Source organism: Ambystoma mexicanum, chromosome 4q, assembly GCF_040938575.1.
Source record: "Ambystoma mexicanum isolate Mex_15411 chromosome 4q, UKY_AmexF1_1, whole genome shotgun sequence".
Lineage (NCBI taxonomy): Eukaryota > Metazoa > Chordata > Amphibia > Caudata > Ambystomatidae > Ambystoma > Ambystoma mexicanum.
In genome coordinates, this window is record NC_090928.1 from 1,255,225,237 (window position 1) to 1,255,297,325 (window position 72,089).

Sequence of the window (72,089 nt, forward strand, 5' to 3'; positions counted from 1 at the left end):
CACGCTCACCCCTCACAGTAAGTACAGGCCTTGCCCATAGATAGCCCAGAGCAGGCTCACCACTCACAGTAAGTACAGGCCTTGCCCATAGACAGCCCAGAGCAGACTCAACACTTACAGTAAGTACAGGCCTTTCCCATAGACAGCCCAAAGCAGGCTCACCACTCACAGTAAATGCAGGCCTTGCCCATAGACAGCCCAGAGCAGGCTCGCCACACACAGTAAGTACAGGCCTTGCCCAGAGACAGCCCAGAGCAGGCTCACCACTCACAGTAAGTACGGGCCTTGCCCATAGACAGCCCAGAGCAGGCTCCTTGCTTACAGAAAGTACAGGCCTTGCCCATAGACAGCCCAGAGCAGGCTCCTTTCTTACAGAAAGTACAGGCCTTGCCCATAGACAGCCCAGAGCAGGCTCCTTGCTTACAGAAAGTAAGGTTTTACAAGCAACCCATTGTTATGTTCTGCCTTCATAGAGACAGTACTGGAACAGCCATGAGAGTGCACTATACTACAAATGAAAAAAAGATGGCCGCCACCATAGGAAAAAGGGATGAAGTCCCTTTTCCATTTCTATGGCAGCCGAGATCGGAAGGAGCACTGGGACCAGAGCTCAAAGCCCTGGTCTCGCAGGTAAGTTAGGAGGGGGTGAGGGTATGGGGAGAGTGTTTGGTTGGTTTTTGGGTTGGGGGGATGTGGGGAGACAAAAGGGAGAAGCTTCCTGTGCCACCCCACATTAAAAAAAATGAAACCAACGGCATCACCCAGGAAAGGATCTCCGGTGGGTGGAACAGCGTGTCGGAGAATGTATATTTTTTTGCCTGCTGTTTCAGCCACTTGTTCGGCTAATGGCCCTGTCCCAGGTGTGAATACAGCTTCATGTATGGAGGCTATCTCCAAATGAAGCGTACTTTTTATAACGCAATTTGCTCTCTCTATTTGGTCGTTGGCCTGGGGGTGGTAGCCTGCCACTTTTGTGTACTGAAATTTTCATCTGATTAAGATTGTTACACTTTCCCTTAAGATTACTTGGAATCCATTGCCGGTAACTAACTCATCAGTGTATCCCTCTCCTGTATCCTTCTGTGAGTGTCGATTGAGGTGTAAATGGAACTATACTGCTGAATCCATTTGGATGATAGTGTCCAAGGGCTGCTGCATATGTCCTTTCCAGTGTCATATTCTCCAACGTCCACTGAATTTAAGGCGTAGTTTCTCCCAGCCAGCAGTGGGACAGGGGGCCTATCTGGTAAGAAGTTGTCTGTCACTGTTCTCGCATTCAAACCACCTGAGAATGGCATTTGCGATGTCACCTTCCATGCACGCCACTAGTATAGTGCCAGGCTGTCCTTTATGTGCTGCCTTGATAAGGGCTGGCCCGTAGACACTAGTTGTCATTACCTTCTTGTTTCTAAAGACTTTGTCACCTTGTACAAATATTTCCTCCGCTACTCATCTGCATTTTTGGATTGTTAACGCAAATTCCTTTCTGATGGGCCCCTGATGGTGGCATATGACTTTATCTTGCATAACAGTTAATCTTTGTTCATGTTGGCAATCCATTTGGGCTTGCCATGGCCATTGGGCATTGTCATGGTGAAGTCTTTCATGGACCGTAACAACCCACTTTTCTTTAAGGAAGGTGATGGGTTGACTTTCTTTGATAGGAATTCTGACAAGCAATTTGCTTGGGTGTTGTGTTGTCCTTGTATGAGCTGTGCGTCAAAGGAAACCTCTCCGCGTGATGCAGTAAATATACTTAGATGGTGGGTGCATGCTGGCGTTCCACCTGGGCTTAGCTTATGCATTCGAGGTTTTCGCTCCACGAGTAGTGTAAGCATTCTGCCCCACATATATGAAATGACGCGTGTAGTAGCCAAAGCACTGGCCAACCTCTCCTTCTCATTTTCAGAGTAGTTGATGTTGGCACTGGTTAAGGATTTGGGTCAAAGTCTACTGTGCATGCAATGTATCGACCGTTCCATTATAACTGCCATCAAGTGTGATGGATCTGTGCAGGTTGGGGTCAAATGATGATAGACAAGGAGTTGTGGCTATATCTTTGTGTATAGGGTTGATTGCCTTGCGCGATTCCTCTATCCAGGTGATCTCGTCCCCCTTTTTCAGTATTCTCCTTAATGGTGCTGTCTTGATGGGAAGCAAGGCATGAACTTGGCATGATGTTCTGGCAGCCCCATGAAGGGCTTTAGTTGTTCCTTGGATTCAGGATTCAGAACTTTGGTTATTGCGTCCAGTAAGTGTGTCTATGCCCTCAGCTGACATACTGTACCCTTGGCATTCTAACGCCGTTTGTAAGAATTTTCCTTTATGTTTTCATGCATTTAATACAGACTTTTTAAAGCTTGAACTTAGTTTATCAGGTGTGTAGTTCTATTTTTTTTATTTTATTTACTTGTATATAATCAAAGAAAACGAAAAGGATTTTTACAAGCAGTAAACGACATTTCCATGTGAATACATGCACTCCTCCGAACAGTTTCAAAGAATTTCAGATTGTATGTTTGTCCGGTTGACTAGTTTGATCAGCCTAAATACTCAGCATAGCAAACAGGGTCAGGCAATGTCAGACCTCGTGAGGTATAGCAGGTGCTGCGTCATGAAGGTAAAGTCCCATCCAAAAGCTATACTCAAGTTGCCTCATTGGGTTTACAATGGGATGTAGTTTCACGGAGGATTGATTGGTCACTGGCCGGTAGGTGGAATTGTTGGCGTTTACTTTAGTGAAAGCTACTTCCATTAGTTTACATGGAGCTACTGCCCAACGTACTTTTTCCCCAGAAATAAGTCGGCACCACCATGTGTCTTCTTCTACCAATACAGCGTTTACCCATAGAGGTGCCAAACGTTCTGAGCATTCTGAATTGATAGTGGGACAGTTTAGCAAGAGATATGGAACTGTTTCTGTCAAGTCCTTGGTTAAGCAAAGTCTGCATGTTGTGACACTGGCCTGGCTTCTTATCCCCAGGATCTCTCTGGTGTGAAGCAGGTTCAGTCGTGCTCTTAAAAAGATACTCTGTAGCTTTTTGTCTGGACATTTTTTACAATAGGCCAAAGGAGATTTTAGCCTGTTGTATGTTGGCGGCAAGTGTTTCAGGATTTTAATCGCCGATGTTTGCTCGCCAGTGGATATCCAGTCTTGATTTTTCAGCTTTTGGATCACTTTTTGTGGGATGCAAATTAAGTCCTCTGTGGTGCATGCCACCTCTTCCAGTTTCTTTTCTTGGCAGTTAATCCACTTCTGAATCCCCTCACATTTTGTGGACGCTAACTCTTTGCCGATGGTGTTAAAAATTGGCAGACCGTCTTGGATAAGAGTCTTTCTGTACATAGCCAGTGAGGACAGACTAACAGTAGCACCCAGCGACAATAGGCCCAGCTCTCTTCTGACAGCAGCGATCGGGAACGAATTAGGTAGACCCAGGATCGTCTTCCAAATATAGCCCTCCAATTTCGGCCAGAATGAACTCGGCATATTGATCGTGGCTCCATGCCATATGTTAGTGCGGGAACTATTTTGCCTTTGTAGAAGTTGATTGCAGGAATCAATGAGAATTTACCAAACTTGCGGTCAATCAGCCTCATTTGTGAGGTTAAGTTTTTTGGATTTTTCCCATAGATATGATTGCATTTGTGTCTCCTGTGGTTTCCCATCGAGAATAACTCCCAGATATTTGAATTGAGGGACAACTTCGATGTGACATTTGTTCACTGACCAGGTATGAGCTGAGGTCTTAGGTTGCCGATTCTTAGCGAAGATCATGATTTTTGTCTTGGTATTATTTATGGTGAGATTGTTGGAGACCATATACTCTGCCAAATTATCCATCTGACGTTGGAGGCCTATTTGGGTCTGGTCTAGAAGGATCATATCGTCTGCGTAGAGAATACGAGACACCACGGTATTGCCAAGCTTTGGTGGAAAGCTCCAAACAGTAGCTTCTGAATCTTTAAAATCTCCCAGGTAAGCTACAAAAAGAGCCGGAGCAGGCGGGCATCCTTGTTTCACTCCTCTTTCTGTGTGGATTTCTTTGATGAGAGTGCCTTGCTTGTTCAAGCGGACACGTAAGGTGGTGTTCGAATGGAGGGCTATGATCGGATGTAAGATTTCTTCTAGACAGCTCCAGCCTTTTAGCTTTTTCCAAAGGAGCATTCTGTCGACTCTATCAAAAGCTTGCGACAGATCTATAAAGGCAGAGTAGACTGTTGGTGCTCCCTGCTTTATTTTTGCCTTAAGCATACTGAGTATTAAAATATTCACTGCGGTACCGCCATTTTTCTTAAAGCCCAGCTGGTGTGTAGTTCTATTGTTCTACTATCTTGCTATAGATCAGTAGATCAACCTGAAAATAAGCCACCTTGGTAATGCCCTTTAATCATCCTCTGAAAGATCGAGGGATCAGAGGACAGGCCGAACGGCATTATTGTGTTTCGGAAAACATTGAAAGGTGCAATGAACGCTGTCAATGGTTTGGACTGTGGCTACAAATGTATGCGATGATAAGTGTTCCTCGTGCCCAATTTGGACAGGTGTTCTGGCATGTCTAACATTAATACCAATTCTGATATGCAAGATATTGCATCATTGTCAGTCATCTCTCCATACAAAACCTCATTTTGTTGGAGTCTTTCTTCCACACAAGTACCATGGGGGTCAGCCATTCTGTCGGTTTGATCACTTGGATGGTGTCCTCTCTGGTCAGGCATTCTGGAAACCTTCTCAATGAACCACATGCAAAGGTTGGTATGGGACTTACCTAACATTGAACAGGAATTGCTCCTTCACATAGCTGGCTACTGTTTGTGTCACCTTTTAAACATCCCGGAGCGTCATTGAACAATGCATAGTGCTCGGTTGCACTGTTGTCCACGTGTGTTCTGCTAGGTCCATGACTTGTTCTTCTGCGTACGGATCCAATTTCATCTTCAGGTTGGCCTGGTCTTCCCAGCGTCATATTGCTATTCTCTTTTCTATTATATAAATCATATATTTAATCAACCTGTCCTTATAATTAATCACACCTTTCTTAAATCCTATCAAATGAACCTTTGGTCCTCCATAAGCATCGCAGTGGACATCCAATTTCTCAAGTTGTATTGATTAATTTGTCTTGTCTTGTATTTCTCCACCGGCATCATCATGTGACTTCAGTTTTAGATGGATTAAGATGGAGAAGTTAGAAGATCTCCTCAGTTGGGTGTCTTGTATACATGAAGTTCTTTCCTTTCCTCCATCTTCTTCTTCCACTCCATTCCCCCTACCATCTATTTCATTTCCTCCCCATTAACTTCCTGTGACCAGTGGTTCTGTGAGGTCCTGTCCAGGGTCTCAGAGGAAAGGTAAGTCCTTCTTCTGCCATTTCCAGCCAGGAAGTTTACCATGGATACTTGCAGGGTTTGCCACTGCAGGATTCAGGGTCCTTGGTACCAGCATTCAAGCAGCAGACAGGCTTTCCAACAACATGTCATTAGTGTGTTGTGAGACCCTGCACTGGGTTTCTGGGGAAACAAGAGCCATTTTTAGCCTTTCCCAGAAAGGAAGGTTGCCAGGGACACCTGCTGAGTGGCAGCTTCAGCAGGCAGTGTCCTAGCTACCAGTGTCAAGCAACCGGCAGGCCTTTTATCACAGACGGTTACTTCAAATGTTCAGTAGAAGTGGGTAGGCGGAGAAACATTCTCCCTCTTTGGAAATCCTTATATTCACCCCAATGAATTGTGACTTTGGGTACACGTTACCCAACAAGGCTCCAGGAAAATCATCCCCAAGTTGGTTCAAAGTGAGTCGTCATGGTTATTGAATTAAGGTGGGGTCTCATCCCCTTATATAGTCAATTTCCCATTGCAGATTGGTCCCTACGAAGCCTCTCTAAGGGGTCTATCCTAGGAGCTGTACCGAGAGTTGGTCTTCCAGTGCCAGTTCCCATAGTGCTCTGTCTGCAGGAAGTTGGAAGGACACACAAGAAGCAGTGGGGCTGTAACATCTTCAAGACGGAGGGACCCTTCCTCCGAGGACAGGTCCCCTCCTAAGTCACAATAGACGGCCCCCCTTCTCATGTCTGCCTGATCAAAGAGACTCCAGTATTTACTCTCCTGGTGTGACTTCCACTTGAAACCCTGACTCCTGCCTCATCCCTGGGGTCTGTCCTGTTCCTCTGGGAAGGTGTGAAGCCTTCCCAGCAGAGAACAAATGAAACCTCCAAGTCTGGGCACAACAGTTTTTATGGGTTAAACGTCCAGCTCCAGATAGCAGTAAAAGCTCTTATAGAGCCGGATTCACTAGAACCCAGGTGATGGCTATTGCGGTTTATAACTGTATTTCATCATTGGGGAGTATATGAAACCAGATATAGCTTTATATATTTTTTTTACCAAACTTGGCAACTGAAACCTGTGTGTTCACCTTCGAAGGGATTCACATTTTTATGCCAAATAAGGAACAAGTTACTTACTTACCTGTAACTATTGTTCTCCAGCATGGGTCTGGATTGGACTCACATGCTCATGAATATTCCCTCTCGTCAGGCTGGGAATTCTGGGTAAAAGAAAAAACAGTTTCACTTTCAGTTAAAAACTGTATTTCTCCTCTAAATCAATCACTGTGCTATGGGTCATACTGCCCCCAGACTATGACTGCCCTCTCCCTAAACCCTCCTCTGGCCGCCATTTTCAGATTTGGTAGCACGTAAAGTGGCAGTATGACCAAGAAGAGCCGCAGAGGGTCAGGAGGGAGGATTCCCATGTGAATCCATGCCAGACCCATGCTGGTGAACAGTAATTACAGGTAAGTAACTTGTTCCTTCTCCACCATGGGGTCTGGCATGGATTCACATGCTCATGAATAAAGAATACACAGCAGTACAACATTACACAACCACAGGAGGTGTTAAGGCTCAACAGAAGCAATTACTCTTAACATCCGGAACAGGATCACCTTTAAGCAAACAGGTGGCCTAGCACTGCTTGGCTGACCCTGCACTCCTCTCTGGAATCCCTGTCGACGCAGTAGAATCTCCTGAAGGTGTGCATATACCTCCACGTAGCAGCCCTGCCGATGTCCAGCACGGGCACACCAGACAGGAATGCCGCTGTTGCAGCAATCGCTCTGGTGGAATGGGCTCTCATAGGGTGGGGCAGTGGTCGGTTCGCCAACCGATGACAGTGCGTGATGCAGCCGGAGAGCCACTTTGAGAAGGAAGCCTTGGACAAGGCCTTCCCATGGTTCACAGGACAGTTGAGAAGTCTTCCGAAAACTCTTCGTGCATGCCACATAGAACTTCAGAGCATGAGCAACGTCCAGCGAGCGCAAAGTGCTTTTAGCCGGCGACAGAGGTTCCGGAAAGAACACTGGCAACACCAAAGGCTCGTTGAGGTGGAATTCCGACTGAACCTTTGGCATAAAGGAGCGGTACTTCTGCAGCACCACCCCCGATTCGTGAAAAGACAGATATGGATGTTTGCAGGAAAGGGCTTGGATCTCACCTACCCTCCTGGCAGAGGTGATGGCCACAAGGAAAGCCGTTTTCCATGATAGGAACCTGAGAGGGGCCTGATGCATAGGCTTGAAGGGGACCCCCATGAGCCTCATCAGCACCACAATGAGTTCCCACGCCGGGGCAGGAGCCTTCACTGGTAGGAACGATGAAAACTGTTTTCCTTGACGAGACGGTAGGACTAAAGAGAAGATTGTCCTGGAGACCTGGTGTAGCGTTAGCTAGCCGCCAGATGCACCTTGATAGAGGCATGCGCCAGACCCGCCTTGGCCAAGGACAGGCTGTGACCCTCAGAGGGTTGATCTTCTGCGCCAGGCACCACGTGTTGAAACGCTTCCACTTGGACCTGTAGCACTTAAGAGACAATGACGCTCTGCCCTGGCAAGGACCTCTTCGCAGTCCGTCGGCAACTCATACCCTGCGAACTTTAGGGCTGCAGGAGCCAAGCCGTCAGTTTCAGTGATCCGGGGTCGTGATACAGGATTTCACCTCCTTCTCTGGTGAGCAGATCCACGAACACTGGCAGCGTGACAGGGGCGACGAGGATCAGCCTGCATCGGCACCGTTTTAGTTGATTGATGACTCACAGCAGGAGAGGCAATGGAGGGAACGCGTATAGAAACAGGCCTTCCCACGGAAAGGAGAATGTGTCCCCCATGCTCCTCGGCTGGTGGAACCTGCTGGCGAATTTGTGGCACTTGGAGTTTGTCGCCATTGCAAACAGATTGATCTGGGGTCTGCCCCACTTGAGGAAGATGCGGTTCACCTGATCCTGTCATAGTTCCCACACGTGGCAGGAGCGCAGCTCCCTGTTAAGGGAGTCGGCGATGGTATTCTTGGCTCCCGGCAGGTGAAAGAGTATAAGGAACATCTCTTGGGCGACGGCCCTGAATCCGGAGGCCCTTTAAGATGAGGTGGCGCTCTATAGAAGGGATGGGGATGCAGAAGTTACTCAAACATCAATAATAAAATGACTCAGGAAGTTGGCAAATAGCTGTTTTATGAACAATTATCTAAAACAGGGAGTACAACAGACATCAACGGACGTCTGACAGTATCGCTCTCAAATATTTACATAAAAAACATGATTATATAGTAAAACCTCATCATCACTGACGTCATACTATGTGGAAAAATAATACCTATGCAGGATTGTGGCAGGGCAACAGGAAACATCTTGGTATACTTTCTATGGGGTACGGGATTGTGATTGGGTTTCTACTGTCAGGTGGACAAGTAAGACCACCCCAAGGGTAAGTCATTGCCAGAGTCATAAATTACACAACATTTCATTGGATCTTTAAACTATAGGGCGCTTTGATACGTGGCCCTGTAAAATTGGTTGGCACACTAGTACAATCTGGAATATTCTACTCGCTACCAGCCCGCAAGCTGATACCCCAGGTGCTGGCCGGGTAGGTCTTGACCATACCTCCCCACCCAATTAGCCCATCATCCATCATCACTCAAGCTGTCTGCCATAATAATTAGTCTTTGAACTCTGCCTTGCCGGTATCACAGCTCCTGGGAATCGAAGGGAGTGTGAGCATACCCTTATCTTCAAGTCTCAGTGTAGCATGCCCAAGTTTACTTCCATGTAGGCCATGTGACTGGAGACCACGTTTTGAGCTCCTTCTTTGTATTTAATACTATTAAAATGAATAAAACTTGCCACCCATTGTCTTTCCATAGCACCTTAACAGGAGCTTGCCTTCCCTCTCACGTTCATTGTATCTTTCCATGATAGATAACCAGATTCTTGGCTGCCTCAACCCTTGACACTGGGCCAGACAAGCCTTCTCGATTCTTCCTCCATCGTCAGCTGTTCTTATTCTACTGCAGCACACTTTCATCCCTTCTGCTCATAGGATCCCATTTTGTTCATATATGATGTGGAACATCCAGATTCTATACATATATATATATATATATATATATATATATATATATATATATATATATATATATATATTCAATGAAAAAACTTTGTTAAAGGGACTTTATGGTTAAGTTGCGCTACTAAAAACCTATGAAATTCAGTGAAAAAACTTTGTTAAAGGGACGTTATGGTAAAGTTGCGCTACTAAAATCCTATGAAATTCAGTGAAAAAACTTTGTCAAAGTAACGTTATGGTTCCAAGTAAAACCGAAAAACCCTTGAAATTCGCCAGTTATGGTAAGCTAAGCAACCATAACTCGCACCACCACCGTGCACTGCTAAGACTAACACCTAGGACATCATAGATGACATCACAAATGTCATTGATGACATCACTGATGACATCACATGTGTATTTACTTTTCATGAAATATGTGTACGAGGGATTCTTATTATAATGTTGCGAAACAAGTGTCAAGGATCATTGCAATAAATATCATACCCTAATTAGTGCATTAAACGATGCATTGATATAAATAGCATTCTATTATGGGGTTCTATCTAGTATATTAAGCTACTGATACAGAAACATAACATGGTGTGCAGTGTACAAGATGAAGGTATAATATTCGTAATGTTAATATGTTGAATAATGAAATGATAATTGTTTTCTTAATAGATTTTTGTGTACTGTGAAATATGTAATACGTAGCTAATAAAACATTACTATAGACAAAACACAAAGACACAAGAACACATACCAATATGGGTATATATAGGGAAAGTGAAGTTAGCAAAAAAGCACAAGTAGTAGCAGAAACAATTCATAACTTAACTGATTATGTTCATGCAAATAAATGATTGCTCTGTTTCAAAGCTGCTATTCACCCTATGTAAATGTATCACTTGATGTGATTGGACCCAGAGGGAAAGTACAGCCATAAAAAAAAACAACAGAACTATCAGAAAGTGCTCATAAGTCTATTGATTATCTTTATGCACAAAAAGGATTGCTGTCTTTCAAGCTTGTGTCTTCCCGTATGTATATGTTTCATATGATGTGACTGGACTCTAACAGAATTACTGTAAGAACCTACTTGAAGGATACGTCTACAAATAAAATAAAATGTTTAGTTTCTGACTGTTACTGAAGAAAACCATGTGGCCTAGATATGTCAGCAAAAGAAAAAAGAGTGAGCCAGACATGTGATGTCATCAGTGATGTCATCAATGACATTTGTGATGTCATCTTTGATGTCCTAGTTGTTAGTCTTAGCAGTGCACGGTGGTGGCGCGAGTTATGGTTGCTTAGCTTACCATAACTGGCAAATTTCAAGGGTTTTTCGGTTTTACTTGGAACCATAACGTTCCTTTGACAAAGTTTTTTCACTGAATTTCATAGGTTTTTAGTAGCGCAACTTTACCATAACGTCCCTTTAACAAAGTTTTTTCACTGAATTTCATAGGTTTTTAGTAGCGCAACTTAACCATAACATCCCTTTAACAAAGTTTTTTCATTGAATTTCATAGGTTTTTATTAGTGCAACTTAACCATAACGTCCCTGTAACATTTTTTTTTTACTAAATTTTAAAGGTTTTTATTAGTACAACGTGACCATAACATCCTTTTCAATAGATGAAGACCACTAACATCTTATGTCCTCAAAGTGGGAATGCCGGGTGTTAAAAAAAACAAAAAGATTTTCCTTCCTACGCCAGGACGCCTGCGGCGTCTCGGTGTAGGAAGGAAAATCTTTTACCAAGATGGCCACCATGGAAAGGGAAGGCAGGGTGTATAAAGAACACAACGGCGCATGAGCGGGGTTGGGGGGGCACAGGGGAGACACATGGGCATGAGCGGGGGGTGAGAGGGAACAGGGTACAAACGGGGCATGAGCAGGGGGTGGGGGGGAAAAGGAAGGAAACACAGGGCATGAGCAGTCATGGGGGGAACACGAGAGAGACACGGGGCATGAGCAGCGGGTGGGGAGGAACATGAGGGAGACACGGGGTATGAGCAGGGGTGGGGAGGAACACGCGGGAGACACAGGGCATGAGCGGGGGGTACAGGGCACATACGGGACATGAGCGGGGGTGGGGAGGAAAGGAGAGAGACAAGGGGCATGAGCGGGGGGTGGGGGGACCACAAGGGAGACACGGAGCATGAGCGGGGGGCGGGGGGTAACACGAGGGAAACATGGGGCATGAGCGGGGGGTGGGGGGAACACGAGGGAGACACGGGGCATGAGCGGGTGGTGGGGGGCAACAGGAGACAGACACGGGGCATGAGCAGGGGGTGGGGTCAACAGGAGACAGACACGGGGCATGAGCGGGGGTGGGGAGAACAGGAGACAGACACGGGGAATGAGCAGGGGGTGGGGGGCAACAGGAGACAGATACGGGGCATGAGCGGGGGGTGTGGGGGGCAACAGGAGAGAGACACGGGGCATGAGCGTGGAGTGGGGGAATGCAGGAGACAGACACGGGGCATGGGTGGGGCCAACAGGAGACAGACACGGGGCATCAGCGGGGGTGGGGGGAACAGGAGACAGACATGGGGCATGAGCAGGGGTGGGGGAACAGAAGACAGACACGGGGCATGAGCGGGGGAGTCGGGGGCAACAGGAAAGAGACACGGGGCATGAGCGTGGGGTGGGGGGGTACAGGAGACAGACACGGGGCATGAGCGGGGGGTGGGGGGCAACAGGAGAGAGACACGGGACATGAGTGGGTGGGGGAACAGGAGACAGACATGGGGCATGAGTGGGGGGGCAACAGGAGACAGACACGGGGCATGAGCGGGGGGTGGGGGGTACAGGAGACAGACACGGGGCATGAGCGGGGGTGGGGGGGTACAGGAGACAGACACGGGGCATGAGCAGGGGGTGGGGGGCAACAGGAGAGAGACACGGGGCATGAGCGGGGGGTGGGGGGAACAGGAGACAGACACGGGGCATGAGCGGGGGTGGGGGAACAACAGAGACAGACACGGGGCATGAGCAGGGGGTGGGGGGCAACAGGAGACAGACACAGGGCATGAGCAGGGGGTGGGGGGCAACAGGAGACGGACACGGGGCATGAGCAGGGGGTGGGGGGCAACAGGAGACAGACACGGGGCATAAGCGGGGGGTGGGGTGCAACAGGAGACAGACACGGGGCATGAGCAGGGGTGGGGGGGAACAGGAGACAGACACGGAGCATGAGCGGGGGGTGGGGAGAACAGGAGACAGACACAGGGCATGAGCAGGGGGTGGGGGGCAAAAGGAGACAGACACAGGGCATGAGCGGGGATGGGAGGAACAGGAGACAGACACGGGGCATGAGCGGGGGGTGGGGAGAACAGGAGACAGACACGGGGCATGAGCGAGGGGGTGGGGGGCAACAGGAGACAGACACGGGGCATGAGCGGGGGTGTGGGGGGCAACAGGAGAGAGACACGGGCATGAGCGCGGAGTGGGGGGGTACAGGAGACAGACACGGGGCATGGGTGGGGGCAACAGGAGACAGACACGGGGCATCAGCGGGGGGTGGGGAGAACAGGAGACAGACACGGGGCATGAGCAGGGGGTGGGGGGAACAGATGACAGACACGGGGCATGAGCGGGGGAGTCGGGGCAACAGGAAAGAGACATGGGGCATGATCGTGGGGTGGGGGGGTACAGGAGACAGACACGGGGCATGAGCGGGGGGTGGGGGGCAACAGGAGAGAGACACGGGACATGAGTGGGTGGGGGGAACAGGAGACAGACACGGGGCATGAGTGGGGGGGCAACATGAGACAGACACGGGGCATGAGCAGGGGGTGGGGGGGCAACAGGAGAGAGACACGGGGCATGAGCGGGGGTGGGGGGAACAGGAGACAGACATGGGGCATGAGCGGGGGTGGGGGAACAACAGAGACAGACACGGGGCATGAGCAGGGGGTGGGGGGAACAGGAGACAGACACAGGGCATGAGTGGGGGGCAACAGGAGACAGACACGGGGCATGAGCGGGGGGTGGGGGGGTACAGGAGACAGACACGGGGCATGAGCGGGGGTGGGGGGTACAGGAGACAGACACGGGGCATGAGCAGGGGGTGGGGGGCAACAGGAGAGAGACACGGGGCATGAGCGGGGGTGGGGGGAACAGGAGACAGACATGGGGCATGAGCGGGGGTGGGGGAACAACAGAGCCAGACACGGGGCATGAGCAGGGGGTGGGGGGCAACAGGAGACATACACAGGGCATGAGCGGGGGGCAACAGGAGACAGACACGGGGCATGAGCGGGGGGTTGGGGGCAACAGGAGACAGACACGGGGCATGAGCTGGGTGTTGGGGGGAACAGGAGACAGACACGGAGCATGAGCAGGGGGTGGGGAGAACAGGAGACAGACACGGGGCATGAGCGGGGGGTGGGGGGAACAGGAGACAGACACGGGGCATGAGCGGAGGGTGGGGGGAGGGAGAGAGATACACGGGGCATGAGCGGGGGGTGGGGGGAGGGAGAGAGACACACGGGGCATGAGCGGGAGGGGGAGAGACACAAGGGGCATGAGCGGGGGTGGGCGGGAGGGTGATAGACACGGGGCAAGAGCGGGGGTGGGCGGGAGGGTGAAAGACACGGGGCAAGAGCGGGGGTGGGCGGGAGGGAGAAAGACACGGGGCAAGAGCGGGGGTGGGTGGGAGGGGGAAAGAGACACGGGGCAAGAGCGTGGGTGGGCGGGAGGGTTTGAAAGAGACACGGGGCAAGAGCGGGGGTGGGCGGGAGGGGGAAAGAGACACGGGGCAAGAGCGGGGGTGGGCGGGAGGGGGAAAGAGACACGGGGCAAGAGCATGGGTGGGCGGGAGGGGGAAAGAGACATGGGGCAAGAGCGGGGGTGGGTGGGAGGGGGAAAGAGACACGGGGCAAGAGCGGGGGTGGGCGGGAGGGGGAAAGAGACACGGGGCAAGAGCGGGGGTGGGTGGGAGAGGGAAAGAGACACGGGGCAAGAGCGGGGGTGGGCGGGAGGGGGCAAGAGCGGGGGTGGGCGGGAGGGGGAAAGAGACACGGGGCAAGAGCGGGGGTGGCCGGGAGGGGGAAAGAGACACGGGGCAAGAGCTGGGGTGGGCGGGAGGGGGAAGAGACACGGGGCAAGAGCGGGGGTGGGCGGGAGGGGGAAAGAGACACGGGCAAGAGCGGGGGTGGGCGGGAGGGGGAAGAGACACGGGGCAAGAGCGGGGGTGGGCGGGAGGGGGAAAGAGACACGGGACAAGAGCGGGGGTGGCGGGAGGGGGAAGAGACACGGGACAAGAGCGGGAGTGGGCGGGAGGGGGAAGAGACACGGGGCAAGAGCGGGGGTGGGCGGGAGGGGGAAAGAGACACGGGGCAAGAGCGGGGGTGGGCGGGAGGGGGAAGAGACACGGGGCAAGAGCGGGGGTGGGCGGGAGGGGGAAAGAGACACAGGGCAAGAGCGGGGGTGGGCGGGTGGGGTAAAGAGACACGGGACAAGAGCAGGGGTGGGCGGGAGGGAGACAGACACACGAGGCATGAGCGGGGTGGGGGAAGGGGAGAGACACGCGGGGCATGACCGGGGGGTGGGCGGGAGGGGGAGAAACACACGGGGCATGAGCGGGGGGTGGGCGGGAGGGGGAGAGACACACGGGGCATGGGTGGGGGGAGGGAGAGAGACACACGGGGCATGAATGGGGGGTCGGGGGAAGGAGAGAGAGACACATGGGGCATGAGCAGGGGGTGGGGGGAGGGAGAGAGACACACGGGGCATGAGCGGCGGTGAGGGGGAGGGAGAGAGACACACGGGGCATGAGCGGGGGGTGGTTCGGCGGGTGGGGAGAGACATACGGACATGAGCGGGGGGGCGGCAGGTGGTGAGAGACACACGGACATGAGCGGGGGTGGGGAGAGACACTCGGACATGAGCGGGGAGTGGGCGGCGGTAGGGGGAGAAACACACGGACATGAGTGGGGGTGGTAGAGACACACGGGGGTGGGAGAGACGAGCGGTGCACGAACGGGGGGTGGGCGGGAGGGAAAAAGACACACGGACATGAGCGGGGGGTGGGAGGGAGGGAGAAAGACACACGGACATGAGCGGGAGTTGGGCGGGAGGGAGAAAGACACACGGACATGAGCCGGCGGTGGGAGGAACAGGAGACAGACACGGGCATGAGCGGGGGTGGGGGACTTACTGTGCAGGTGGGATACAAAGCCTCTCATGTGAGGAACAAAGATGGCGGGCGTCTCTGAAGCCAGACGCACTGCACACTTTCACGCATCCAATGAGAGAGCACGTCAGATGTCCGCGGACATCACGCAAGCTGCTTGCCCAATCACCGTCCTGTCCGCGGAGCGAACAGGGAAGTGCGTCCGCGAAGCGAACACAGATATCACTAATTTTTTTCACTTACATTTTTGACATTTTTTTAAAAACTACTGGACGGATTTACACCAAATAAAGCAAAGCACGCTTTTGGGACCAAGCCGCCGCTCCTGCCGCTAATTTGGTGTAAATCCGTCCAGCGGTTTGGGCTGTAGGCGTGAGCAAAGTTTTTTCCCATTATGTCTATGGGAAAAAAAAGTTTTGGGATCCCCCTATAACTTTGCCCCCCCTGGACGAATCCTCACCAAACTTTGCAAAAAAATTCAGAGTGACACAAATACTTTTTTTGCAAAGTTTGGCGAGGATCCGTCCAGGGAGAGCGAAGTTATAAGCCACCCAAAAAGTGCTCTTCCTATGGAAACAGCAACTTAACCATAGCTACATGGCCACTACCGTGGCCATGTAATATATATATATATATATATATATATATATATATATATATATATATATATAGTAGCAGCACTGCCTGCAATCTATTCACTACGTATAGCCAGCCTCATGAATTCTTAGTCTACTTGCTTTACTGCATCTGTACAATTATAAAACGGCTTACATTTTCTTCCTTGCTGTTTCTTTACACGTGCAATCTTCATTCCGCACGTAAAGGGTCACTCGATTCTTACTTCGTCATCAGATTCTATATGGTCTAATCACCTCCTCTCTTAGCACCTCTTCTTGGTGTGTCACCGTGCTTCATGTGACGTCACCAGTCTCTTCTTCCATCTGTCTTTTCGTGCTCTTCAGGGATCTTTCCCAAGAGACTGTCAGCTCTTTGTGGATACATAAAGAATGGTCTTCTCAATGGATACTTGCTTCAAAGGCCGCTCGTGTTATGGGCTTCATTACAGGTGTCGTACTTGTCACCTTTTCTGGTACCCAGCATATAGACAAGATATGGGCTGGACTTCCGGTAGAGGCCTTTGGCTCCTCCTCTACAGCCTAGTGCCACAAGTCCTGCGCCTATCTGGAGAGCGCTGGGGTTCGGGTGCCTCCCTGCTTCCTGATGTCATACATCGTGGTGGTGTTGTCTGTGAAGACCCTCACCACTTTGCCCTTGAGGGAGGGAAGGAACGACTAGTGGGTCCAGAACGCTTCCCGCAGTTCCAGGATATTGATGTGGAGATCCCTCACCTCCAGCTGCCACAGGCCTCTGGCGTGGAGACGTCCTGTGTGGCCTCCCCATCCCTCCAGGGAAGCGTCCGTGGTGACCATCTCCTTTTATGTGGGGCTCTGAAATCCTGTGCCCTGGGCGATGTTGCAGCGTGTGCCCCACCACCTTATCAGTCGACGGAACTCCTTGTCGAAGGTAATCTTGTCTGTGAAGCTTCCGGACACTTGGATCCAGCGAGCCTCCAGGAACTCCTGAAGGGGTTGCATCCGCAACCTGCAGAGCCCAATCAGGTAGATGCACAATGACATCATGCCAAGCAGCGACTTGATGGTCCACACCGTGGTGGTCTTCAGTACAACAGCTGTTGCACCTTGCCCAGCAGGACCACTATCCTCTCTTCCGAGGGTGCCGCAGGCAGGAGACCGTGTTGAGCCTGAACCCCAGGAACAGTGTGTTCTGCAGTGGTATCAGGCAGGACTTTGGATAATTGATGGAGAACCCCAGATCCGTCAGCAGCCAGACTGTCATATCTGTGTGGTCTACAGCCATTTCCTTTGACCTTGCCCGGATGAGCCAGTCGTTGAGGTATGGATACACGTGTATTCCGTGGGGGTGTATATGGGCCCCACTGGCGCCAGGCACTTCGTAAACACCCTGGGTGCCAAGGGGAGGGCCTTGAATTGGTAGTGTCTTTCCTGTACCATGAAGGGAAGGAACTTCCAATGCTTCTTGTGAATGGGGACGTGGAAGTATGCGTCCTCCAGATCCAGTGACGTCAAGAAGTCTCCCTCCTCTAGTTGGCCGAGCACGTGCTGCAACGTGGCCATCCTGAATTTTTGGGACTTGAGGTATTCGTTGAGACGCTGCAGGTGTAGAATGGGCTTACAACCCGGTCCTCTGCTTTACCAAGAAGTATCTGGAGTAGACTCCGGATCCCCAAAGTCGCTTTGGAACCAGCTCTATTACGCCTTTTCTTATCATGGCTCGTACTTGCTGCAGGAGCTGAGGGATGTGCTGCTCCTGCCGGGCCACCGGAGGTATCCGTGGACACTTCTGCTGGAACTCTAGAGTGTGTCCATGGTCGAGAGCGTCCAGCACCCATCGGTTGGTGGAGATCTTCTTCCATTCGCTGACAAAGGCTGCCAGCAGGCCTCCCACCGGGGTGATAGGTGGGGGCTCAATGTCCTGGCTGGTTCAGTCTTGCTTCAGGGCCTGTGTGCCACATTGGGGGAAACGATGACGCTGGCCGCCTCCGCCAAAAGCCTTCGAACAGCATTTGTAAGCCTCTTGGGATGTGGACTGGGAGGGTTGATGGTACGAAGAGGACTCTCAGCCAAAAACTTTCAGCGATTTGCCAGTCTTCCCACCAGAGGTGCAGAAGGAAGAGCGGTGTTGCTGAAGAGTGCCCAGGGCACGGGCCATCTCTGTGTCAGTCTTAATGGCCTGCAATGACTCGTCGATGGCCTACCCAAAGAGGTTGTCCCCATTGAAGGACACGTCCAGCACCCTCGATTGGACATCCTAGGGGAAGTTGGTGGCTTGCAACCAGACACGACGATGGAGACAGATGCTGTTCCCAATCTGCTGGAACCCTGTGTCAGCAATGCCCAGGACCACTGTGATGGCATGGTCCAATGCCACCTCCCCTTCCTGGAGGATGGAGATCACCTCAACTCGCTTCTCGTCAGGCAGGAACTCCAGAATCGGGTCCATCTTATACCACAGCTCCCTGTCGTACCTGGCCAAGATTGCAAGTGCGTTGGCCGCCTTAACTGTCGATGCCACAGAGAAGATCACCTTTCTTCCCATGGCATCTAACTTCTTCCCCTCACTATCCGGAGGGATGGAGGATGAAGACGAGGGGTTAAATGACTTCTTCCTCACTGCCGCCGATAACACTGGGTTCGGAGATGGCTGCAATCATAGGCACTTGGGTGCGGACTCCAGCACCCAGTACTTTTTCTCCAGCCTATCGTGGATGTAGCCGGATTCCTCATCAAAGCTAGGTCTTTCTCCCAAACGTCGTCCAGGAGGGGCACCACCATGATGGTCTTCCTTTTGGCCTTGCTCCAGTGGTAGAGGAAAGCTTCCTTCTTGGCCTCTTCTGGTGTCAGTTGGAAGAGTTTGAACGCTTTGGTGACCATGGCATGGAACAACCCCACCCACTTGGCTGCGGCGAACTGCCTGCCTTGCCGCTGTCATCGTCCGGAGTCACCGTGTCCACAGGGTCGGATTTGCCCCTCGACCATTCGGACCATGGCCGGGGCCGGGGTCTGGCTATGCCTGGGCCCTAAGAGCGGCTGGCATGCCGATTACTGATGCCCAGAGGAACCTTTGCTTTGAACAGTATATCTGTTGGTAAATTCAAGTATAAACACCAGCCCCAGGATTTAAAACACAAACTAGGACTGTTTAGCAGATCTGACTTTGCATTTACTTGAGCTCCTAAACATTACAAATCTGGGGGATTCTCCCTAGCAGATGGAAATCCATCACAAGCCTCCTCACCCACACGCCGGGGCATTAACTCACTGCGGGGCCTGTTATCTCACGCTAGCGGCATGACTGGAGAGCCAGGTGTGCTGGAATATCCTATTGCAGGTGGGAGCAGGATGTCCAGCCAGAATCCTAGCAAGGATCTTGGAAATCTCATGTGCCCTGAATAGCCCTTGGCTCCAGCCATGGGGCCGATGTGGGGCCCTGGTTCTCCCAGACCCACTGCTACCCCTACAACTCTATACCCCACCCACGGACTAGGTCCCTTTTCCCCTGGGCACCCTGGGGTTCTGGTTGTAGTGTACACTGTCTGGTGGTCCAGAGGCATCGCAGGGGGCAGCTGCCACCTCCTTGTTCTCAGGGTGGATTGTCAAACTCTGTCCCCCTGTCTCCATGTCCTCCTCGCAACCTGGCGATAGAGCTGGAGACAGGCTTAAAACAATGGGCCTCATTACAAGATTCGCGGTAAAAAAACTACCATTACCGGCATGCCGGTAACAACATGTCTGTGTAGCCTCGATCCCGCCAACAGCGCCTGATCACAATTGTGCGAGCGTGCGCATACCTGTATGCTGGTAACGCCTGTACCGGCATGCCGGTAACGACCCTCAAACCCCCAGATAGCGGCATCATGAAATGCACACATAACACCTCCACCATCGGCAACCCCCAAATAGCGGTACCGGTATTAACATAGTGGTATAAACAGGTCCATTATTACTGGACCCGGAAGTAATGTCATTGCGCCGGAACGGGAAATGCACCGGTGGCCATCTTTAAAAACGCATTCCATTGCCATCCTCCACAGACTGGACCTTCTCAGGCTAAACTCCAAACACACCCTGGAGAAAATGGCAAAGGCAACCCAGAAAGGCGCTGCCCGCCTGTGGAAACCGAGATTTAAGGACAAGGAGCTGAACATGCTAGCAGATACACTTGTAGAGAATGTGGATGTGGTCTTCTGTGCAGACCTCAGGTGCTCAGCACACATCAGGAAGAGGAGATCTGGGAGGAAGTGCCAAGGAAAGTTAGTGCCGTTGGCACCACCGCACGCACAGTGCGAGACTGCAAAAAGCTCTGGGATGACCTGAGGCTAAGAGTGAGGAATATCCTGTCGGCCAATCGGAGCCAGGGGCTGGCAACAGGTGGCGGTGCCCACTCACCTATTAAATTGGCATGGTGGGAGGAAACATGCAGCGCATTGATAGATGTCGAGTCCTTCGAAGCAGACGGTGGAGCGGAGTTTGGAGTGCCATCATCGGCAGATGAAGGTGAGTGTCCCTACAAACACCTGACAACCAATGATCACAGTTGACCAACAATTGTGACAGTGATGCGAGCCAAGACATGGCCCATCATACATACATACACACATCCCTGTCCAGATGCTGGCCCCACCACTGTCACATCCGAATGCATGCTGCATGCCGCTCCCATACACAAATACACACCCGACACACAGATGAACTGCACGTGTCACACAGCACGCAAGACACAACACACCCATAGGCCCACACAGCAGACACCATGGTGAACATGTGAACACCTGAGGGATGGCAATACTCCCCCCCAAACCTTGCACGTACCCAACCCTCCGCAAAAACAGGCATGCAGCTAATCACATGGCGCCAACTGCACAAAGACCAATGCATGCATTATACAAGCACCACCATCACTGATGCCCTGCCTCTCTCTGTCCCCCACAGGTACGGATGCAGGCACCGAAGTACGTGATGGAACTGCGCAAGCCACGACACCAGCCAAAAGGCCCAGTAGCCAAGATGATGGCACCAGGCCATCCACGTCGAGGGGATCAAGGATGGTCCAAGTGCCACGCAAGTCAGCAACCAGTGATCAACCAGCCACGTAGCCACCTACACAGGATCTCCAGACACCTGCCCCTGCACCCCTGGAGACACAACCCACACAGGGTGAGGCCACATATGCGGAAAATGACCAAGAGGGCTCACAGTCCGCTGCCACAAGCTTGAAAGGGGAGACGGTTGCATCGTCACTGCATTGTGGCGACGAGGAAGGGGTCCATGATGACAACACTAATGCAGGAGTCTTCCACTCAGAGGATGTTGGTCAAACCCCAAGCCCCCAGGTCACCCCACAGGGCACCCCTCACCAAGAATCTGTAGGACAGGGCAGCCATGGAGAATGGTCTCCAACATTGCACAGCCCCGTATTGGCTGCAGACACACCACCAAACCTACCATCCACCTCCACCACAGCAATATGGGACCTCGAAGGACGTCTGTCCAGGATGGAGGGCCGGCAGGAGGAGATGCATGGATAGGTGAAACAGTACCTTGCAGAAGGCGCGGAAACACGCCGTGAAATGCGCGACACCACTGCGGCCGTTATCAAGGCCATCACCGGAACACTAAGCGTGTCCACGATGGATTTGCTGCTGTGGGCCAGATCCTCACGAAGATTGCAAACAGTATGGAGCAGCGGCAAACAGCGGCTTTGTGGACACAACCATCAACATCATCTGCATCTACCACGCAGTGCGCAGCACTCAGAGAGGCAACCCCCTCCTCTGAAGGGGGGTCCACAGTAGCAGGGGCACCTTGCACATGTTGAGTTGCACCGCATCTAGACACATGTTGTGCCATTGATGTCTTGGGGTGTTGGGGGGAGGGTGGAAGGGGGGTGGAGGATGTGTGGGGGTGTGTGGGGGTGTTGGGGTTAAGGGGAGGGTTTGGGGGAGGAGGGCGTGTGAGGGGGTGTTGGGGGAGGGTGGAGGGGGTAGAGGGTGTGTGGCGGGGTGTTGGGGGGAGAGGGGAGAGGGATGAGGTGGAGGGTTCATTCACATTGTACAAACCATCACTTAAATACACTGTTGTGTAAAATACCTCACATGAGTGGTCATTGCTTCTTTGGTATGTGTCAATGTATTGCTTTACAGTGCACTGTGCCCATATACCCCCACACCCAGTGCCCACCCAGAGTCCCACATACATGGCACCCTCTGCATCCCAGTACATCAGAATGATTGGTCTATGACCGATTGGTGCACAGCATGTCCCTCAAGTGTATCGCGTCCTGGCCGATGTCCAACATCTACTCCTTCCTCTCCTTCAACTTCACCTGGTGTTGGCTGGTCCATGTCAGGTGGCACATACCATGATGATCTTGCCCACCTTCTCAGGCCCGTAAATGAGGGTGCCACCCCGAACTGCTGAGGCAGCGAAACCGTGCCTTCAACAGGCCAAAGGTCTGCTCAATGACCACACAAGTGCGTGTATGGGCACAATTGAAGTCCTCTTCGTGCCTGTTCTGTGGATTCCTGACAGGGGTGAGGAGCGACGCCTTCAGGGGATAGCCAGCATCACCTGCATGGGAGCAGAAGAAGGTATGTTTAAGGATACTGCACAGTTTTCATATGTGCTTGGCCTGTACATCGTTCATGTTCACATGCAGTATTCTATCGATGACAGCTATTGACTTCACATCTGCACAACGATCTGCCCTGTACAGTATTTGCCAATCCATGGTGCTGGTCTTGGGTGACCTACATGACTTAGGGGCCTTGACATTGGAACCACCTGCCACCCAGATGGATTGACAAGGTCCATGATGTACACACATGTGAGGGCTGTGTGGCAGGGGATGACTCCAAATGCATGTTGGGCAATGTTTGATGCATTAGGCCGCTGTACTACATGCTATTGCTTGTTCAGACTATGATGCATATGGGTCATTGTAGACGCCATGCACGTGACCCTCGACTTCTACACACTCGTCACATTGAATGGCACAATGTGAATGTTGGTAGTGTCCACCAGTGTTGGGTAGAGTACCTTAGATGACGCATGGTGTGGACTTGCATGCTGGCACTCATGTGCTGTGGGCAATGCCCACGCCTATCACACCGATGTAGGTGGTGCTCGCTACTTGATGTGTTCAATTTGATGCATCCTTGTTGCATGTGTACTGCCATTTTTATCTGCACATGTTGCCATGGTGTTATGCAGTGTTGCTGTCAGGGAGGGGCAGTGACAGCGGAATTACCTGAGGTGGAATTGATACTGCGCACTCATGGATGCTTGTACTGTGAGGTGCTTCAATGCGGTCATGTGTTTTCTGCTTCGTGGACATGTGATGGTGCGTTGTGGTGCTGAGGGCATGGTCAGGTGATGCCCGGTGGACATGTTCAAGGGTGTGTGCTGATTGTGTGTGTGACATTTACACATCGGTGTGTGGCCAGAGTGCGTCAGACTCCATTGTCTGTGTCATGCATCTTATTTGGTTGATTATGGCACGGACTTTGGCAGCATGGACAGTGTCCATACACCCCATTGCAGACACTCCCATGTGCCAGAGGGCAGACTCTTTGCGTATGCATGTACGCCCCCCCAACACTCTCCCATAGCCCAGAGGGCAGACTCACCCATCAGCCAACCACATCGTACGACATCTCCTTCCATGTAGCGGGGTAGTGAGGAGTTCTGCAGCACCATTGCATCATGCGTGGATCCTGGGAATCTGGCACAGCAATGTGTTATCATCTTGCTGGCAACATACACCATCTGCACATTGATGGAGTGGTATAGCTTCCGATTGCGGTATACCACCTCCACGGCATGTGGGACTGCCAACTCCACGTGGGTGCAGTCGAGGGCACCCTGCCAGTGCATGGAATACTAGGGATATGTGGGCTCTTGCGTGCTTTAGGAGTGCATCCAGCACTTGGTTTAGCACACCAGAGAAACATGGTTGCGAGATGCCATGAAGCTGGCCCACTGTGTGCTGGTAGGTGCCTGTGGCCAGGAATGGAGCACAGATGCCACCTTCAGCAGAGGGGGGATGGCAGTGTGGATGTTGATCAGTTTGACCAAGTCCTCAAGTATTAATTCCACTATGGTGGTGATGGTGTCCCTGTCCAGGCGGTACAGGGTGTGGAGCTGTACTGGGGTAAAGTTGAATGGATTGGCCCTTATACGTGGAATTGGTGTCTGCCTGCGGGGTACAACTGCCTGCACTGGTGGGATTTGCTGGCCCAGTCTCACCCTCCTTCTCCTCCTGCGTCTCCTTTGTGTTGCCTGTTGTACTTCCTGATGCCAGTATTGACCGAATCATGGTGGCCCTTCTTACTGGCATCTGGATGCCGGTATGTGCATGTCCGTGGGCCTCGTGATGTCCTCTTCCTTGCAACATGCTGGTATTACGGGCATGGTGACCGCACGCACACATGCATGCCGGTACGGTGGTGCACGGCCACAGCAGGTCCTTGTCGATGCCGGTAGGACCGGCGTCTAGGGTCGAAATACTACAGCCCAGTAATGGATCCCGGTATTGCCTTACCGGCACTGTTATTACCGGACCGCCAAACTCGTAATGAGGCCCAATGACTCCACCCACCCCAGGTGAATGGGGGTCTACCCATACTAGGCTGAGATAGGAGGCTGAGCAGGTGCACGCCCCACCCTTCCTCGGAGCACTGTCAAGCCCTTCTGTGGGCTTCCTTCGCTTCCATTAAAGACATCAGACTGGCAACTTATAACGGCCAGTCTGTATTCTCGGGTGAAATGTTCCAATCGTGGTGAGGCCAGTCCACTCTCAGGGCCTCTCCATCAGACCAGTAACCACTCTCCCCACGCCTAAGTCTGAGAAGCTCGATTCACTCCAACTGGGGGTTAATCCTCCAGCTCCTCCCCCCATGGAGAAGGGGGTGCAGCGTTAACTTTCTTCTCTCCGCCTTCCTGGGTCTATGTCCAGGGAACAGGGTCATCTCCGAAATTCCCATCTTTCTGGTCTGCCCGTTTCCTGGATATGGGAAAAGCTGCAGGAGGTTTTGACAGGGCATCGTGGCCCTCCACGTGACCGACTCCACCACGAGGGTAAAGAGCAGCAGCGGTGTGTGGGGAGGGCAGGTGGCTCTTTCCACTAGGGACCCCTCCTGGGTCACTGACCATCCTCTCCTCTGAGGGCCCTTGATGCAGCAGCCCTGCCCAGCTGCTGGGTCACGCCAAGGGGCTGGTGAGAGGCTCTACCGAGGCACGGACAAGCGATGGCGATCCCTGTTGGCAGGGGCGTTGCTAGGGGGGGGCTAAGGGGGCTATAGCCCCTGATCTTTTGGTTGTAGCCCCGGATAGAATCTCAGGAGCTACAGCCAAAAGACTAGCTAGCCCCCAGTCCCAACAGTTCTGACATCAGCATAGCCCCGGGTCTTTTCCAGACCTAGCAACTCCCCTGCCTGTTGGCTTACTGAGTCATTGGTAATACCCCATTTCCTTGTATGTTACCACATTTTACCCCAAAATATAGATGGGTGTCTGGTTCTTCGAGGAAATCGCACACATCCGAGTCATCTCCACTCCCTGTGGTGTTGCCATGGGAACCCTGTGGGGCACTACACACCGCTTGGCCTAACTGAATTAACCAGGCTTCTTTCTGGGTTGGAGGTGGGCATCGCCTGACCCCCACACTCAGAGAGTCCTCGGACCTTCAGGTCGGCGAGGTTAGGGGCGGGTTATTGAGGGGAGAAGGGTCGCCAGCCATCAGGTGTGGGTGTCCTCCTTCCTAAGCCAAGTCTTCCAGTTTAGAGGTTCCCCCAGGTCTGGGTACTTCCCTGTGGGCAAAGCCCTGCCAGAACAGCATCCTCTAGCAGTGCCTGGCATGAGGCGGACTGATCTGGGCCTCCTGGGGACTGCAACTCACTCAGCACAGGCGGGACCCTCAGGACTGCAATTCCACCCTGAGGGGTCTCTTCACCAGAGGCTCCTCCTACTCTCAGCAAAGAGGCCACCTCATAAGATCCTGGCTCAGAGAGTGCTGGACTACCTCTCTGGGCATGGCAGGGGTGCCTAGCCAACCAGCACATACCCCCCCCCACCTCATCCAGTGCTGGGGTGGCTCGCTTCCAGACTTGTCAGAACAGCCTTGGTCATGCAGGGCCTTGTGAAAGTCACCCTCATCTGGGCCCTTCAGTTGAATGCCACTCATTCACGACCGGAAAGACCCTCAGAGCCAAGGTTTAGAGTACTAGACTCAGCTCTGGTTCCTCTCCTGTGAGAGTAGAACATTCTGAAGACACTGGTTCAACTCCCTCAGGAGTACACATCTCATGGGCCACTGTGCCTTGCTGCCAACTGCAGAGGCGCCCTGCCTTTCATTTTTCTCGGGAGGATAGCTCAGGGGCAACGTGCTTGCCTTGGAAACAAGACGACACGGAGTAACACGGGTCCGATCCCCAAGTATGCGCTTAGAAACCTCTGGGTATTAAGCGTGTTATAAATAACCTATCATATCATAACCCACGGCCAGAGAACATCAAGGGTCACACAACTGAAGTGTGTACTTAGAGAGTCTGTTTGGTCCGGCCTTCTTAAGGTCTACTACTCAGAGGAGCCCTTCTTCATCTCTGTACATCCGGTCCTCCTCCAGGGACCTCCTCAGGACCTTGTGCCACTGTGAAGGTCTGTATCATTCCTAAGAGGGGCTAAAGAGGAGCATCCTGGAACTTGTGGTTCACGAAGGAGGAAACCAGCGTGGGGGAGGGAGTCATGTGAGTGACCTTCTGGGCGCAAATGACAAGATGCGCTAGCACATCTCATGATCTGCACCCCAAAAATGTGCTCTATTTTGAAAGGGCATTGCAATTTGCACAGCACGGTTTTGGTCTATTTGACCTAAAACATTTGACCTAATCACATTTGATCAAATTTATTTGACTTTTATTTCGGTCTAAAATGCGGGGGGAGACGACCAACAGCCACCCCCACTTCACCTCAACCTAATCTATACCCTTACCCACCCCCATATATATATTTAATTAAAGTTGACCGAAAGAAAGGTCAAAAAAATGTATCAAATGTTTTAGGTCAAATGTTTTTAGGTCATTTATGCTAATACTGCACAGCACAGAGGAGCATTCCTTTGTGAATTTGTGCAAATCAGGGGTTGCTTCTGCAAATTTTAAAGCATATCCTGAATTCACAAACACACATGAAGAAAACAAAGACAAACACATAAGGGGGGAGCGGTTGAGGGGGGTTCACTTCACGACTGGGTCAATTCTGGCCCTTGTAGGTACATATTTTAAGTGAAACACTTGTATTTCTATCCCTCCTTTTTCTTGCATTTGACAGTGACATGCTCTTTAAGAGAAGTGTGTTCCGAGCTCCCACGAATGGTGCTGAGAACCTGTAGAAGGCGGGCTTTAATAATCGAAATAGGATTCCAGCTATTTTCGATCCTGCCGATCAGGGGTGTTGCTAGGTCTGGAAAAGACCCGGGGCTATGCTGATGTCGGAACTGTTTGACCTAATCACATTTGATCAAATTTATTTGACTTTTATTTCGGTCTAAAATGCGGGGGGAGACGACCAACAGCCACCCCCACTTCACCTCAACCTAATCTATACCCTTACCCACCCCCATATATATATTTAATTAAAGTTGACCGAAAGAAAGGTCAAAAAAATGTATCAAATGTTTTAGGTCAAATGTTTTTAGGTCATTTATGCTAATACTGCACAGCACAGAGGAGCATTCCTTTGTGAATTTGTGCAAATCAGGGGTTGCTTCTGCAAATTTTAAAGCATATCCTGAATTCACAAACACACATGAAGAAAACAAAGACAAACACATAAGGGGGGAGCGGTTGAGGGGGGTTCACTTCACGACTGGGTCAATTCTGGCCCTTGTAGGTACATATTTTAAGTGAAACACTTGTATTTCTATCCCTCCTTTTTCTTGCATTTGACAGTGACATGCTCTTTAAGAGAAGTGTGTTCCGAGCTCCCACGAATGGTGCTGAGAACCTGTAGAAGGCGGGCTTTAATAATCGAAATAGGATTCCAGCTATTTTCGATCCTGCCGATCAGGGGTGTTGCTAGGTCTGGAAAAGACCCGGGGCTATGCTGATGTCGGAACTGTTGGGACTGGGGGCTAGCTAGCCTTTTGGCTGTAGTTCCTGAGATTCTATCTGGGGCTACAACCAAAACACCAGGGGCTATATCCCCTTAACCCCCCCCTAGCAACGCCTCTGCTGGCGATTTGGCAAATATCGAGGTACGAAGGCATACATCCTAGGGAGGTTCGCCCGTCCGGAGCGCCATTACGGAGGAATAGTCATAAAACGAATTGCGCAGTAAGAGCAAGAATTTACATCCTGAAGTCGGGACTGTGCTAAGCTTGACCGTCGTCTACTAAAAAGATGCTCCCCCTCTAGCGTGCTCAAGATTATTGAGAATACTTGAAGTTCACGGTTTGAATATGAGTTGTTAGTTGGTTCCAGACTGGTCTTGCATCAATTGGTGTGTGGTGTATGAACACCTTTGTAGTTGAATATATGTAGGTAGGGCACAGACGGTTCCCCTGAAGAAGTTCACAATAACAGGTTGAAAATCAACGATGAATGAAACATATTGGGTCTTGTTATGTACTGTAAATAATAACATTACTGAATAACAACATATTGAGTTGAGGTGACTACCCTGGTAGCCGAGATAAGGGTATAATTAGCTCTAACTAGGCCACTAATAGAAACCTGGGAGGAACTCCTGAAGTAAGGTACACCCAGATGCTATAAACCATTGCACTGCTTTGCACATTGTATTGATTTGTCCTATGCTAATATGATGTGTAGATGTGTATAGGTAGGGTGTTTTAGGGTGTTTTTAGGTTTTATTTACATATTTTGTATTGTGGTTTTAGAAATGTACACTAGGTTTTACACATTTTTTATGCCGATGTTTTTTTTATATGTAATGAATTATTGTAATCATATTGTTGCTATTCTCAAATAAAATTGACTTATGTTTTGTTTGAACCCTGATTCGGTACCTATTTGGCCCTCGGACCGAGTCCCCAGGCCTAGAGAGAACAAAGGAGGTAGACGGATGGATTCTTTGGTCATTGGTAGTCCAGAGGTTGTGTGTTGGAGTAGAATCCGTGTGTCGTTAAACTGCTCCATCAGTCTCTGTTTGTAGTGATTTGTGTTGAGAACCTGTAATACACGCTCCCGAGACTACTGTATCTGGGGGCTGAACAGTGAGTCTTATCCGCTGCTGTTTTTCCCCCTTAAAATGCACCAGTCACTATTAAGAATAAGAAAAGTCGTCTGTGAGGAGGGTGAGACATCATTTACTTACATGTATTCCACCATTATCCGCATCCTCTGCGCTTTTTTAGTTTGAGCTATTAGGTTAGTTTCAGCTATTAGGTGGCGCTAGACTATTGCATTAGAGTACAGCTAGAGAGAATTGGCTTATGAGGAGGGACACAAAGCTTGTAGGTGTTGTTTGGTTATTTGCCCACCCATTGACTGCCTACGGCCACACTAGTCAATGTGGCCGTTCCCACCCAGTCCCTGCCCAGAACACATCCAGCTGGGATCTCTTTGAGCTCCATTTTTTTAAGCCTCACTGTCAAATTTCTTGCTCAAATTCAAAGCAGTCTTCTGAGGGCTAATGACTTATTTGGAGCTGTAAATGCACTACTGGTGTAATCAAACTTTCATAACCAGGTCGGCCTTCAACCACCCGATTTATAAGCACTATGTGTGCACTTCACTGAACTCCTCTTAAAAACAGGCATTGGCCAAGCCAACAGTTTTGGCTTGTGTATGAGTATTAGGCATTTGCCAGGCAGTGCTATTATATGCCCAGGTACTTGCACCATTTTACAGCTGCTACCATCAATGGCCAGTTAATACCACTACAACAGTGCCTGGAAAATGCCTTTCTCATTCCTACACTAAACCCAAAACTGTTGGCATTGCCAGTGCTTGTTTGGTTTGCCTTCGTTTTGGAGAATCTGCCGCTATGTGTCTTAGGCAGTCTCTGGAGATTTCTGTTCTTGCCTTATTTACACGTAAGTGATTTTACAGCTCTTTTAGTGCAAGCTATTTGGGTATGCTGTGTTTGTTTGTTTTATTATTTATTATTTGTAATGCGCGAGCATACCCTAAGGTAACAGGGTGCAGCCTTTACATGAATTTGCGAAGCTTAGTTACAACACCAATAATATATACATAAGCACAATGAAGGTATGCATAATAATATACATATATACAAGTAGGCACACATGGTTACAATGTGTGCAAGTGGCACGAATGGGACAGACGTGGCACCTGAGTGTGTTTGGAAGCCTACGTTTTTAGCCATAAAACTACCTTGGATCGGAAGTTTTGATAGGGCAGGTCCATTCTGAGCGTTGGCGGTAGGGAGTTCCACAATTTCGCTGCTGTCACAGGGAAGCTGTTACCCCCTATTGTACAACGTTTGAAGTTGGGGACAGAAAGGCAGTCTTTGTAGGCTGTTCTAGTGGGTCTCAAGGAGGACTGTTTATGAAATCTGTCGATCAGATAGATCGGGGCAGCGTTGTTGAGGGATTTATAAATGAGTGACGCTGTTTTTAGGAGAATTTTGTCTTTGACGTAAAGCCAATTGTTCTGTTGGCTATGACCTGTGATATGCTCTCTTCTGGATATGCCCAACGCCACTCTAAGAGCGTTGTTCTGAAGAGTTTGTAATTTGCTAGTGGTAGCTTTAGGAGATCCTAGGTAGAAGGCGTTACAATAGTCCAGGCGGGACAGTATGAGGGCTCTAGCGAGGGTAAGGCAGCTGGTGTCGGACAGAAATGGTTTGGCTGCACGGATCAATTTGCATGTGTATGCCGTGGAGGATGCCAGGGAGCTCACCTGTCTGTTGAAGGAGAATTTGGAGTCCAGGTAAAAGCCTAATGTTTTGACCTCTTGTCCCACTTTAATATTGTTGCTGTCAATCAAGAAAGAGCAGTAGGCAGGGCCTAGTTTCTTTAAGCTGGTGGTCGTGCCTAGGATGATAAGTTCAGTTTTATCATCATTCAGGCATAGTCCATGTGTGGCCATCCATGCCTGGATGATGATGTACATCCTATTCACCAAGGCCAAATCCTTCCCATAATCTCCAGAAAGCGGAAGGAGGATCTTGGTATCATCTGCGTAGTTGGTGTAGGTGATACTGATGGTTCTACGTTATTTAATCGTGGGACTTTTCATCGCAGGGTTTTTTACTGTGATTTTTTTTTTTAAAAAAAAGCCATCTAATTATTTTTTTTGGGGGGGTTATCCCCCCAAACCCCCATTCACTTTATTTAGTTTTTTATTCCCTTACACACATTTTTTTAATTTTTTAACACCCCCGCCCAAAAAAAAACGAGATTTTTTCGAAAATAAATTTGCGGTAATAAACACTGCAATGAAAAGTCCCGCGATCAAAGGACGGTATACCATACTGAGATGATCCAGATCATCGAAAAGGGGCTTGGTAAATATATTGTACAATGTGGGGGAGACACAGGAGCCTTGTGGCACGCCATAAGTGATGGGTATGGGGTCTGCTGCCGCTGTAGGTGAGAAGACCCTCATGGTTCTGCCGTTAAGGAAAGATCTAATCCAAGTGATGGCCTCAGCAGAGTTGTGGGCTGATGTTTGGAGGTGTGTGCATAGGACGGAGTGATCGACCAGGTCGAACGCTGCAGAGAGGTCAAGGAGGAGAAGTAGGGTGGCTTGGCCATTGTCTCTGAGTATATCGATCTGTGCTTTCAAGTCAATGAGAGCAGTTTCGGTCCCATGTTGGGGACAAAAGCCTGATTGTCTAGATCCCAAAAGGTGATGTTCTTCCAGGTACTTCTGTATTTGTACATAGGCGACCTTGTCCAGGATTTTCAGGTGTATGCCCCCCCCCTTTGGTGCATTTTTTTTAGGTGTAGGCCCCCCCTTTGGTGCATTTTTTGCCATAGCCAACAGATGCAGGGACCCAGGGATGTTATTTGGGGGTAGCTCTCTCCCTTCTGACCCCTGGCTTGGCCTTTGCGACCCCTACCTATATTGAAAAAAACAGATGCAAACACAGAAGCTCAGAGCATCCTTTTTTGCATCAGTTGTTTTCAATATAGATGGCTTCCTGGGCTGCACCTCTTTGGCGGGTGCCTCTGGGTCTTGTGCTTTCAAGAGTTCTGAAACTTTTCAGTGGTTGCTTAGCAACCACAAAAAAGGTTACATAACTCTTGAAAGCACAGAGGCGGAGCAACGATGTTCCCATGATGCCTCTCAGGACGCCTCGGGTAGACACGTGCCTCAGTGCGGAGCTGGCGAGCTAAGGCCTGCCCAGTGAAAGGATTAACCAAGTTCTGCTCTGGAGGTGTTGGATTGTGGCAGCGGTTGGCACGCTTGCGTGAGAGGAGGATTACACAGCTCGCAGGCAGTTTAGGGAGGCAGGAGAGTCGAGACCAGATATCATTGCGCCAGCAAGGTGAAGTGCTGTGTGGACGGGGACGGCAGCGATTGTGGTTAGAGGGTTCATGAAGGTGGCGACGGAAAAAGGCATACAAAATGGAGGAGGCAACACGATCACCGGGGCAGGGGCCTCACTCCTCTTTTCCCTCCCCCTCCCTTCTCGAGGCAAGGGGGAGGTATCAGCCCCAAATAGCGCCAAAAACACTTGGAAGCCCGCGAAGGGCAACAATAGAAGGGGCTGGGGGCAAGCCCCATATAAGCGGCGGGCGTCCTGCGGGAAAGGACTTGCAATTTCCAACAGCAGGAGGCCCGCCATCAGGAAGAGGATTTCGTTTTCATTTCCTGGTTTTTTGTGGAGGATTTCATGTTCCATACCTTTCGCGTCTGGGTCCAGGAGCTTAACATCAGCTTTCGTTGGCGATCAGCCAAGCAGAAGCAGGAAGGAGCCACGGCAGCGGAGAGGAATGGCGCGGGTCGGAGAGCGGTCCTGCAGTGAGTCATCGGCGGGCTGTGAGGAGAACAATTGCGCTGGCTCAGGTGAAGAGCAGGAGGGAGCGGACCAACGTCGAGGCGTCAGCGGACGGTGAAGAACACCCAGAAGGGAACTGATCCGCTCTGCAGTGTGGCCGACGTGCATCGAGGATCGCGGGGTGGTCCCTGGCCAAAACAGCTTCCAGGTAAGGCACAGGTGGCACAACTGTGGGGGAAACTGCCATCTGTAGATGATCAGAGCGAGCAGTTACACTTTCCACCCCGGAGGAGAGGGCGAGCAGAATAAAGCATTGCAGGGAGGAGAAAGCAGTGCGGGGAAACTGCGGATTGAGCGAGTCGCCTAGGTGAAAGAAAGTGGCTTGACTTGGCAAACATTTAAGGCACACTGAGCACCAGGCAAGCAACTCGAGCCGGCAGAGGATAGGGCTGCGAGCTACGCTAAGCGGGCTCAGCGGGGGAAAACCCTAACCAGAGGACACCAGGATTTTGCTGTGAGCTGCGCAAAGCGGGCTCGCGGGGAGAAGCACGGCAGCAGAACTTTGCAAGGGAGCTTGAGTCTTGAACTAAAGAGGGAGTAGCAGGCATGGAGGCACAAGAAGGCAGGAGCCTTGCATGTCCACAGAATGATATGGAGGCATTCCTCGCCATGGCACGGATGGCGGCATACAAGCATGGTACAAGCTGGATGGAGCTGGTGACGTCCCAAATGGGGGCAGAGGTGGCTGCACGCAATCAGAGGGCGGATTCACCGCTATTGTTCGCACGACTGCCAATGAAGAGGCTTGGGTGGAAGTACATTTGCAGGAAGAAGGCGAAGAAGAGGAAGAGGAGGTCATTGAGGAAGAGGAGCTGGTATGGAAGCGGAAGAGGGTTATGACGGAGAGAGCCAAGGCAAGCTGAAACTTCCCGGAGACAGAAAGCAGTGGCCCCTAAGGGAAAGGGGAGGGCACAGGAGGTTGTAGCCGCAACGGCGCCTATACCTGCTGAGGCTCCAAGGAACTGTGGAGGCACCCCCAACGCACCTGTAGCCAACCCGGCGGTAGCAGCAGAGGGCCCCACCAGCTTGGAGATGGTTAAAAGTATGTTCATGCAGTGTATGCAGGCGTGGGGGAGTGGTAGCAATGGGCAGATGTTATGTAATAATGTAAATGCAGAGGCAGTTCACATCCAAAAGGAGACCTTGCGTTCGAGGGAAGCAGGCTCCGGGGTGGGGCAAGTGATGCATGCGCCAGGTACAGGTCAGGTAATAGGAGGGGGTCAGCTGGCGCAGGGTGGGCCACCGTTGACCGTCCCTCAGGTGGTAGGACCATCTTGGTGGAGTCAAGGGTCAGCAGTAGCGGGGCTTGCTTTGGGGAACCCCAAGTGTTGGTGGCCAGTCAGGGAAGGCAGCCGGTTGTGACACCAGCAGCCAGTCAGGTTCAAGGGGGAACGGCAAACAATATTACGATATATGGGAGGCCTATGCCGGGCTTTGCTCCTGCAAGAGTGCAGTAAATGCATTGGTTTGGCATATACCCTTGGCGTACAAGGAATGGCTATGGCGGAAGGAATTCTTGGAAATTCTGGAGTTAGTGGAAATGGAACCCATGGGCGAAGGATTAAGGGAACTAACAGAGAGAGGGAGAAGAAAGAGAGAGAGAGGTCAAAGGTGGAGCCCACTATCCACAACTGGTTGAGGGTGTTCAGAATGTATGCTACCATCATGTTAGAAAAATTCCTGCAGGATGCGGTGGCAATGATTGCGTATGAGCAATACATTCACGAGCAGTATCTAAAACACAGAGGTGATGCCTGGCTCAACTATGATAGAGGGTTTAGGCTGAGGTGCAGGTCTGGCCAGCCAAGACTTGGGACGGACGCGATGTGGGTGGGTACATAGACAAGATGGTACCTGCTAGGGTGCCGGGGGAAAAGGCCCAGGGCAAGAAGCAACAATATGGGAAAAACAGAGGGTCCTACCTGCACAGAGGCAGGGGGTCCTTTCGAGGGAACTCCTCCTGTAACAACCGTTCCAGCTTCCAGGGGGAGCTGCCTGAACGCTGGGGACTTGCGGAAGGAAAGTGTACCTTCGGCAGTGCTTATAGATTCAAGCACACGAAGAGAAAAGGCTCAGGGGGGCGAAGCTCCACAGCCGGGGAAGGGAAGCAGCGGAGCAGTGTCAGGCCCAGGGAGAAAGCAAAGCATGAGTAAAAAGCATTTACCCACACCATGTTTAAAGATGTGAAGGCAGGCGCTCCGTTACCAGTCTTTAGCTTCTCCTCCTAACGCACGTTTTCATGACTTCATCAATCTTCCGGGAGGCTGAGTTTCTGTGTTTTTTCAGGCGGGTCTGCATTTCTGTTTCAGGTGTGACAAGTTAATTAGCTCTGAGGATTCTGGTACTTTTATTTTTGCACTTGATTTTGCTGGCAGGTGACTGGAAACAACTCCCTCCATAGCACAAATCTTCCCCTTGATGGGGGAAGGGGGAAAGCCATGGTTGTGGCTCTCCAATGTAAGGCATGATGGCCCTGCTGCACTGCCTTGTGAGCCCGGGACTCCTGGAACAATTTTTAAAGATGTGAAGGCAGGCGCTCCATTACCAGTCTTTAGCTTTTCCTCCTAGCGCACGTTTTCATGACTTCATCAATCTTCAGGGAGGCTGAGTTTCTGTGTTTTTTCAGAAACACCAGTACGGTTGCAGGCCATGATTCCTTTTCTAATATGTATCACAGCAGTACCAATGCTAAGATGTTATGGGAAGGTTTTAGGTGGGGGTTTAGGGTTCCTTCCATCGGGTTGGTGGTGTCCAAAGAAGCGTGCAATCTAAAGTCGGCATTGGCAATGCCTGAGGTATTGGCTCAGAAAGTGGGAAATGAAAAACAATTGGGGAGGGTGGCGGGCCCTTTGGCTTCACCTCCTGTGGAGAAGCTTGTGGTATCACCATTGGGTCTGGTGCCCAAAAAGGAGGAAGGGCAGTACAGACTGATACAGCACCTTTCGTTCCCTGAAGGTGAATCTGAGAATGATGGCATAGCAGAGGAACAATGCAGGGTGCACTATGCCTCATTTGAGGAAGCAGTAGAGATGGTGCAGGCAACAGGGAGAGGGGCTTTAATGGGTAAGGCGGATATAGAGTCTGCATTCCGGCTGTTGCCAATACACAAGGACAGCTACCATTTGCTGGGTTTCAAGGTGCTAGATGGTTATTTCTATGATAAATGTTAGCCAATGGGTTGTACGATTTCATGTGCCTACTTTGAAAAATTCAGCAGCTTTCTGGATTTTGCGTTGCGACAAAAGTTGTCAGTGGGGGTTTGTTGCACTACCTTGATGATTTCTTTTTCATCGGTGAACAAGGGACAGATGAATGCGGGTCACTCATGGGAGTATTTCAGGGATTGATGGAGGAAATGGGGGTTCCACTGGCTAGCGGGAAGACGGTTGGTCCGGCCACAACTCTCTTTCTGGGGATTGAGATCGATACGATCGCAGGGGAGTGTCAGCTGATTAGGGATAAAGTGCTGAAATTTTAAAGACACAATCAAGGGGTTGAGGGGTAAGGAGAAAGCTACCCTGAGAGAGCACCAATCTCTTGCGGGCAACCTTAATTTTGCCGGAAAGGTCATCCCGGTATGGAAGGTGTTCTCTAGGTGCATTGAACTAAAAATGGTGGGCCTACAGCATGCGGGGAACCATGTCTGTCTGGGGGCAGACATCAAGGAAGACCTCAGGGTATGGGATGCTTTCTTAGATGACTTTAACAGGGTGTTGCTCTGGAGAGAAGAGCTAGATGGCGGCAGGTGTCTCAAATTGATTGCGGATTCCTCGGGGTCACATGGATTTGGGGCTATACTGGGGAGCGCGTGGTGCGGTCAAGCTTGGCGCACGGAATGGCAGTGAGAGGGGATCACTAGGGACATCATGCTGTGAGAGTTGTTTCCAATAGTTCTGGCATTTAATTTGTGGCCCAAACAGTTGAAAGACAAGAAGGTGATGATATGGTCCGATAACCTGGCTGTGGTACAGATCATCAATCACGGCTCGTGCAGGAATCACAGAGTGCTTGAACTGCTTAGAGAGCTCACAAGCAGCCTACTGAATCTAAACACAGAGGTGAGGGCACGGCATATTCCAGGGGTGAAAAATGTGGCGGCTGATGCTCTCTCTCGTTTGCAGTGGGAGAAGTTTCGGGGGAGTTGTCCAGAAGGAAGTGTGACGATGACTCAGTTCAAAGTGCAATGGTGGGGCATGATTGGGGCGATCTTAGTTCCCTGATCAACACCGCTCTGGCACCTGGCACGACAAAGAGATACAAGGGGTGCTGGGAGCGGTTCCTGGCCTTTCAGAGGGATTTGCAGGTGGAATCACAGAAGCAGTGGCCAGTAGGGGCTTTTGTGGGATGGTGTTGGCAAGCAGGGAGGTCCAGATCTTGCGTGGCATACCATTTGGCGGCAATAGGTCACTACTTCAAGTTGGGGGGTAGGACTGATCCCACCAAAGAGCACTACATTGTCATGGCTACGAAAGGTTGGGCCAACCAGGCGGTAAGGAAGCCTGATGACAGGCGGCCCATTGATGTGGGGAAACTGCACCACATGCTCGGATGCTTAGCAGGGGTGTGCTGGAATGAGTATGAGAGGGTCTTGTTTACAGCGGCCTTCACATTGGCTTTCTTTGGGGCATTCAGGGTGAGCGAGTTGGTTCCAGAAAATAAGGATGGCAGGGGCTCCTTAGGATAGGCGATGTGCACTTGGAAGGGGGATGGCTGAACATTCTCCTTAGAAAATCCAAGACAGATCAGAGTGGGAAAGGGAAGATAATTACACTCGGCAGCACGCAGGGCAGCGCGGTGTGCCTGGTAGGATGTATAGTAGCATATCTACAGCAGCGAGTTCCTACAGGGGAAGGGTCCCGTTTCTCGTGCACCGTGATGAGGCGGCATTGAGCCGTTTCCAATTCAGGAGGGTCATGGACAGAAGGGGCGTTTGGGACACACTCCTTTAGGATAAGGGCAGCCACCTCAGCAGCAGGGATGGGCCTAAATGCTGAGGCCATCAAGCAAATAGGGGGATGGAAATCAGGATTAAGTATAGACTGTGTAAAAATCTAGGGGTCATAGGGAGACAGTGAGCTTATTAAAGGTTATATGGTGAGATAATTGGTACAGATAGGATCTGCTGCGTTAGCACCCTTCCACTGGTGCCCCCTAGAAGGTACCAGGACACATGGACACCTTTTTTATTTTCATGTCAAATGTTTACATTGTTATTCTCAAAATATTATTTCTGTTAATGTACAGCCTTGATAAGGACCTGGAAGGTCAAAACACGCGTCGGCGGTTTCTTGACAAAATATTTGCAACTAACATAAAGATCACATTTACTATACCATAAGAACCAATGTCAAAGAATATTTATTTTAATTTGGACTACAATATTCAGGATTTGCGCGCTGGATCCACCTTCAATCTCTATCTTCTGAGAAAGTATAGTGCTAACATCTTCCCTCTCATCTCCTCCCTAGTAGCGGCGGCACAAAGAAGGAGGCGTCAATTTGGGTGGTGGGCCATTCATTTGTGTCAAGGGCCCGGGTAAGCTGGACGGTCGATCAGGAATAATTGACTGATGGCAAGTACCAGACATGGTGGCAAGGGGTGTGTGGCATAAGGTGGGCGCAACTGTAGGGGCAGGTGTGGAAATTGCTGGGTAAGCAGCAAAAACCTGAGGTGCTGGTGGCGCATCTCGGGGGGAGCGACTTAACTAGTGTGGGGATTGGGAGCCTGTTGAGGGAAATTATGGCTTCTTTGCAGGAATTGGTAGCACAAGTGGGGGAGACCAAGATTGTATCGTCGGAAATCATTCCGAGACAAGAATGGAGGGGTGCCAAGAGCCAATCAGCTGTGGAAAACTCAAGGAGGAAATAGAATTGCGCGATGGGGAAATTCTGCAAGGGCAGAGGTTTCCCCCACATCAGGCACGGATTGATCAACCTTAAATCCCCAGAATATTATTTGAAAGACCGAGTGCATTTGTCAGCATTCGGAATGGAGATGTTTTTCCGGAATGTGTGCACTAAGCTATTGGAACTGTAAAGGAGGGAAAGGGGGCGCCGCGGTGGGCGGTAACCTACCTTCGGCATGGCAGTGTTTTGGCGACCAGTGATGACAGACAGACTCCGAATGAGCCATTGCTAAGCCGGAAGGGTCTTTGCTCATTCGGACCAGCCCCCCCTGTGAGCCTAAACGGCGGGGGCGTCTGGTGGTAGCAATGAGGGCTCAGCTGTCCTCAACAAACGGCGCTCCTTCAGCCCACGAACACCTGCAGGGGCAGGCGGGTCTCAGGCACGAAGGGTTTGGGGGAGTTGTGCCTATTATGGACTTTGGAAAAAAGGGGGAAGCAGGTTTTGGGCACGGAGCAGTCGTCACACCTTCGGAGCTATTTTCACTATTTGTTTGCTGTGTTATTTTGTGTGAAAATAAATCTGCAGCCTTTTTATGCCAAAAAGAAAACACCTCATTTTGCACCTTACTGGAGGGAGAAAAGTGGGGGGAAAGCAAATGAGCATGGGTAATGTAATTCGGCATAAGAAATGGGCAAGTGCCCAGGTTATGGGACACGGGTGGCGGTGGGCCTTGAACCACGACTTTGGCTCCTGATACCGTGGGCAGGGAACGGCGAGGTGGAGCAGAAGGCTAAGTGAGGCCGCCGGCAGTCCGGCAGCTGACTGGACTCACTGTTGAGGTGCAGTGTTAACCCCCTGGAAGTTTGCCATCACTGGAGTTAGGAGCATGGGTCTCCCCTTCTCTACGGACGAGGGACGTCATGTCGACTCGGGCAGAGCCGCGACCCGTGTCAGGCTGATTATTCAGCAAAATCACTTCACGGGACAGCTTATATCATATCTAGAGAAGTCCTACTAGTTCAGTGCTCTGCAGGAGCCTTAAAAACGGACCTGCTATTTCAATCCATCATTTTCCTTAACACGCATGCACGGCGTGGGTTTGTGTGAGCTGTGGGAGATGCAAGCGGACGCCATTGCCGTGACGTGTTGGATTACTTGGATGAGCCCGTGGCCAAACGAAGCGAATGTAAATCCTCTTTCGTTGAAGGGGAGCCACTGGTGGAAGCATGTGCACGTGAGTGAGGTGGTGTGATCTTGGCCTGCTGAGTGATCCTGAATATTTCCCGTCGCTCTTGGTTAGATTGAGTAGGTACCAGGCCACAGGTTACATCGCATAGATTGCAGGAAGTGTGCCTGACACGTTGTAGCTGCCAATGTAGATTACCCCTGCTATCTGCGCAGGGAGTATTAATTCTATTAAAGACTAGGAGGCGAGCATTATGCTTCATCTTCTTTTATTACTACTCCTCAGCAGTTCAACAACATATATATAAAACCATGGAAAATACCCAACAACTTTTCCATTTTTTTTTTTTTTTTTAACTACAACCCCCATGAGTCTCTGTAGTCCGTGCTCATTCCACCAGTCCTGATCTCCTTCCTGTACTTAGGCTCCTCCTCTGCTTTTACTCGCTCTGATATACACTCCTGTCCATTAACTGATCCTCGTCAACGGTGCGAAGAATCTTCAGAACTCTAACTCAACTGCCGGTGCGCTCCCGGCCTCCTGATGGTCTTCTCTTCTTCAGTTATTCTTCTGCTCTTCCCCTATGAAGACACAATCATAAATCTTAGGGTGGTGTGCATGTACTGTACCCTCACATATAAATTTCTCAACATTTTATACAGTACATCCAATCGGGCGGGAATTTAATGCTCGCCTCCTAGTCTTTAATAGAATTAATACTCCCTGCGCAGATAGCAGGGGTAATCTACATTCTATGACAAGACAGGAGGCGAGCATTATGCTTGTTCAAAGCTTCCCCAAGACTGTACTAGCCAGACCCTCTGCTGGCTTAAAGTAAAATTCCTTAAATGTACGATCGCTCGCCCAATCTGCTGCTCTCATTATTTCACTCAAAGGCACTCCTGCTCTCGCGGCTGATGAGGCCATCGCCCCTCTCACTGAATGAGCTCCATATGTGTCCACATTCACTCCTGCTGCGCACATAATCTCTTTGACCCATCTGGCTATGGTGGCGGATGCCACAGCGTGATAAGGCTTCCTACGCGCTATTAACAACTGAGTAGTGCTAGCTGTGCTCTAGCTGCGCGATCTCGCTGTCTAGCCATGCTTGCTCCTGCCGTGTGATGTCTTTCTTAGGCACGGAGCTCCCGAGCGATCCGATCGCTACGGCCTGGCGCTTCCCTTGTATCAGGGGAAACTTGTCCGAACTAGCGGCGTTTTTAAAACTGAGCCGAAGTTCGAAGCCGACGCAGAATGTACTGCGCGGCACGTCTTTGATAGGCTCCTCCCACCCGCGGGTGGGGGCTGCTCTGAGAGCGTCGCTCTTCGCGCTCCTCACGCGGTAGCTCCGCCCACCCGCGGGTGGGGGCTACCTCTGTGAGAGCCGTCTGGCGGCTTCGTATGATTCGCGAGTGCCGGCTTCCCCTACCCGAGGGCGGGGGCCGGCTCGCGAGTGTCCCGCGGCCTCAGCCGCGTAGTTCGCGAGGCCTGACTGAGCCCCTGCGGTGCCGGGTATGCGACACGGGACCGTCCGCCTCGCGAACCGGCTTGTCTAAGGTGAATCCCTGAATCGGCTGCCCGCGTACGCGAGCTCCCTTCGAAGCAAACTCGCCTAAGCGTGCTATCAACAAACTACTATCTCATACCAAAAATTTTTTTTTTTTTTTTTTTTTTTTTTTTTTTTTTCCATAAACTACTATCTCCTACACACTGTCTCAACTTATTTGTATAATCACCCACTCTCACACAGACATTTTACCCCAGTCGTACAGAGAGTGGAGAAAAGGTACTTATCTGCTTGAAGAGCAGTAAAAGAAGAGGAGGAGCCTAAGTACAGGAAGGAGATCAGGACTGGTGGAATGAGCACGGACTACAGAGACTCATGGGGGTTGTAGTTAAAAAAAAAAAAAAAAAATGGAAAAGTTGTTGGGTATTTTCCATGGTTTTATATATATGTTGTTGAACTGCTGAGGAGTAGTAATAAAAGAAGATGAAGCATAATGCTCGCCTCCTGTCTTGTCATAGAATGTTGGCCTACATTCTCATGAAGGGTTGCATTCGAACATGCGCGTGGAAGGAAGTAATAGTTCCAAAACCGAGCCAAGCTTCATGACAAACGGTTAGGTTGGCATTCGTGCCATATGCAATCTATCCCCCATTTACGTGCAGGGGTGTTGCTAGGTCTGGAAAGGATCCTGGGCTAGGCTAATGTCGGGGCTATTGGGACTCGGGGCTAGCTAGCCTTTCGGTTTTAGTTCCTGAGCTTCTATCCGGCGCTACAACCAAAAGATCTGAGGCTGTAGACCCCCCCAGCACGCTTTAGCAGGGGTGTTACTAGGACTGGAAAAGATACGGGGCTAGGCTAATGTCGGACCTGCTGGACTCAGGGCTAGCTAGCCTTTAGGTTATAGCCACTGAGCTTCTATCTGGGGGTTTAGCCCCCCAGCACCCTTTAACAGCGTTGTTGCTAGGTCTGGAAGATATCCCGGGCTAGGCTAATGTCGGGACAGCCAAGACTCACGGCTAGCTAGCCTTTAGGTTATAGCCACTGAGCTTCTATCCAGGGCTATAGCCCCGCAGCACCCTTTAGCAGGGGTGTTGCTAGGTCTAGAAGAGATCTGGGGCTAGGTTAATGTCAGAACTAGCGGGACACAGGGGTAGCTAGCCTTTAGGTTATAGTCACTGAGCTTCTATCCGGGGCTATAGCCTCCCAGCACCCTTAAGCAGGGGTGTTGCTAGGTCTGGAAGAGATCTGGGGATCTTGGCTAGGCTAATGTCAGGACGAGCGGGACTCAGGGATAGCTAGCCTTTAGGTTATAGCCACTGAGCTTCTATCCAGGGCTATAGCCCCCCAGCACCATTTAGCAGGGGCGTTGCTAGGTCTGGAAAAGATCCGGGGCTAGGCTGTCAGGACTAGAGGGACTCAGGGCTAGCTAGCCTTTAGGTTATAGCCACTGAGCTTCTATCCGGGGCTATAGCCCCGCAGCACCCTTTAGCAGGGGTGTTGCTAGGTCTAGAAGTGATCTGGGGCTAGGCTAATGTCAGAACTAGCGGGGCACAGGGGTAGCTAGCCTTTAGGTTATAGTCACTGAGCTTCTATCCGGGGCTATAGCCTCCCAGCACCCTTTAGCAGGGGTGTTGTTAGGTCTGAACGAGATCTGGGGATAGGCTAAAGTCAAAACTAGCGGGTCTCAGGGCTAGCTAGCCTTTAGGTTATAGCCACTGAGCTTCTATCCGGGGCTATAGCCCCACAGCAGCCTTTAGAAGGGGTGTTGCTAGGTCTGGAAAGGATCCGGGGCTAGGCTAATGTCAGGACTAGCGGTACTCAGGGCTAGCAAGCCTTTAGGTTACAGCCACTGAGCTTCTATCCGGGGCTATAGTCACACAACACCCTTTAGCAGGGGTGTTGCTAGGTCTCGAAAGGATCTGTGGCTAGGCTAATGTCAAGACTAGCGGGAGTCATGGCTAGCTAGCCTTTAGGTTATAGCCACTGAGCTTCTATCTGGGGCTATAGCCCCCCAGCACCCTTTAGCGGTGGTGTTGCTAGGTCTGGAAAGGATCTGGGGCTAGGCTAATGTCAGGACTAGCGGGACTCAGGGATAGCTAGCCTTTAGGTTATAGCTACTGAGCTTCTATCCGGGGCTTTAGCCCCCCAGCACCCTTTAGCAGGGGTGTTGCTAGGTATCGAAAGGATCCGGTGCTAGGCTAATGTCGGGACAAGCGGGACTCAGGGCTAGCTAGCCTTTAGGTTATAGCCACTGAGCTTCTATCCGGGGCTCTAGCCCCCCCAGCACCCTTTAGTAGGGGCGTTGCTAGGTCTGGAAGAGATCCGGGGCTAGGCTAATGTCAGGACTAGCGGGACTCAGGGCTAGCTAGCCTTTAAGTTATAGCCAATGAGCTTCTATCTGGGGCTATAGCCCCCAGCACCCTTTAGCAGGGGTGTTGCAAGGTCTCGAAAGGATCCTTGACTAGGCTAATGTCGGGACAAGCGGGACTCAGGGCTAGCTAGCCTTTAGGTTATAGCCACTGAGCTTCTATCCAGGGCCATAGCACCCCAAGCACCCTTTAGCAGAGGTGTTGCTAGGTCTGGAAGAGATCCGGGGCTAGGCTACTGTCAGGACTAGCAGGACTCAGGGCTAGCTAGCCTTTAGGTTATAGCCACTGAGCTTCTATCCGGGGCAATAGCCCCCCCAGCACCTTTTAGCAGGGGTGTTGCTAGGTCTGGAATAGATCCAGGTCTAGGCTAATGTCGGGACTAGCGGGACTCAGAGCTAGCTAGCCTTTAGGTTATAGCCACTGAGCTTCTATCTGGGGCTATAGCCCCCCAGCACCCTTTACCAGGGGTGTTGCTAGGTCTGGAAGAGATCCGGGGCTAGGCTAATGTCGGGACTAGCGGGACTCAGGGCTATTTAGCCTTTAGGTTATAGCCACTGAGCTTCTATCTGGGGCTATAGCCCCCCAGCACCCTTTAGTAGGGGCGTTGCTAGGTCTGGAAGAGATCCGGGGCTAGGCTAATGTCAGGACTAGCGGGACTCAGGGCTAGCTAGCCTTTAGGTCATAGCCACTGAGCTTCTATCCAGGGCTATAGCCCAACCCCAGCACCCTTTAGCAGGGGTGTTGCTAGGTCTGGAAGAGATCTGGGGCTAGGCTAATGTCAGGACTAGCGGGACTCAGGGCTAGCTAGCCTTTAGGTTATAGCCACTGTGCTTCTATCCGGGGCTATAGTCCCCCAGCACCCTTTAGCAGGGGCGTTGCTAGGTCTGGAAGAGATCCGGGGCTAGACTAATGTCAAGACTAGCAGGACTCCGGGCTAGCTAGCCTTCAGTTTATAGCCACTGAGCTTCTATCCGGGGCTATAGCCCCCTAGCACCCTTTAGCAGGGGTGTTGCTATGTCGAGAAGAGATCCGGGGCTAGGCTAATGTCAGAACTAGCAGGACTCAGGGCTAGCTAGCCTTTAGGGTATAGCCACTGAACTTCTATCCGGGGCTATAGCCCCCCAGCACCCTTTAGCAGGGGTGTTGCTAGGTCTGGCAGAGATCTGGGGCTAGGCTAACGTCAGAACTAGCGGGACCCAGGGCTAGCTAGCCTTTACATTATAGCCACTGAGCTTCTATCCTGGGCTATAGCCCCCCAGCACCCTTTAGCAGGGGTGTTGCTAGGTCTCAAAAGGATCCGGGGCTAGGCTAATATCAGGACTAGCAGGACTCAGGGCTAGCTAGCCTTTAGGTTATAGCCAATGAGCTTCAATCCGGGGCTATAGCCCCCCAGCACCCTTTAGTAGGTGTGTTGCTAGGTCTCGAAAGGATCTGGAGCTAGAATGATGTCAGGACTAGCAGGACTCAGGGCTAGCTAGTCTTTAGGTTATAGCCACTGAGCTTCTATCCGGGGCTATACCCCCCCCAGCACCCTTTAGCAGGGGTGTTACTAGCTGTCGAAAGGATCTGGGGCTGGGCTAATGTCGGGACTAGCAGGACTCATGGCTAGCTAGCCTTTAGGTTAGAGCCTCTGAGCTTCTATCTGGGGCTATAGCCCCGCAGCACCCTTTAGCAGGGTTGTTGCTAGGTCTCAAAAGGATCCGGGGCTAGACTAATGTCAGGACTAGTGGGACACAGGAATAGCTAGCCTTTAGGTTATAGCCACGGAGCATCTATCCAGGGCTATATCCCCCCAGCACCCTTTAGAAGGGGTTTTGCTAGGTCTCAAAAAGATCCGGGGCTAGGCTAATGTCAGGACTAGCGGGACTCAGGGCTAGCTAGCCTTTAGGTTACAGCCACTGAGCTTTTATCCGGGGCTATAGCCCCCCCAGCACCATTTAGCAGGGGTGTTGCTAGGTCTCGAAAGGATGTGGGGCTAGGCTAATGTAAGGACTAGTCGGACTCGGGGCTAGCTAGCCTTTGATTATAGCCACTGAGCTTCTATCCAGGGCGATAGTCACACAACACCCTTTAGCAGGGGTGTGCTCGAAAGGATCTGTGGCTAGGCTAATGTCAAGAATAGCAGGAGTCATGGCTAGCTAGCATTTAGGTTATAGCCACTGAGCTTCTATCCGGGGCTATAGCCCCCCAGCACCCTTTAGCAGGGGTGTTGCTAGGTATCGAAAGGATCCGGGGCTAGGCTAATGTCAGGATTAGCAGGACTCAGGGCTAGCTAGCCATTAGGTTATAGCCACTGAGCTTCTATCCACGGCTATTGCCCCCCAGCACCCTTTTGCAGGGGTGTTGCTGGGCCTCGAAAGGATCCGGGGCTAGGCAAATGTCGGGAATAGCGGGACTCAGGGCTAGCTAACCTTTAGGTTATAGCCACTGAGCTTCTATCTGGGGCTATGGCCCGCACCCTTTAGCAGGGGTGTTTCTAGGTCTCGAAAGGATCCGGGACTAGGCTAATGTCGGGACAAGCGGGACTCAGGGCTAGCTAGCCTTTAGGTTATAGACACTGAGCTTCTATCTTGGGCTATAGCCCCCCCAGCACCCTTTAGCAGGGGTGTTGCTAGGTCTGGAAGAGATCCAGGGCTAGGCTAATTTCGGGACTAGCAGGACTCAGGGCTAGCTAGCCTTTAAGTTATAGACACTGAGCTTCTATCCGGGGCTATAGCCCTCCCAGCACCCTTTAGCAGGGGTGTTGCTAGGTCTGGAATAGATCCAGGGCTAGGCTAATGTCGGGACTAGCGGGACTCAGAGCTAGCTAGCCTTTAGGTTATAGCCACTGAGCTTCTATCCGGGGCTATAGCCCCCCCCCCAGTACCCTTTACCAGGGGTGTTGCTAGGTCTGGAAGAGATCCGGGGCTAGGCTAATGTCGGGACTAGCGGGACTCAGGGCTATTTAGCCTTTAGGTTATAGCTACTGAGCTTCTATCCGGGGCTATAGCCCCCCAGCACCCTTTAGTAGGGGCGTTGCTAGGTCTGGAAGAGATCCGGGGCTAGGCTAATTTCAGGACTAGCGGAACTCAGGGCTAGCTAGCCTTTAAGTTATAGCCACTGAGCTTCTATCCAGGGCTATAGCCCAACCCCAGCACCCTTTAGCAGGGGTGTTGCTAGGTCTGGAATCGATCTGGGGCTAGGCTAATGTCAGGACTAGCAGGACTCAGGGCTAGTTAGCCTTTAGGTTATAGCCACTGTGCTTCTATCCAGGGCTGTAGCCCCCCAGCACCCTTTAGCAGGGGTGTTGCTAGGTCTGGAAGAGATCCGGGGCTAGGCTAATGTCAAGACTAGCGGGACTCCGGGCTAGCTAGCCTTTAGTTTATAGCCACTGATCTTCTATCCGGTGCTATATCCCCCCAGGACCCTTTAGCAGGGGTGTTGCTAGGTCTCGAAAGGATCCGGGGCTAGGCTAATGTCAGGACTAGCGGGACTCATGACTAGCTAGCCTTTAGGTTATAGCCACTGAGCTTCTATCCAGGGCTATAGCCCCCCAGCACCCTTTAGCAGGGGTGTTGCCAGGTCTCAAAAGGATCCGGGGCTAGGCTAATGTCAGGACTAGCGGGTCTCAGGGCTAGCTAGCCTTTAGGTTATAGCCAATGAGCTTCTATCCTGGGCTATGGCCCCCCATTACCCTTTAGCAGGGGCAAGCTAGGTCTCGAAAGGATCCGGGGATGGGCTAATGTCAGAACTAGCGGGACTCAGGGCTAGCTAGCCTTTACATTATAGCCACAGAGCTTCTATCCGGGAATATAGCCTCCCAGCACCCTTAAGCAGGGGCAAGCTAGGTCTCGAAAGGATCCGGGGATGGGCTAATGTCAGGACTAGCAGGAGTCATGGCTCGCCAGCCTTTAGGTTATAGCCACTGAGCTTCTATCCGGGGCTATAGCCCCCCCAGCAACCTTTAGCAGGGGTGTTGCTAGGTCTCAAAAGGATCCGGGGCTAGGCTAATGTCAGGACTAGCGGGACTCAGGGCTAGCTAGCCTTTAGGTGATAGCCAATGAGCTTCTATCCGGGGCTATAGCCCCCCAGCACCCTTTAGCAGGTGTGTTGCTCGGTCTCGAAAGGATCTGGGGCTAGGCTGACGTCAGGACTAGCAGGACTCAGGGCTAGCTAGTCTTTAGGTTATAGCCACTGAGGTTCTATCCGGGGCTATATCCCCCCAGCACCCCTTGGTGTCGAAAGGATCCGGGGCTGGGCTAATGTCGGGACTAGCAGGACTCATGGCTAGCTAGCCTTTAGGTTAGAGCCTCTGAGCTTCTATCCGGGCTATAGCCCCGCAGCACCCTTTAGCAGGGGTGTTGCTAGGTCTCGAAAAGATCTGGGGCTAGGCTAATGTCAGGACTAGCGGGACTCGGGGCTAGCTAGCCTTTAGGTTATAGCCACTGTGCTTCTATCCGGGGCTATAGCCCCCCAGCACCCTTTAGCAGGGGTGTTGCTAGGTCTGGAAGAGATCCGGGGCTAGACTAACGTCAGAACTAGCGGGACTCAGGGCTAGCTAGCCTTGACATTATAGCCACTGAGCTTCTATCCGGGGCTATAGCCCACCCCAGCACCCTTTAGCAGGGGCGTTGCTAGGTCTCAAAAGGATCTGGGGCTAGGCTAATGTCAGGACTAGCAGGACTCAGGACTAGCTAGCCTTTAGGATATAGCCACTGAGCTTCTATCCGGGTATATAGCCGCATAGCACCCTTTAGCAGGGGCAAGCTAGGTCTCGAAAGGATCCGGGGATGGGCTAATGTCAGGACTAGCAGGAGTCATGGCTAGCTACCCTTTAGGTTATAGCCAATGAGCTTCTATCCGGGGCTATAGCCCCCCAGCACCCTTTAGCAGGTTTGTTGCTAGGTCTCGAAAAGATCTGGGACTAGGCTGATGTCAGGACTAGCAGGACTCAGGGCTAGCTAGTCTTTAGGTTATAGCCACTGAGCTTCTATCCGGGGCTATAGCCCCCCAGCACCCTTTAGCAGGGATGTTGCTAGCTGTCGAAAGGATCTGGGGCTGGGCTAATGTCGGGACTAGCAGGGCTCATGGCTAGCTAGCCTTTAGGTTAGAGCCTCTGAGCTTCTATCCGGGGCTATAGCCCCGCAGCACCCTTTAGCAGGGTTGTTGCTAGGTCTCAAAAGGATCTGGGCTAGGCTAATGTCAGGACTAGCGGGACTCAGGGCTAGCTAGACTTTAGGTTACAGCCACTGAGCTTTTATCCGGGGCTATAGCCCCCCAGCACCCTTTAGCAGGGGTGTTGCTAGGTCTCGAAAGGATCCGGGGCTAGGCTAATGGCAGGACTAGTGGGACTCAGGAATAGCTAGACTTTAGGTTATAGCCACAGAGCATCTATCCGGGGCTATAGCCCCTAGCACCCTTTAGCAGGGGTGTTGCTAGGTCTCGAAAAGATCCGGGGCTAGGCTAATGTCAGGACTAGCAGGACTCAGGGCTAGCTAGACTTTAGGTTACAGCCACTGAGCTTCTATCCGGGGCTATAGCCCCCCAGCACCCTTTAGCAGGGGTGTTGCTAGGTCTCGAAAGGATCCGGGGCTAGGCTAATGTCAGGACTAGTGGGACTCAGGGCTAGCTAGCCTTTGATTATAGCCACTGAGCTTCTATCCGGGGCTATAGTCACACAACGCCCTTTAGCAGGGGTGTTGCTGGGTCTCGAAAGGATCCGGGATTAGGCTAATGTCAGGACAAGCGGGACTCAGGGCTAGCTAGCCTTTAGGTTATAGCCACTGAGCTTCTATCATGGGCTATAGCCCCCCCAGCACCCTTTAGCAGGGGTGTTGCTAGGTCTGGAAGAGATCCAGGGCTAGGCTAATGTCGGGACTAGCAGGACTCAGGGCTAGCTAGCCTTTAGGTTATAGCCACTGAGCTTCTATCCGGGGCTATAGCCCTCCCAGCACCCTTTAGCAGGGGTGTTGCTAGGTCTGGAATAGATCCAGGGCTAGGCTAATGTCGGGACTAGCGAACTCAGAGCTAGCTAGCCTTTAGGTTATAGCCACTGAGCTTCTATTAGGGGCTATAGCCCCCCCAGCACCCTTTACCAGGGGTGTTGCTAGGTCTGGAAGAGATCCGGGGCTAGGCTAATGCCGGGACTAGCAGGACTCAGGTCTATTTATCCTTTAGGTTATAGCTACTGAGCTTCTATCCGGGGCTATAGCCCCCCAGCACCCTTTAGTAGGAGCGTTGCTAGGTCTGGAAGAGATCCGGGGCTAGGCTAATGTCAGGACTAGCGGGACTCAGGGCTATCTAGCCTTTAGGTTATAGCCAATGAGCTTCTATCCAGGGCTATAGCCCAACCCCAGCACCCTTTAGCAGGGGTGTTGCTAGGTCTGGAAGAGATCTGGGGCTAGGCTAATGTCAGGACTAGCAGGACTCAGGGCTAGCTAGCCTTTAGGTTATAGCCACTGTGCTTCTATCCGGGGCTATAGCCCCCCAGCACCCTTTAGCAGGGGCGTTGCTAGGTCTGGAAGAGATCCGGGGCTAGGCTAATGTCAAGACGAGCGGGACTCCGGGCTAGCTAGCCTTAAGTTTATAGCCACTGAGCTTCTATCCGGTGCTATAGCCCCCCACCACCCTTTAGCAGGGGTGTTGCTATGTCGAGAAGAGATCCGGGGCTAGGCTAATGTCAGAACTAGCGGGACTCAGGGCTATCTAGCCTTTAGGGTATAGCCACTGAACTTCTATCCGGGGCTATAGCCCCCCAGCGCCCTTTAACAGGGGTGTTGCTAGGTCTGGAAGAGATCCGGGGCTAGGCTAACGTCAGAACTAGCAGGATCAGGGCTAGCTAGCCTTTACATTATAGCCACTGAGCTTCTATCCGGGGCTATGGCCCACCCCAGCACCCTTTAGCAGGGGCGTTGCTAGGTCTCGACAGGATCCGGGGCTAGGCTAATGTCAGGACTAGCGGGACTCAGGACGAGCTAGCCTTTAGGTTATAGCCACTGAGCTTCTATCCAGGGCTATAGCCCCACAGCACCCTTTAGCAGGGGTGTTGCTAGGTCTCAAAAGGATCCAGGGCTAGGCTAATGTCAGGACTAGAGTGACTCAGGGCTAGCTAGCCTTTAGGTTATAGCCAATGAGCTTCTAACCGGGGCTATAGCCCCCAGCACCCTTTAGCAGGGATTTTGCTAGCTGTCGAACGGATCTGGGGCTGGGCTAATGTCAGGACTAGCAGGACTCATGGCTAGCTAGCCTTTTGGTTAGAGACTCTGAGCTTCTATCTGGGGCTATAGCCCCGCAGCAACCCTTTAGCAGAGTTGTTGCTAGGTCTCAAAAGGATCCGGGCTAGGCTAATGTCAGGACTAGCGGGATTCAGGGCTAGCTAGACTTTAGGTTACAGCCACTGAGCTTTTATCCGGGGCTATAGCCCCCAGCACCCTTTAGCAGGGGTGTTGCTAGGTCTCGAAAGGATCCGGGGCTAGGCTAATGTCAGGACTAGTGGGACTCAGGAATAGCTAGCCTTTAGGTTATAGCCACGGAGCATCTATCCGGGGCTATAGCCCCCTAGCACCCTTTAGCAGGGGTGTTGCTAGGTCTCGAAAGGATCTGGGGCTAGGCTAATGTCAGGACTAGCAGGACTCAGGGCTAGCTAGACTTTAGGTTACAGCCACTGATCTTTTATCCGGGGCTATAGCCCCCCCAGCACACTTTAGCAGGGGTGTTGCTAGGTCTCAAAAGGATCCGGGGCTAGGCTAAAGTCAGGACTAGTGGGACTCAGGGCTAGTGTCAAGGCGTCTTCAAACTTGCCCGGCGCAGAGGCAGCACGAACTCCTGCCTCCCCGTAGGGTCTTGGCACCTGGACCTGATAGGAAACTCAGGCTACCGCAACCCGCCGGGGAAAGAGGGTTAGGGTCCGTTGAATGGATGGGTAAGGGGTTGTAGGTTCACCGGGAAAAGGTTTAGGGAGAGGTTCTGGATGGGAATGGGAATTATAGGGAAAAATGCTCCTCAGCTCCTGCCGCCCCATCCACTGGTCGTTCTCGTGGTGAGTTCTCCGCCCACTCATTCAATCCAGTCATACCATAACCAGTTATTAGGAGCCTTTGTAGTGGAGCTTGGAACCACTGCAGGAGCTTTTGCTTGGAGCTCTAACCACAATCGTTGCATCAAAACAATGTTAGCATGAGCTTTATATTCCTCACTGCCTTCTCTCTGCAGTTACCAAAAGCCCGTGCTAACGTGCGCAATTACACAATATTTCTTGTCATACTCTTGTCATACAGGGTACTTGGCAGCTTAGACAATACTTTAGTAAGGAACCAGAATGTACTTAGCTGCGGGTCGTGAGCTTGTTCTCCTTGACGTGGCATGGGAAGTCCCCAAAAGTTCGTAGCAAGCTCCGCTGGAAAATACCAAAAAATACAATGAGCACGTGCAAGATCTGACTACACCTTCTAGCGCTGACTTGTGCTCCCAAAGCACTACGTGACCCGGTGGTGTGCTCGAATCGGGTTGCCTTCACCCGTGTTTCTGCACACGTGCCTCCTGCCCTGCCCCGTAGGAGACTCGCAACTGTACGTGCGGGTTGCCTCACCCGGAACGTTACCCTCAGAGTATGCTCGGATCGGGTTGTCTTCACCCGTGGTTCCGCACACGTGCCTCCATAGGAGACTTGAAACTGTGCGAGTCGGGTTGCCTCACCCGAACGTTTTCCTCAGTCACCCCCACATAAGCACTCTGCATGCGGGTTATTGTTCAGCCATACGTTGCGGTCCAAACCGCCTGAATCCTAAGTCTAAGTCTGCATGCACCGCGACCTCAGCCGCTTCGTTAGTCTTTCTCCCTGCACGCGGATTTAATAGTAGAAGCAAAAGCACTTATCTCAAGTTGGCGCGGGGCCTGTGAGTTCAGGTGGGCGAAGTGCCCCGCGAAGGCTGGCCCTGAGCAGAGCGCTGGGAAACACGTCCGTCCTCCACTGAAGCCGGAATAGCAAGCGGGGAAGCGTGGGCGCGGTTCGCGCATGCGCTGTCCGTTGGGCGTTGCCCGCGTGCAGATATTTTCCTCCCAGCTGGCTTGTGAAGCACACGGCCTGCTGGGATTTGTGGTCTCTTGATGTTTCTTAGTCCCTGCATACTTTGCCTACAATAGGGATGAAACATCCTCCTTATGTACAGTGTATAAGGCTTACAGAAAGGGTTCACAAGGCTTTGGTGACTGTGGGACACTAGTTTCTTACATGACGTGCTGCCAATCCGCCCAGCCCTGACAGTACTCCCCCTCCCTCTCGCAGGCCCAGGTTTAGAGGGGTGCACATGATGAAACCGGCGGAGGAGCCGAGGAGCATGTAGATTAGAAGCTGGTTCCCAGGATTGTTCCTCCGGGCCATACCCCTTCCAGTCTACCAGGTACCAGAGTGCATTCTGTTTAACACGTGAGTCAAGAATAGCTTTAACTTCAAACTCGGGATTGCCGTCAACCATCAGAGGTGGGGGTTTTTTGGGTTTTAGGGACGAGGGTGCTGCCTTTAGAAGAGATACGTGAAAGACTGGATGTATGTGCATGTGTTTTGGTAGTGTCAAACGTACTGCCACGGGACTTATCACTCTTTCTATTGGGTATGGGCCAATGAATCTTGGTTGGAGTTTTCTTGGTCCTTGGAGGTGTAGATTTCGCGTAGACAGCCAGACGGTATCCCCAATATGGTAAAGTGGGCTTGGTCTGCGTTTCTTGTCGGCGTGTTTCTTATAGCTTTGTTTTGCTGAAAACAGGTTGTTTTGCATGACCTGCCAAGTGTCGATGAGTTGTTTCCTTCGTGCTTCCACGGCTGGTGCTATTGGAGCAAGGTCGGGTACTGGTTGAAATCTCGGATGAAATCCGTACGTACCATAAAAAGGAGTCACCTTAGTGGATGCGTGAACTGCGTTGTTATATGCAAACTCGGCCAGCCATACCACCTCGGCCCAAGATTTTCCCTGGCTGTGTATCATACATCGTAAGTACTGTTCTAAAGTTTGGTTTAGGCGCTCAGTTTGACCGTCCGTCTCGGGATGGTAACTTGTAGACAGACGCATTTCGATTCCAACTGCTTTACAAAAGGCCTTCCAGAAGTGGGACGTGAACTGCGGACCTCTGTCAGAAATAATTCCTTGAGGGATACCATGGAATCGCACTATATTCCTCAAAAATAACTCGGTGAGTCCGCTGGCGGAGGGTGTTCCAGTACATGGTATAAAGTGTCCCAATTTAGTTAAGTAGTCTATGACCACTAAAATTGACGTGAAACCTAAACTCTCAGGTAATTCGACGATAAGATCTAATGAAACCGTATGCCAAGGTCTCGGTGGTGTTGGTAAGGGTTGAAGCAAGCCTGCAGGGCGTTGATGATCAGCCTTATTACGTAGACAGTTCTCACATTGATTCAAATATGCTTGGACATCTCGGGTCATGTGAGGCCACCAGAAATGCCTATGCAATAGTTCAAGTGTTTTAGAAACTCCAGGGTGTCCCACGAACGGTGAGTCATGACACCACCGAAGGGCCTTTTTTCGTAGTGGAGCAGTGGGTAGATAAAGACAGTCTTTGTAGAATGGTAAACCCTCTTTCACAGTTTGGTTCTCATTTTGCGCTTTCCATTGTGCTAGTTCTTGTGCAGTCATAGCTTCTCTGATGCCTTGGAACATATCATCCACAGTAATACTTCCGACTATTCGAGCTGGGTCAACTAAGGGTTTTGTTTCAATCGGATTTTCTGCCAAAGCCGATGAAGTCTCTGGATATCTAGACATGATGTCGGCTTTTCTATTTTCTGCGCCAGGCCGAAATGTGACTATGAAGTCGAACTCTGCAAAGTACATTGCCCATCTTAATTGTCGTGGACTTAGCGCTCTAGCTGACCTCAGAAATTGCAAATTCCGGTGGTCTGTGTAAATGGTGATGGTATGCCTGGCTCCCATTAAATAGTGTCGCCATTCACTGAATGCGGTTTTGATTGCCAGTAATTCTCGGTCAGCTATTATGTAATTTTGTTCAGCTGGTAGTAAAGTTCTTGAATAATAAGCTACAGGGTGTAGTTGCCCATGGTCGTCGCGCTGCGACAAGACAGCCCCAATAGCATAGCTTGATGCGTCCGTTTCAACAATAAAGGGTTTGGCCGGATCCGGGTGTAGAAGTACTGGGGCTGTGGTGAAGGCCTTTTTAAGTGCTTGAAAACTTTCCTCGGCTGCTGAATCCCAACTGAAGACCACTCCTTTCTTGAGAAGACGAGTGATTGGAAGTACTTTTTGAGCAAAACCATCAATAAATCGCCTATAAAAATTGGCGAATCCTAATATGGTTTGGACTTCCTTAACCGAGCTAGGGGATGGCCAATCTACTATGGCCTGTACCTTTCGCTTGTCCATGGTGACTCCCTGAGGTGATAGGACATATCCTAGGAATTCTATTGTTGACCGATGGAACTCACATTTCTCTAGCTTTGCATACAGTTGGTGTTTCCTTAACCTGTGCAAGACAGCTCGTACATGCTCTTGATGTTCTTCCATGCTTTGTGAATATATCAGTATGTCATCGATATATACAACTACGAAGACATCTAGGTAACCTCGCAGGACTTCGTCCAAAAAGTGTTGGAACGCTGCTGGGGCGTTGCAGAGTCCAAACGGCATCACTTGATATTCGTATAGACCAAATTTGGTCCGAAATGCGGTCTTCCATTCATCGCCTTGTTTTACGCGAACTAAATGGTACGCTCCACGCAGGTCTAATTTCGTATACACCGTGGACCCCCTTACTTGATCTAGCAACACTGGTATCAGAGGTAACGGGTAACGGTTTTTGATAGTTATCCGATTTATTGCTCTGTAGTCGATGCAAGTACGTAAATCTCCTGTCTTCTTAGGGACAAAAAATAACGGGGAAGAGGCTGGTGAAGTCGAATGTCGGATGAATCCGTTTGCCAGGTTGGTGTCAATATAAGACTTGAGGTGTTCATTTTCTGCCTCCGTGAGGGCGTAAATTCTGCTACATGGCAGCACTGCTCCTGCTTCCAAATCAATGCGGCAGTCGAACGATCTATGTGGTGGTAGAGTCTCTGCCGCAGCCTTACTGAAGACATCCCTGAACTCGGTGTATTCTGCAGGTAACGCCATGTCCGTACTTCCGATGATCTGCGTGCGCAGTGGCTCCAAACAGTGTTTTTCACAAAAGTCTGATGAGAACTGGACTAAACCTAAGGTCCAGTTTATCCTAGGATTATGTATGCGTAACCATGGTAAGCCTAAGATAAATCCGAAATGCGGAGCTGCTATGACGTCGAATCGTACCTGTTCACGATGGTAGTCTCCGCATGTCAACTGTAGATCTTGTGTCTGTTGCGTGATGAGTCCTGAAGATAAGGGAGACCCATCCACAGCCTTCACTTCTTCTTCCGGTCTTTTCTTGACTAGGGGAAGTCCTAACTTCTGTGCCAACTGTGCATCAACGAAATTACCCGTAGCGCCTGAATCGACCATGAGAGTTACTGAGACCAGTTCACCCTGCCATCGCAACTCTCCTTTAAGCAATACATGAGCTCCCTGTTTCTGATAGGTGTTAGCTAAGCTCTTTGGGGTGTCTTCTACTAGGCTCGCCTGGACCACCCTCACTGGCGAGCGGTGGCGTTTCCCGATTGGCTGCTTCTTGGCTTTGTGGGACACTCTTTCACAAAATGCCCTGCTTTACCACAATATAAGCAGAGCTTGTCTCGTCTCCTCTTGTCCTTCTCCTCCTTGGACAATGGTCCCCGTATTGTCCCAATTTGCATAGGTTCTTCTGAGCCAGTGCTTCTTTCAAAGGGTTTACTGGGTTTTTGCTGATCTAAACGGACCATAGGCTTGGCATCCCATTTCCTTCTTTCTTGTCGTCGATCAATTTGGCGTTGATCTAAGCGCAATGCTAGATCGATCATCCCTGAACAGTCACATGGCTGTGGGTCTACTTGCGCAATTAAATCCTTAAGGTCTTCTCGTAGGCCTTGATAAAAAAGCGCCATTCTTTTATCCTGAGGCCAGTCCGTTTCTACGGCTAACCTGTTGAATGCGGTGACATAAGTGACTAGCTCCTTACTTCCCTGTCGTAGAGTTAACAACTCCCGGTCCTTCTGCAGGGCGGCTGAACGCCGATTGAATATCCGGCCGAATTCTTCCAGAAAATCTTCCCAAGAATACAAAAGGGCATCATCCTTACGAACCAATGGTGTAGCCCAAGAAGCTGCATCCCCACTTAAGTACGATATTACAAAGGCAGTGCGAGCCTGTTCTGTCCGGAACACCGTGGGTTTAGTTAAAAAATGTAATTGGCATTGCATGATGAATTGGTTATACTTCTGGGGGTCACCTTGGTACCGTTCTGGGGCTGCCAATGGTAGCGGAGGTTCGCTAGAGACATGCACTTGGACTGGTGTCGAGGGTTCACGGGGTAATGGGGTTGCTTGGGCTTGACTTTGAACTGTTAGGGTATGGACCTGCCCTGCAAGGTTAAATATTCCTGCCTAGTTGCTGCGAGCTCCTGTTTCAGCTCTTGTAATAAAACTACCACCTCAGCCATGGTTGGTCGTGCTGCCCGGGTGCCTGAATATACGTGGGCTTGCTATTCTGTCAAGGCGTCTTCAAACTTGCCCGGCGCAGAGGCAGCACGAACTCCTGCCTCCCCGTAGGGTCTTGGCACCTGGACCTGATAGGAAACTCAGGCTACCGCAACCCGCCGGGGAAAGAGGGTTAGGGTCCGTTGAATGGATGGGTAAGGGGTTGTTAGTTCACCGGGAAAAGGTTTAGGGAGAGGTTCTGGATGGGAATGGGAATTATAGGGAAAAATGCTCCTCAGCTCCTGCCGCCCCATCCACTGGTCGTTCTCGTGGTGAGTTCTCCGCCCACTCATTCAATCCAGTCATACCATAACCAGTTATTAGGAGCCTTTGTAGTGGAGCTTGGAACCACTGCAGGAGCTTTTGCTTGGAGCTCTAACCACAATCGTTGCATCAAAACAATGTTAGCATGAGCTTTATATTCCTCACTGCCTTCTCTCTGCAGTTACCAAAAGCCCGTGCTAACGTGCGCAATTACACGATATTTCTTGTCATACTCTTGTCATACAGGGTACTTGGCAGCTTAGACAATACTTTAGTAAGGAACCAGAATGTACTTAGCTGCGGGTCGTGAGCTTGTTCTCCTTGACGTGGCATGGGAAGTCCCCAAAAGTTCGTAGCAAGCTCCGCTGGAAAATACCAAAAAATACAATGAGCACGTGCAAGATCTGACTACACCTTCTAGCGCTGACTTGTGCTCCCAAAGCACTACGTGACCCGGTGGTGTGCTCGAATCGGGTTGCCTTCACCCGTGTTTCTGCACACGTGCCTCCTGCCCTGCCCCGTAGGAGACTCGCAACTGTACGTGCGGGTTGCCTCACCCGGAACGTTACCCTCAGAGTATGCTCGGATCGGGTTGTCTTCACCCGTGGTTCCGCACACGTGCCTCCGTAGGAGACTTGAAACTGTGCGAGTCGGGTTGCCTCACCCGAACGTTTTCCTCAGTCACCCCCACATAAGCACTCTGCATGCGGGTTATTGTTCAGCCATACGTTGCGGTCCAAACCGCCTGAATCCTAAGTCTAAGTCTGCATGCACCGCGACCTCAGCCGCTTCGTTAGTCTTTCTCCCTGCACGCGGATTTAATAGTAGAAGCAAAAGCACTTATCTTTTTTTTTTTTTTTTTTTTTATTGTTTATGGTTTAAAACAAACCTTTACAAAATCAAAACAAATTGCATATAAAAAAAAATAATATAGAAAGTTTCAATAATTATAAATCGATTTTCAAATCACTTTCGAATTTACAAGTTCAAATACATCTAAAAATTTCCCCTCACCCATCCCTCAAAAGGCATAACAATATCGCACAAGCAGAATACCATATAATACAATATCCTTATCAGGTTAAAACTTCAGTATCTCGAGATGGGCTAAACCGTAGTTTCTGTAAGTAGTTTATACTGTGCCATTAAAATTGAATCCAAAGATCCTAGAAATCTTGTCAAACATAAGGTCAGCCGTTGACTGGAACCTTCCATACACCTTCTCCACAAGGATTCTTTCCATGTATCAGAATAATTGTACATATACAACCCAAAGGATAGATTTCTTTGGGAGTTGAAAAATGGACAAAACATGGTAAGGTGTTTCAAGGTTTCGAGCACTCTCCCTTGTTCACAAAAGCGACAGTAACCCATAGATTTACTGCAACTGGATTGATCCCACAGAAACAACCTTTCATTCGTGATAAATTGATTCAGTTTGAACCTCATATACAACTTTCTAGCAGTGTTACACGGGAAAATGGCCAAGTAATGCGCACGATCTCCAAGTTTTCTGGTGAATTTGGCATATTCATAATACATTTTGCTTTTACCAATTTGATCCACCATAACACACCAGAAGTATTTTTGGAATTTCTTTTTACATGCTGGAATTCCCATTATTAAGTCAACCTTATCAATCATGGTTTCATTTAACATTTTGTCCATTTTATCTTTGTATTTTACCATTGAAGGTACATTCTCTTCATTGAGTAATTGTGCTAAATCCTCATAGAGGGATTTTTTTGGTGGAGCCAGTAGTTTGACATAGTTATTAAGTCGTCGCCAATGCCATTTAACAGATATGGGTAGGATCCCAACTTCGTGGCAAATCATCGTGTTCGGTATTGACATAGCCATCCCCAGAACTTGCTTCCATAATTTCCCCTGTATGCAATCCAAGAAAAACTCTATCTCAGATATGCAAATGTCCAGACTATACAAGAGTATTGGTTCAACCTTTAATAAGTAAAACTGTATCAAAGGGTCCAAGGAAAAATTACAATATCTGTAATATATGATTTTCATTTGGGAAGTAAGAGGTTTTACTTTATTCTTAATCATCTCTTTCCACATTCCTATAGAATAGGAATCGGAAAGCTGATAGCCAAGATAGCGCATCATCCTAACTTTAGGAATCATACACTCCTTGAGTGACCAGGTGAATTTTGTAATTTTCTTTTTCCCATCAGATATCACAATAATAAACGATTTCAGTGTGTTCACTTGAAGGTTGTTTTTATCAGCATACGTTTGAAAGGCTGTCAATTTGGCCTGTAGGCCAAACGGGGTGCGATCCATAAACAAAAGATCGTCCGCAAATGCAAGCCAGTTGATTACCAGACTACCCAATTTCACTGGAAATGACACAACATCAGCCCAGGCTGTGTCAAGGTCAGCCAAATATAGGTTAAATAACACCGCAGCCAAATTACATCCCTGTTTAAGACCGATTTCTGTGGGTATTTTATCAGTTAGAGCTCCTTCTTTAGTTAGTCTTATTCGATAAGTGGTATTTTGGTGAAGAAGGGCTAATATGGCCACCAAGGACATCGGGAAGCCATAAGCGGCCATTTTTTCCCAAAGAACTGCGCGGATGATTGAATCAAACGCCGCCGTTAAATCCAAGGCTGCCATATAAATCGGACCAGTGTGTTTCCCCTTGGTTTGGGCATATAGATGTGCTAGTATAAAGGCATTGAGCGAGCACCCCATTCGTTTGCGAAAACCCACCTGATATTTAGGCAAAATGTCTAACCGATCTATAATCTGTAAAATGGATTCCAGCAGTAAGTAAGTAAAAATCTTCGCTGATGCATCCATAAGTGCAATGGGTCTAAAATTGTTCGGGTCATCCCAACTCCCTTTTTTATAAATGGGGATGATATTCGCCGAGCACCACGAAGGTGGAATACAGGCTGTCAAATAGACACTGTCAAATTTGTTCTCAAGAATTTTTGCCCAAAACAAGGGGTCTTTCTTTATCAGACATGGTGGAATGCCATCAGGGCCAGGGGCCCGAGAGGGCTTGATCTTACCAATCGCTCGAATAATATCATCCAGAACCCAGGGGGATTTTTTTAAAATCATGGTATGATAGTTCATGGTGTCAATATCAGCAAATCGTGGTGGAAGGGCAAATTTAGCTTGTACATATGTAACCCAGGTAGTGGCAGTTACGGCTGCTTCTTTCACTGACGAAGAAACTCCTGTCAGCTGTCGTAAAGCAGACCAAACTTGCCGAGAATCATGTCTTAGGAGGCAGGATAGGATATTCTGATTGTCAGCTATCAACAACTCATATTTCATAATTTTAAGCCTATTACGATATCTCTGATTGATTTTCGCTTTTAGCTTCGCATAATTGTCCCCCATCAAATAAGGAGGGCCAAGGCTACGTATGTCCTTACGTTTCTCTTTGCGAAGATTAATTATTGCTGAATTAAATGTATGATGATGAGATAATGAATGAGTATTTTGATTTATTGATGTTAAGTGCTGAACATGAGTATGAATTCTCAGTCCATTATTCCTTTCGACAAAGGGACAGTCACTACCAGCTCTAACCTCTGGGACATATATAGAAGTGTCTTGTTTCAGTCGGTCCATCATTCTCGAGCATAATCTGCCGTTCCAACGTAAACTGATTTTTGGCCGATCTAAAGCAATTGTAGTTAAAACCAGATCTTTATCATATTGTCGGGGCAAAGATTTCAAATTAAGGAGTAAAGCCATATGGTCACCCAAAAATGGGTCACATATGTCTAGTGAAACAACATCAGACATGAGACTGGTAGAAACAAAGAAATAATCGATCATTGATGATGCCTTACCCCGAGCCCAGGTGTAACTGTAATGGTCAAGGTTGGGGGTTACCAATTGAATGTCCCATTCAAGAAAATAATCAACCCACTGCTTCCCCAACTGCATAGAAATATTCAAGGAACGAGAATGTATACAATTGGATGATATAAAACACGAGGCATTAAAGTCCCCCCCAACTATAATTGGAATACCTGGATCATTGGATATAATGTCAACAAGGATTTTGTCTAAGACCTCCTGTAGATCAGACTGTGCTATGTGGACATAATTCCAATACAAACAAATAACCACCAATGTGCCAGTACCACAACCTGTACCTCTTACTTTTAGTGCTATTATAGAGTAGTCAGCAAAAATCAATTCGGAGGAGATTCTGTAGGCCTTATCAATAAGAACGGCAAGGCCACCAGATGGACGTCCCAGTGGGCCCTTGATGGCGGGTTGAATGTGGGTACAATACCCTGGAACATCGAAGTGGGATAAATGCATAGATTCTTGAATCAGGATGATAATAGGGCGGGCTTCGGGTTCCACTCGGGATGCCCAGAGCCTAAAATTTTTCAGGCCGCAGGCATTGCAGGACATTAATGTAAGTCCCTTCTCCTTATTCTATTTATTGACTGGATTCCGAAAGGACGAGAACTGGTCTGAATGATCACTTGACTTAATACCAGAACAGGCCATCGCTAAAGTCATAAATTGCTTAAAGAGTTCTTCGTTTAATGGGGCAGGGAATAGTCCCTCATTAGGCCCCATTTGCGTTATCTGCTTAGGGACTATTTTATCAACAAAGGATTTCGCTAAGTCTTCATTTTGAAATATCGATGGAGTTAAACCTATCAATTCGAAGTCGGATCTTTGAGCCCAAATCATCCTCATGATGATATGCGAGTGGTAGCCACAGATCATCCTATTGTTATTATTGGAAGACAGCCTGACCCAATCAATATCAGACGATCTGATAGTTCTCAATGCTGGTATATCCTGAAAAGCTTTGAGGATAGCAGATCGATTTAGGCACATTTTCCCATTGGACATTTCATTAGATTCCCACCCCATAATGGATGGCAACTCTGGAGACAGCTGTAGATCAACCTCATCAGGGAGTACATTAATAGGGACACCAGCCCCGGTGATATCTCCACCATGGTCTTCCAGAATCGGAGGGTCAGTTAAACCATTCACATGCGAAGGAGCCCGAGGACCTTCCTGAGGTTCTTTAATGTCGATCTTAGTCACATGTTTTTGAGCTGAGTTTCTGTGCTCTTTCAACACTCTAGGACCATTACCTCCCTTCATTATGTGCGATGCTTTCTTAATTCTCATGTTTGGGAAGAAATTCAGCAGATTTAATTGCTTAAAATTAGTTGGTTCCAAATTAGTATTTTGTTGTACAGCTTCTATTGCGTCACCTGGGATACCTGATTCCAAATTAGCGTGCATATTGCTATTATTAGCACGCAAGCTCTTAGTGTTTACACCAGAAGAGTCACAGGACCCAGGTAAGTTCAATAGTTCCTTGGATTCTGGATTAAGTTGCTCCAAGTCAATGACCTGGTCTTCAGATATCATAAGAGAACACGGCTTCTTGGTCGCCTCAATAAGGGCATATGTTGTCGTAAAGTCATTTTTTGTTTTTTTGTTGGTAGCTTTAATATTTTTTTCTTGATGGAATTTCCTTTTTTGGGCTCTTGCAGCCATTTTTCTCTGCTTCCTGGTCATGACTTCGCCAATCGGGACTTGAGAAACTGAGGGGGGAGATAGGATAGCTATGGGTGGATCTTTGGGATATAGTTCGTCCCCAAGATCAATTAGATTGGTAAGATCAGACAGATTACTGGGAAGTACACTCCCCTCAATATGTAGTCCTTCCTCTGTTCCCCCCGTTTCTCGAATGGTACGATCTGCAAAAGGCAAGTCACGCGGGAAATCACTAAAACGATTTGTCAGCTGCTGTATAGCTAGCACATTGGCTGAAATGGCCAATGACAGCTTCTGAATCATTGATTCTGTCCCATCTTTGGGATCGATTTTGGGGACAGCTGTTATAGCAGCAAAGGATGGTTTACTGTCCCCTGCCATCCTTGGATCTGCCAAGGTTTGCGAGGCCTGATGGATGCCCTCATTACGAGGTTGGGTTGCCTCTGATTTCAGTTCTTGGTGTATCATTTGGTTGGCAGACGAGTAAGCCACCTTTTTTATGTCCTTACTCGTAGCACCCACATCACAGGCAAATAGATAACCTTCTATCCTACTAATCTTTGACAAAACGTCAACTAGAACAGCTTTTAGGATACCCATTTCGCCATGCGTTTGTTCATGGCCTTTATCTAACAGGTTTAATAATCTTGTCATTACCGGAAAATCAGTACCCATAGACCCATTACATGATTTCTGTTGCTCCATTACATTAAGAGTACCAAAATGTCTAACATCTGGATTCTGTGAGGCAGAGAACATCGCAATTTCATGTTCCGACAGAGAGAGTACATCTGTAGGGTCATTATTGATTTTAGTATCGGTGGGGGAACTGGATTTAACTTTATTGTAGTCCCTTCCCATCAATTTGTGAGGGCCCATAATAGCTGTCCCACTCATGCTTTGGGATGGAGCAACAACGTTATTAAATAAATGGACGTTTTCAATACCAAATCTTGCTTGAGTAACAGGTGTGGAGGGAGCCTTTGAGAACCTCATACGATTCCCCAATGCAGCCTCAATACCAGGTGGTATTATAGAAACATCCGCTAATTTGTTGTTACTTGACGTAGCTCCAGCAGAAGCCGGAGCACCCATATTAATAGAAGACTTCGGAGACGTCGAGGGAGATTGGTTATACGCTATCTCCTCACATTCATTAAGATCATTAATTTTAAAGGTAGCAACATTCTCAGAGGGGTCAGTGGGACCCATATCACCAACTCCAATCAAATGATGGATAGAGGGGGCATTCTCTAACATACGCATCTTGGTCGTAACTCTAGGGCATGAGTTGAGCATAGGACCAACACACAGAGAGACATCAGTCAAGGATAGCCCCATATTTGCAGTGGCAGATAGGGAAACCCCCTTAATGGACTCGTTAATGATATTACCTGAATCATTACTGAATTCAGGTTGGGTGTCACAGATTTTCCGCCCACTGCGTAGGCCATTGACCATGTTTTTAAATATCCTATACTCTCGTGTAAGCGGTAGACGGGGCCTTCCAACCTTCTAACTCACACGTCTAAGAAATTCTATGAATCAGATCGCTATATATCACCTCTAACCAGCCCAGCCCGTGTCCCGTCAAACAGTCCAACAGTCGGTGCACTTACGAATGCACTTCCGGGATGCGCGCGCGCGGATGCGCATGCACTCGGGAAATAAGGGCTGCGGGAACACGTTGGTGGGCGTGGGCTGGGAGGAACCAATAGGAGCACCTAAAACAAAAAGAAGAAGCCCTTTCACAATAGTGAAGAAGAGAACAAAGCAGACACAGTAGCTCCTGACCAGAACCAAGCACAACACAACATAACACCACACAGAGACACAGAGACTATGCACACGTCTCGTATAATTACTTGTGTGCGTGCAAGGCACCACGTCACAGCAGCAGCAGTCCAACGAGGCGTGTTTCGTGGCACATGAAAATTCCTCTTGCCGACGAACACCTCGAAACAGTCCAGCAGGCTCGAGAAACCAAGGAGCACTCAGAAAAGGGCAGACAGTCCAACAGTCGGTGCACTTACGAATGCACTTCCGGGATGCGCGCGCGCGGATGCGCGTGCACTCGGGAAATAAGGGCTGCGGGAACACGTTGGTGGGCGTGGGCTGGGAGGAACCAATAGGAGCACTTGTGTGCGTGCAAGGCACCACGTCACAGCAGCAGCAGTCCAACGAGGCGTGTTTCGTGGCACATGAAAATTCCTCTTGCCGACGAACACCTCGAAACAGTCCAGCAGGCTCGAGAAACCAAGGAGCACTCAGAAAAGGGCAGACAGTCCAACAGTCGGTGCACTTACGAATGCACTTCCGGGATGCGCGCGCGCGGATGCGCGTGCACTCGGGAAATAAGGGCTGCGGGAACACGTTGGTGGGCGTGGGCTGGGAGGAACCAATAGGAGCACTTGTGTGCGTGCAAGGCACCACGTCACAGCAGCAGCAGTCCAACGAGGCGTGTTTCGTGGCACATGAAAATTCCTCTTGCCGACGAACACCTCGAAACAGTCCAGCAGGCTCGAGAAACCAAGGAGCACTCAGAAAAGGGCAGACAGTCCAACAGTCGGTGCACTTACGAAAGCACTTATCTCAAGTTGGCGCGGGGCCTGTGAGTTCAGGTGGGCGAAGTGCCCCGCGAAGGCTGGCCCTGAGCAGAGCGCTGGGAAACACGTCCGTCCTCCACTGAAGCCGGAATAGCAAGCGGGGAAGCGTGGGCGCGGTTCGCGCATGCGCTGTCCGTTGGGCGTTGCCCGCGTGCAGATATTTTCCTCCCAGCTGGCTTGTGAAGCACACGGCCTGCTGGGATTTGTGGTCTCTTGATGTTTCTTAGTCCCTGCATACTTTGCCTACAATAGGGATGAAACATCCTCCTTATGTACAGTGTATAAGGCTTACAGAAAGGGTTCACAAGGCTTTGGTGACTGTGGGACACTAGTTTCTTACATGACGTGCTGCCAATCCGCCCAGCCCTGACAGCTAGCTAGCCTTTGATTATAGCCACTGAGCTTCTATCCGGGGCTATAGCCCCCCTGCACCCTTTAGCAGGGGTGTTGCTAGGTCTCGAAAGGATCCGGGATTAGGCTAATGTCAGGACAAGCGGGACTCAGGGCTAGCTAGCCTTTAGGTTATAGCCACTGAGCTTCTATCCTGGGCTATAGCCCCCCAGCACCCTTTAGCAGGGGTGTTGCTAGGTCTGGAAGAGATCCAGGGCTAGGCTAATGTCGGGACTAGCAGGACTCAGGGCTAGCTAGCCTTTAGGTTATAGCCACTGAGCTTCTATCCGGGGCTATAGCCCTCCCAGCACCCTTTAGCAGGGGTGTTGCTAGGTCTGGAATAGATCCAGGGCTAGGCTAATGTCGGGACTAGCGGGACTCAGAGCTAGCTAGCCTTTAGGTTATAGCCACTGAGCTTCTATCCGGGGCTATAGCCCCCCCAGCACCCTTTACCAGGGGTGTTGCTAGGTCTGGAAGAGATCTGGGGCTAGGCTAATGTCAGGACTAGCGGGACTCAGGGCTATTTGTCCTTTAGGTTATAGCTACTGAGCTTCTATCCAGGGATATAGCCCCCCAGCACCCTTTAGCAGGGGCAAGCTAGGTCTCGAAAGGATCCGGGGATGGGCTAATGTCAGGACTAGCAGGAGTCACGGCTAGCTAGACTTTAGGTTATAGCCACTGAGCTACTATCCGAGGCTATAGCCCCCCAGCAACCTTTAGCAGGGGTGTTGCTAGGTCTCAAAAGGATCCGGGGCTAGGCTAATGTCAGGACTAGCGGGACTCAGGGCTAGCTAGCCTTTAGGTGATAGCCAATGAGCTTCTATCCGGGGCTATAGCCCCCCAGCACCCTTTAGCAGGTGTGTTGCTCGGTCTTGAAAGGATCTGGGGCTAGGCTGACGTCAGGACTAGCAGGACTCAGGACTAGCTAGTGTTTAGGTTATAGCCACTGAGGTTCCATCCGGGGCTATATCCCCCCAGCACCCCTTGGTGTCGAAAGGATCCGGGGCTGGGCTAATGTCGGGACTAGCAGGACTTATGGCTAGCTAGCCTTTAGGTTAGAGCCTCTGAGCTTCTATCCGGGGCTATAGCCCCGCAGCACCCTTTAGCAGGGGTGTTGCTAGGTCTCGAAAAGATCTGGGGCTAGGCTAATGTCAGGACTAGCAGGACTCAAGGCTAGCTAGCCTTTAGGTTATAGCCACTGTGCTTCTATCCGGGGCTATAGCCCCCCAGCACCCTTTAGCAGGGGTGTTGCTAGGTCTGGAAGAGATCCGGGGCTAGACTAACGTCAGAACTAGCGGGACTCAGGGCTAGCTAGCCTTTACATTATAGCCACTGAGCTTCTATCCGGGGCTATAGCCCACCCCAGCACCCTTTAGCAGGGGCGTTCCTAGGTCTCAAAAGGATCTGGGGCTAGGCTAATGTCAGGACTAGAAGGACTCAGGACTAGCTAGCCTTTAGGTTATAGCCACTGAGCTTCTATCTGGGGATATAGCCCCACAGCACCCTTTAGCAGGGGCAAGCTAGGTCTCGAAAGGATCCGTGGATGGGCTAATGTCACGACTAGCAGGAGTCACGGCTACCTACCCTTTAGGTTATAACCAATGAGTTTCTATCCGGGGCTATAGCCCCCCAACACCCTTTAGCAGGGGTGTTGCTAGGTCTCAAAAGGATCCAGGGATAGGCTAATGTCAGGACTAGCGGGACTCAGGGCTAGCTAGCCTTTAGGGTATAGCCACTGAGCTTCTATCCGGGGCTATAGCCCCCCAGCACCCTTTAGCAGGGGTGTAGCTAGGTCTCGAAAGGATCTGGGGCTAGGCTGATGTCAGGACTAGCAGGACTCAGGGCTAGCTAGTCTTTAGGTTATAGTCACTGAGCTTCTATCCGGGGCTATAGCCCCCCCAGCACCCTTTAGCAGGGATGTTGCTAGCTGTCGAAAGGATCTGGGGCTGGGCTAATGTCGGGACTAGCAGGACTCATGGCTAGCTAGCCTTTAGGATAGAGCCACTGAGCTTCTATCCGGGGCTATAGCCCCGCAGCACCCTTTAGCAAGGTTGTTGCTAGGTCTCAAAAGGATCCGGGCTAGGCTAATGTCAGGACTAGCGGGACTCAGGAATAGCTAGCCTTTAGGTTATAGCCACGGAGCATCTATCCGAGGCTATAGCCCCCTAGCACCCTTTAGCAGGGGTGTTGCTAGGTCTCGAAAAGATCTGGGGCTAGGCTAATGTCAGGACTAATGGGACTCAGGGCTAGCTAGCCTTTGATTATAGCCACTGAGCTTCTATCCTGGGCTATAGCCCCCCCAGCACCCTTTAGCAGGGGTGTTGCTAGGGATGGAAACGATCCGGGGCTAGGCTAATGTCAGGATTAGCAGGACTCAGGGCTAGCTAGCCTTTAGGTTATAGCCACTGAGCTTCTATCCAGGGCTATTGCCCCCCAGCACCCTTTAGCAGGGGTGTTGCTGGGTCTCGAAAGGATCCGGGGCTAGGCCAATGTTGGGACTAGCGGGACTCAGGACTAGCTAGCCTTTAGGTTATAGCCACTGAGCTTCTATCCGGGGCTATAGCCCCCCCAGCACCCTTTAGCTGGGGTGTTGCTAGGTCTGGAAGAGATCCAGGGCTAGGCTAATGTCGGGACTAGCAGGACTCAGGGCTAGCTAGCCTTTAGGTTATAGCCACTGAGCTTCTAACCGGGGCTATAGCCCTCCCAGCACCCTTTAGCAGGGGTGTTGCTAGGTCTGGTATAGATCCAGGGCTAGGCTAATGTCGGGACTAGCGGGACTCAGAGCTAGCTAGCCTTTAGGTTATAGCCACTGAGCTTCTATCTGGGGCTATAGCCCCCCCAGCACCCTTTACCAGGGGTGTTGCTAGGTCTGGAAGAGATCCGGGGCTAGGCTAATGTCGGGACTAGCGGGACTCAGGGCTATTTATCGTTTAGGTTATAGCTACTGAGCTTCTATCCGGGGCTATAGACCCCCAGCACCCTTTAGTAGAGGCGTTGCTAGGTCTGGAAGAGATCCGGGGCTAGGCTAATGTCAGGACTAGCGGGACACAGGGCTAGCTAGCCTTTAGGTTATAGCCACTGAGCTTCTATCCAGGGCTATAGCCCAACCCCAGCACCCTTTAGCAGGGGTGTTGCTAGGTCTGGAAGAGATCTGGGGCTAGGCTAATGTCAGGACTAGCAGGACTCAGGGCTAGCTAGCCTTTAGGTTATAGCCACTGTGCTTCTATCCGGGGCTATAGCCCCCCAGCACCCTTTAGCAGGGGCGTTGCTAGGTCTGGAAGAGATCCGGGGCTAGGCTAATGTCAAGACTAGCGGGACTCCGGGCTAACTAGCCTTTAGTTTATAGCCACTGAGCTTCTATCCGGTGTTATAGCCCCCCAGCACCCTTTAGCAGGGGTGTTGCTATGTCGAGAAGAGATCCGGGGCTAGGCTAATGTCAGAACTAGCGGGACTCAGGGCTAGCTAGCCTTTAGGGTATAGCCACTGAACTTCTTTTCGGGGCTATAGCCCCCCAGCACCCTTTAGCAGGGGTGTTGCTAGGTCTGGAAGAGATCCGGGGCTAGGCTAACGTCAGAACTAGCAGGATCAGGGCTAGCTAGCCTTTACATTATAGCCACTGAGCTTCTCTCCGGGGCTATGGCCCACCCCAGTACCCTTTAGAAGGGGCGTTGCTAGGTCTCAAAAGGATCCGGGGCTAGGCTAATGTCAGGACTAGCGGGACTCAGGACTAGCTAGCCTTTAGGTTATAGCCACTGAGCTTCTATCCAGGGCTATAGCCCCCTAGCACCCTTTAGCAGGGGTGTTGCTAGGTCTCAAAAGGATCCGGGGCTAGGCTAATGTCGGGACTAGCGGGACTCAGAGCTAGCTAGCCTTTAGGTTATAGCCACTGAGCTTCTATCTGGGGCTATAGCCCCCCCAGCACCCTTTACCAGGGGTGTTGCTAGGTCTGGAAGAGATCCGGGGCTAGGCTAATGTCGGGACTAGCGGGACTCAGGGCTATTTATCGTTTAGGTTATAGCTACTGAGCTTCTATCCGGGGCTATAGACCCCCAGCACCCTTTAGTAGAGGCGTTGCTAGGTCTGGAAGAGATCCGGGGCTAGGCTAATGTCAGGACTAGCGGGACACAGGGCTAGCTAGCCTTTAGGTTATAGCCACTGAGCTTCTATCCAGGGCTATAGCCCAACCCCAGCACCCTTTAGCAGGGGTGTTGCTAGGTCTGGAAGAGATCTGGGGCTAGGCTAATGTCAGGACTAGCAGGACTCAGGGCTAGCTAGCCTTTAGGTTATAGCCACTGTGCTTCTATCCGGGGCTATAGCCCCCCAGAACCCTTTAGCAGGGGCGTTGCTAGGTCTGGAAGAGATCCGGGGCTAGGCTAATGTCAAGACTAGCGGGACTCCGGGCTAACTAGCCTTTAGTTTATAGCCACTGAGATTCTATCCGGTGTTATAGCCCCCCAGCACCCTTTAGCAGGGGTGTTGCTATGTCGAGAAGAGATCCGGGGCTAGGCTAATGTCAGAACTAGCGGGACTCAGGGCTAGCTAGCCTTTAGGGTATAGCCACTGAACTTCTTTTCGGGGCTATAGCCCCGCAGCACCCTTTAGCAGGGGTGTTGCTAGGTCTGGAAGAGATCCGGGGCTAGGCTAACGTCAGAACTAGCAGGATCAGGGCTAGCTAGCCTTTACATTATAGCCACTGAGCTTCTCTCCGGGGCTATGGCCCACCCCAGTACCCTTTAGAAGGGGCGTTGCTAGGTCTCAAAAGGATCCGGGGCTAGGCTAATGTCAGGACTAGCGGGACTCAGGACTAGCTAGCCTTTAGGTTATAGCCACTGAGCTTCTATCCAGGGCTATAGCCCCCTAGCACCCTTTAGCAGGGGTGTTGCTAGGTCTCAAAAGGATCCGGGGCTAGGCTAATGTCAGGACTAGTGGGAGTCAGGGCTAGCTAGCCTTTAGGTTATAGCCACAGAGCTTCTATCCGGGGATATAGCCCCACAACACCCTTTAGCAGGGGCAAGCTAGGTCTCGAAAGGATCCGGGGATGGGCTAATGTCAGGACTAGCGGGACTCAGGGCTAGCTAGCCTTTAGGTTAAAGCCAATGAGCTTCTATCCGGGACTATAGCCCCCCAGCACCCTTTAGCAGGGATGTTGCTAGCTGTCGAAAGGATCCAGGGCTAGGCTAATGTCGGGACTAGCGGGACTCAGAGCTAGCTAGCCTTTAGGTTATAGCCACTGAGCTTCTATCCGGGGCTATAGCCCCCACAGCACCCTTTACCAGGGGTGTTGCTAGGTCTGGAAGAGATCCGGGGCTAGGCTAATGTCGGGACTAGCGGGACTCAGGGCTATTTATCCTTTAGGTTATAGCTACTGAGCTTCTATCTGGGGCTATAGCCCCCCAGCACCCTTTAGTAGGGGCGTTGCTAGGTCTGGAAGAGATCCGTGGCTAGGCTAATGTCAGGACTAGCGGGACACAGGGCTAGCTAGCCTTTAGGTTATAGCCACTGAGCTTCTATCCAGGGCTATAGCCCAACCCCAGCACCCTTTAGCAGGGGTGTTGCTAGGTGGAAGAGATCTGGGGCTAGGCTAATGTCAGGACTAGCAGGACTCAGGGCTAGCTAACCTTTAGGTTATAGCCCCTGTGCTTCTATCCTGGGCTATAGCCCCCCAGCACCCTTCAGCAGGGGCGT